Below are 72,089 nucleotides of genomic sequence, written 5' to 3' on the forward strand. Positions count from 1 at the left end.
GTCAAACTTCTATCAATGAGCTCAGAGAATCAGGAACAATGACATGAGGAAAATGAAAGACAAACTCTTGCATGTTCTGGTTTGGTCTCAGAGTCACTATGAAGACTGAAGGGTAGAAGTCTAGAAGAAAGGCAGGTGGCCCATTGTACTCCATAGTTTCTAAGCTCCTGATCCAGTAAGCCCCCTGGGACACAGGCCTAATGCATCCTTCTACTGAGATGTCAAGTCTGCATTTATTAGCGTAATTATCTATTGCACAAATATATGGACTGAATATTGATTCTGAGATCACACACTGTAATCTATCTCACATATCTACTGGGCCAAATAACACCATCAATTTTTCACACTGTTTTGAAGCCAAATTTGCTGTTTGGATTCTTAAAGGCATCTTGTATCCTGGTAAATATTTTTTTTTAATTTTTTTTTTAAAGATTTTATTTATTTATTTGAGAGAGAGAATGAGATAGAGAGAGAGCATGAGAGGGGGGAGGGTCAGAGGGAGAAGCAGACTCCCTGCCGAGCAGGGAGCCCGATGCGGGACTCGATCCTGGGACTCCAGGATTATGACCTGAGCCGAAGGCAGTTGCCCAACCAACTGAGCCACCCAGGCGCCCCTCCTGGTAAATATTTGACACCTGTTCTGTGCTGATTGATCTCAGCCTATCAATAACCACGGCTGTGGCTGGAGAGGCCCTTGTGGTTCTTACGATTGTAAGACGCCCCCCGCAAGAACCATAAGGAAACTCTGTGGGGGAAACAAAAACAAAAACAAAACTTTACTACTTACAGATACTGGAAATTATGTATGTGGCATAGCTGGGGCCAATGGCTAGCTCGCGGGGGTGGCGGGCAGGGGGGAAGAGAGGGGGGAGAGAGAGGAGAGCAAACACCTGCGGTTCTGCTTTTATTGGAGGCGAGAGCCTCATGGCCTCACTCTTTATTGGTGAATTTAAAACGTAAGAATGGGAATTTAAAGTGCAGGGAGAAAAAAAAAACTAGCTACCTGAAAGGTCAGGTATGGAAATCCACCAAGATAGGGGTGGAGGGCGGTGGCTGTCTCGAGGCCCGCAGTTACTTGACATAACCATCTTTGCAGGGGGTGCCTTTCTTAAAGTGAATGCCTCAGCAATCACAACTTAATTCAGGGGGCGCCTGGGTGGCTCAGTCGTTAAGCGTCTGCCTTCGGCTCAGGTCATGATCCCAGGGTCCTGGAATCGAGCCCTGCATCGGGCTCCTTGATCAGCGGTAAGCCTGCTTCTCCCTCTCCCATTCCCCCTGCTTGTGTTCCCTCTCTTGCTGTGTCTCTCTCTGTCAAATAAATAAATAAAATCTTTAAAAAAAAAAAGCTTAATTCAGGCAATTGCATAACAAAAAGAAAAGCCCGTTATCACTCAGCTTATGCTTCAACCCTAAGTCAGATCAGTTAAATCATAATTTCTGGTAGAAAAAAATGTGCAACTCTATGGTAATCAAAGACATACAAATTAAACCACAATGCTTTGCTTATCTTCTTTTCAAAGATGAGAAGGAATGATAATATCCATTAGGCAAGAAATTCTCATAAAGGGCTGGTAGGAGTGTACTGCATTTGCAGGGGCCTAGTTTGTAATATGCATAAAAGGTTTAATGTGCATATTTTTTTGCTTCTTAGTAATTCCACTTTTTGGAACCTATCCTGCAGGAATATTGGATTAATGTGCCAAACATGGTAGAAGAGTGTTCATTGTAGCACTGTTTACAGTGGTAAAAATATGCAAAACCTTTAATATCAATTAACAGGGACTGGTTAAATAAATTGTAGTTTAACCATGTCAGGAAATATATGCAAGTAATTTAAACGATGTATATGTATGTGGGAAAAAGCAAGTTACAGAAATAAGACTAGTACACATATATACAGAAAAATGCATCTTCTCATTCCTGGTGCTCCCCTCATGCAAAGGGGACTCAGAGTCACACTCTTAGCTTTTCTGTGCCCCGTGTTCACTCTGCCTCATGGGATTGGAATGACTTATTTTGATTGGCAATGTGGGAAAGAATAAACTATTAATACTTGACTCTGCCCCTTTGCCTCTTGGAAGTAGGCTGCCTGCTGGGATTACTGGTTCCCTTCTGCTCCTCCATGCTGTCTTTCCTGCCTGATACTGGGATGGAAACCCTGACTAACGTGGGGTTCAGTTAGTCCCTAAATTTGACATTCACACTGATCTCTGTCCTATAACTAACTCATCTTTATCATTAATGAAAGTAGCACTTTTGCCTTCTTATGCCATTCATTTGTTTTGTTTATCAATGTATTCATTACTCTGGACAAGGAAGAAGGCTGCTATTTATTGGGTCCTTTCAGCACCCAGTTATATATGCATTGAAAAGTTCATGGAAGTATAGCTTCCAAACTCTCAGTGGTACCTCTTTGTAGATACTGAACTTGATGCTTTCCAAATTCTAGGCTTCTGTATATTTTATTTTTAAGATATATATGTCTATATATAGAGAGAAAGATACATATATATAATTTTGTATTATTTTTACTTTCTCTTTAAAATTAATCAATATTGATATTTCCATTTTGAATAAAAAGAGAAATAACAATGATGTACTACTCTCTATATAAAATAAATATAGGGGCACCTGGGTGGCTCAGTCGGTTAAGCATCTGCCTTCGACTTAGGTCATGATCTCAGGATCGTGGGACTGAGCCCCATGTCAGGCTCCCTGCTCAGTGGGGAGCCTGCTTCTCCCTCTCTGTCTGCCCCTCCCCCCTGCTCGTGTGCACACACACTCTCTCAAATAAATAAATGAAATCTTAAAAAATAAAATAAAATAAATATGGCCACCTTAAATTATACTACTTATGGCTGTGAAGGGTATCATGAAATGGGTATTGTCATTCACTGCTGGTGGCCTCTGGTCTTGCAGTCCCTGGTAATAGAAGAATGACTCTGCTTTGTCACTTACTAGCTGTGACCTTGAATGAGACATTTCCCTTCCTCGGTTTTCTTGTTAAATAAGTTTCCTATAGGCCCTAACTTTCTAAGATTCTATACACTGATGTTTAGTTTACACTTGAGGAATATCAGTGGTCAGCAAGCTTTTAGAGTTGTCTCTAAATGTCTGATCTCCCCTTTTCTGGGAATTCTCTTTTTCATCTCCATCCCACTGGCCCATAGCTGATGGGACCACAGTTGACCACCAGACTCCAGGCAATCCAATCAGTTTTTCTCTCCATGAAGAATTTTAGAATGGGTATTTAGAAAAAGAAGGTAGGTTTTTGTGGACCACCAGAACTAAGGATAAATACATTTAGAAGCTGTGGAAAAGAAGAGAGAAACAATGGTCTGTAGAGATAGGGAAGAATGAAGCAGATTAAGAAAGATAATTAGAAAAGATGAAATTAAAAAAAAAAAAACAAAACAGTTCTGGCTTTATGGCCTCTGGGTCTCTTCTGGAGGCCCGGCTGCCTTCCCATTCTTGGTTTCAGTGAGACAACCTCTCTGTCTTTATAGTCAATTGTCCTTTTTAGCTTAATCTAGATGGATTTGGTTTAACTTGCGACCACAAATCTGTTCTACGGTGTACATCTCTGCCAACAGAATAGACCTGTCCCACAGCCCCTCTGTCCTCTCATTCCACATCTCTGCAAAGACAGTAACTGGATACTCCTATATTTCTGATGGAAGCTCTGCCTGTAGAAACCCACCTGCCTGCCCTCCAAGCACCCCCAGGCTAGATCTAGCACTGCTATTCCAGGTACTGCTCCCAAACCTGTGCTCCACACACCTATGTTCCCGAACTGGTTTACCAGACACCTGACTGGGCTCTGAGGTAGCTTTGCCCTTGTGAAAGGTATGAAAGGCAGTCGGAGGCTTCTAGACTCCCTTGCTCTTGGAGAGTGATCTGGAAAGTTACTGCAGTTGAGAGGAAGTGTGTATTTCATCTGGATAATGAATGCCATAGAAGCTGGAATAAACCTAAGGACTTGGGAGTGTTAATTCTTTCTTGAAAGGCTGATTTGTGTCAATAATTTAATTTTTTTTTTTTTATGATTTTATTTATTTGCGAGAGAGAGAATGAGAGACAGAGAGCATGAGAGGGAGGAGGGTCAGAGGGAGAAGCAGACTCCCTGCTGAGCAGGGAGCGCGATGCGGGACTCGATCCCGGGACTCCGGGATCATGAACCTGAGCCGAAGGCAGCCGCTTAACCGACTGAGCCACCCAGGCGCCCCTTATTCATTCATTTTTAAAAGCCACTTTTATTTTATTTATTTTTTTAAGATTTTATTTATTTATTTGAGAGAGAGAATGAGAGAGAGAGAGAGCACATGAGAGGGGGGAGGGTCAGAGGGAGAAGCAGACTCCCCGCCGAGCAGGGAGCCCGATGCGGGACTCCATCCCGGGACTCCGGGATCATGACCTGAGCCGAAGGCAGTCGCTTAACCAACTGAGCCACCCAGGCACCCTGATTTGTGTCAATAATTTAGTGAGGCAAGTCTTTCAAAGCTATGAGCCAGATGATTTTGTAACAGATTAACACATGAATGGCTACCTTGATCCTTGGCTGTCTCAGAGTCATTACTGATAAACAATTTATTTTTCTTAAAATGAAATCCGGTCCACAGGTACTAGGTTTGTATGTCTACTTCTCAGCTAAGATGTAACAACCTTGAAGACAATTGAACTGTTTTCTATGCAGTATTCAACCAGATGGTATTAATATATCGTAGACCCAAGCAAGTATTTGAATTGTCTTCTTTCATGTGTGCATCTCAGCCTATGATTGGATGAAGAAAAGTCTTTGGATGAAATGGAGCTCTCAAGAAATTATTTTGGGTAAGTAAATGAAAAATTTTTCTCACTTCTGTCTCTCTCTTGTGAATGTCTCTTCTGCTTTCGTCATTCATCTATATAAATAAAGCCATAATTTATTGCTGAGTACCAATACTGAGTATGGGTTCAGATGGAGGACTGTGGTTACTATGGAGGGAATCACATTAAGTTCCTAAAGGCCTTATAAAATTCCTCTTTGGGATACACCTAGACCAGGTTTTATAAAGCTCAGGTACTGAATTTATCATTGCACACAGGCGCCATTTTTTGTTTCTAGTAGCAAAAATCTGGATTAGCCTAAATATCCATTAATAAAGGAACAGGCAAATGCCTTATGACCTTGTGATCTGTCCATTATATGAAATTTGTATAGGAATTAAAAGGAGTGACTTAGAGTTAAACTGGAGAAGTCTCCATGTTACTGTAAGTGAAAAAAAAAAAGCTTTAGGGTAATGAGTGTGGTATTGTCTTTTTTTTAATTTGAAAAAGAAAACAATTACACTTATGCGTATGTGATACACATGTATCACATAAGTTTAATATTCTACCTTCTACCTAACTGGTTATGACAGTAAGGTTGTTATAGACCCCTCTTAGGCATAACTTCAAAGGGAGAAGAGCACCATGATCGTTGGCGGGTCTCCTTCCTAACTGTGAGTGTGTGTGCACATAGAGGAAAATGTGGAAAAACACACCTGAAAATATAGACATTGAATACCTGTGTGAGAGAGAACTGTAAGATTCTTTAATTTATAAAGAAGAACGTGTACTTTTATAATAAAAATTTAGTGTCACATAAAATTAAATCAAGTTAGGCTAGTGAAAGCCAAGCTTAAAAATGGGAGCTGTTTAATTAAGTCTCCTGTATGTTTATGCCTCAGTTGTCAATTTCTTTAGCTCTGCTTGAAGACCAGCTGCTGGCTGAGTGGTTGAATTGTTCATGTTCTTTGTGGATTGGTGATTCTCCAGTCACAGGATAATTGCATAACCTAACAAATTGCTGGGCTTTATGTTTTTCACTGCCTAATCGCCCTTATTTCTTTGTGCAGACTAGACTCCATGTTATGGAAGTAAATCTAGCAGTCAGTCTATGTCTTAACTTAAGCTCAGAGATAAACTCATAGACTTTTTTTGAAGCGAAACACTTTTTTTTTAAAGATTCTATTTATTTATTTGACAAAGAGAGACAGCGAGAGAGGGAACACAAGCAGAGGGAATGGGAGAGGGAGAAGCAGGCCTCCAGTGGAGCAGGGAGCCCAATGCGGGGCTCGATCCCAGGACCGTTGGATCATGACCTGAGCCGAAGGCAGACGCTTAATGACTGAGCCACCGAGGCGTCCGCGAAAGACTTTTAAGATTTCATGTTGCAGCAGGCATTTCCCCATGGATCAACCCCATGAGAAAATGGGAACCAAACAAACATTTTACCCAACTGGTTCTGACAATGGGGTTGTGATATACCTCTTTTAGGCACAACTTCAAAGGGAGAAGAGCACACTGCTCTATTTCCTAAAGCCCCCTGCTTCATTATAACAGAAGGGTCTGTGTGTGTACGTATGTCTGCATAAAATCAGAAGGGGCATCCCAGGTTGCAATTATATGTCCTGCTAGACAACAGCCAAGCTAATTCTGGGAGAAATTATGTGATCTGCTGCTTCTGCAAGGAGAGGAAACACATACAAAAAGTGATGAAACAGGGTCAAAGAGTGGCTAGCTTGCCATTTCTTAAGGAAGCTCTCGGGGCTTTCAAATCCTAAGGAAGCTTATCTGTAGTTTTTTGTGTGTTTGTTTTAGCATGCCTCTTGTTTTGGAGGTCTTAAAATCTAGATTTAACATTAGAATTGCTTTAGTGTTTGGTCAACTACGTTTGTGCTTTAGGATTGGGTTTTGAATTTATAAAACATAAAATACACTAATAGGACATTTTGGTGACTTAGAATCATACTTTAGCCTAAAAGCCAACAGTAAAGGCTCTGATACTCATTGAGGAACCTCATCCTTTCAAGTCAGGTGAATTGTAATTCTTCAAAAGAGTGAATCCTGCACTCTCTTTAAGACCCACATCAAGCAGCCTGGTGCTTAAGAGAGATAAACTTGGTTTGTTCCTGATTAGCTGTAGGACACTAGGCAAGTTTGTGGATCTTTGGTGTTTTGCCCATCTGCCAAAAGAAGTTGTTGGAGTTGACTCCAGTTTCTCTCACAAGCTGTTGCACTTAGGCTCATGTGGAATTTATATGCCAAGTGATTTCTAAGCCCTTTGGTCTCTGGCTTTCAGATCACTGATCATTGATATGGAACAGCTGTAAACAGACTGGTCCCTTGACCACTTAGAGACCTGATTATTATTCATGATAGAAGTAGGTAAAATGTTATGAAACTGACTTGACTACTTTTCCTTCAGAAGTGAGCAAAAATGTGAAGGAGTAAAAATATTTTTATTGCAAAGTTTAAGTTGACTTGTAATCCATCACTCACATTTTAATCAGTAGGAAAAGTGTCTTGAGTGTAATAGCTAAATTTCTGAAAAAAGATGAGATGGGGCACCTGGGTGGCTCAGTCGGTTGAGCGTCTGACTCTTGATTTAGGCTCAGGTCATGATCTCAGGGTTGTGAGATCAAGTCTCACGTTGGGCTCACTCTGGGCGTAGAGCCTGCTTAAGATTCTCTCTCATTCTCTCTGCCCCTCCCCCCCACCCTACTTCACCCCACACCCCACCTCTCACATGCACACATGCTCTCTCTCTCTAAAATAAATAAATGAATCTTAAAAAAAAGAAGGGTGAACAGGTGGAAGAAATCGATTATTAAGAATAGCAACTCTTTATTGAGCACTGTGGTGTGCCAGACATTGTGCTAATACTTTTTGAGATTCTTTTGCTCTATCTGCCCCACAAATCTGTAAGGTCCATACTATAATTATTCCCATTTGATAGATGATTAAACTGAGGCTGAACTACTGAGAGACACAATGGTTTGCCCAAGGGTCCCCAGCTAGTGAATGACAGAGCAATATTGGTTTCTTTCTTTCTTTCTTTCTTTTCTTTTTCTTTCTTTCTCTCTCTCTTTCCTTCCTTTTCCAGGTTTTTTTTTTTTTCAAGTTTTTATTTAAATTCCAGTTAGTTAATATATAGTGTAATATTAGTTTTTCTTTCTATGAGCAGAGTCACCATACATCCCTGTTTGCCCAGGATAGTCCCAGCTTACATCTTGTATCCTGATTATTATTTCCATCTCAAAAATGGATTCAACAACAAATTATATGGTCACTCTATCTCAGGGTTTTCCCATCCTGGCACTATTGACATTTGGGGCTGGAAAACTCTTTGTTGTGGCTGGCTGTCTTGTGTATTATAGGGTGCTTAGCAGCACCCTTGGCCTCTACCCATTAGATGCCAGCAGCACGCCCATCCAAGTACCAAAACCCCAAAAATGTCCCCAGAGGTTGCCAAATGTCCCCTGCGGAGCAAAACTGCTCCCAGGCGAGAACAACTGCTCATAAAATGTAACTACAGAAGGAAAATATAATCTATTTGTTGCGGAACACAGGCTGTGAACTGAACCTACCTCATACAGTGGCTAGCACACGGCCTGTACTCAATAGAAGTTTAATTCCTGCGGGCATTATTTGACTGCCCAATTGTGGAGAGGACAGAAGGCTAAGCAAGTAATGAATTAAGATGAGCGGAGGGCTCTAGTGATAAAAATTGGTTTGTTGCAATTCTTAATAGAGAAGGCTGAAACCGGGTGTTGGGAAGTGACCCAGAAGCTTCCTGGTTGCCCATTCTGGTCACATGGTGGAGTCTGAGTCTTGATTCCACTGGGTGTTTGGCCTTTAGTGCTGAACACAAAAGCCCGGGAGGTAGCCAGAAAGTGATACCGTGGAAGTCTCATACTGCAGACTTCCTTCAGTGACAACAGCTAATGATAATCAGCGTTCTATTTTTCTCCTACTCTTATACTTAGAAATGACCACCATCTCTTTCATACCACCATTTTCCATTTATTAGCAATAACAGAATAAATACCAATAGCACCAATTAAAAATGAATCCACATGACGTGTTTTATCCTTACAGCTGTAATAACTAGTAACTAACATGGACTGGAAAGCACTTTGCAAATGTAAAAAGTGCTGTACAGATACATTATAATTATCATCATTAATAAATTAGCCCGATTCTCCTAGTATTCAAAAGGCACGTAAGGTCAGATACATGGGTTCAATGGGGCAAAATGATCACAACCTACAATGTAGCAATGGTTCACATGTGCTGGCAACAAGTTTTACCCCATGCAATCCTGCAGAGCTGAAGTTACACACCCTTCAAAATATGGGAGAATGAAGCTAAAAGTAGACAAAACAGGCTTTTTTGGGAGATTTAATGTTTTTGTTTTAATAATAGACTCCTACCTCTTTTCTGATAACTTGGAAAAGATAAACTTCTAAATTGTACATTTTAACAAAATTAAAATTTCTTATCTAAGGTGACAGTAAATTTTATTCTTCTATATGAGCTGATATTCCAGATGTCATTAGAATTTCAAAGCATTCTGCGACTTCAGCGAGGTCAGATTGGTAAATTTTGTGCTTGCGTACCCTTAGGGAATAACTACGGTATTCATTCCAGAATTGTTACTAGAAAAAAACAGCTTTATCCATTCCCTTGCCAGCAGGAGTCTTGGCAAGGGACAGCTCTTGGCTGACCATAAATAAAATTCCTTGAATCACCAGTGTCTTGATTTAAGAAAGAAATTTTACTATGTCTTTCATACACAAAAGCTGATTAAACAATGGTTAAAAAAAACACTACTCCACTTTTTCACAGGTGTACAAAAGGAAATATAATGGAATTACATTCAACAATAAAGCTTAAAGTTCACTCTAGGTAATAGTTGCATTAACATTCACATACACAAGCACAGAGTAAGTATATTTCAGGAGTCTTATAATAGCATACAGCATACATATGGGAGATTGATTTCAGGTAACATCATAGGTGTTAGCAAGATTAGCAATTCAGAGTGTTCTAAAAAAGGCAAACTAAGCCAAAGAAAAGGTGTGGGCTAGCACACCAAGACAAACCACAGAATTCAAGGGTTAAAAAGTCGGCTCACTGTGTGTATGAGAAAACAATGATTTTTCTTCAATTTTGGGGTATTGATATAGTTGGCTAGAGAAGGTTGTGTATTCAAAGTGCACAGAATTGTTTCTTAGAAAAGAGAGAGAGAGAGATCCTTTTATTTAGTAATTAATACATGCAAGAGGCAGCCCCAGAGTGACCTGAAAGAGTAAAGCTGTGATTGGCAGGTGTCCAGTATAATACAGATGTTTCAGGCAATTCTCTTAAAGCACTTCTGTAGCAGCAACGTCATTTAAATGGCTGTAGACTGAATTCTCTTTTGAGGAGAGTTGAGGGGAACTGCAGTCATCATATTTCTCTTTAAAGATTTATAGTTATAGATTTTTCTCTTTTTTAAATAAATCTATCAAACAACAAACAGCATAAAGTGAGGTGTTGGGGTTTTCTTTCACGTTTGCTTTTGCATATGTGTTGGAAAAGGATCTGGCCTTTTCATAAACATTGTGTGCAAAAGAATTTGTAGTAAAGTGAGCACAAGGACATCCACAGCAAACACCTCAGATCTGCTTCGGTCACCCTGGTCGGCCCCATTCATTATTGAACTGTTGGCTTGGTGTAATGCGGGTTTTAGGGATCATGACACCACAGCCGACAGATTCGAGGCCTCCTAGAGCCTCGTCAGTGGGGGAGGGTGGCCACTGCCTCTTGAGTTGTAAGATTTAGACAGCCTGGTCCCTTTTCGTTTCACGATTCCCCCTGGATTGGCAACCCCCGCTGTTCCTTTGCCTTTCTTCCCAGCAGCCCTCCTCGTGCCAACTAAGTCTCATCTGGCCCCTCCCAGCCGATGTCCGGCGCTCACGCACCACCCGTGACCACACAAAGCCAGTGGCCACCGACACCCAAGCTGCTCAATCTCAAAGCCTGTGAGCCTGCCCTGCAAGTGTCATCAAGACAGCATCCCCGGAACACAGGGCAGAGAGTCCAACCTCTCACTGGCGGGACTGGGAAGCCTCTCCTTTTCGGCGGAGGAGAAAGGAAACTTGGGTCTGCTTTTTAGGTTCTGAAAACAAGCCAGAATGGAGAGAAAGAGTTAACACCAGACTTAGTAAAGCTTTTAAGACAAAACCTGTTCAATGTGATCTACACAGACGCAGGGCACTTTCTGCAGATTTCTGAGGTCTATAGGAGAGGGCTCATGGAGATAGGAGAAGGGCGTGGGCAGTTGCTACATGGGAGAGATTTGCCATTATTACAAAAACTGGCTAAGTGGCTTGTTTCCATGAGGTGACTTCACTGGTCACTGTTGTCAGTCGTGCTGTTCCCTTTCTCTTTTTTTTCCTGGGTCTTGTTACCCTTCTTCTTTTTCTTCTTTTTCTTGGTCTCCTCCTTTTTGCCGAAGGTTATGAAGTCACTTTTGTCAATTTGGCTGTTAGTAGGCTCCTGCCGGATGGAGATGATTGCAGGAGATCCTGGGATAATGAATTTGTCTGGCAACTCACCGGGACCAGATTGTTTGGGGTTGCCTGGTCCGTATTTAAAGGTCCAACTGTTGCTGTTGACACCAGCGCCGACTGGAGGGGACACCTCTCCGGCCTCCGGTTCTGAAAGACAGAACATCACAAGTCAGCAAGAGTCAACACACGCCTTCCAGGCCCTGTGAGTGGGCGGGAGACAGGGGAAGCTGCGCAGGCGAGCCTGGCGCCCTGAGAAAGCAGGGGTTCTTTCTTCAAGCCTGAGGGCAAGGTCAGAGTTTGGAAACGATCAGGACGGCAGATTTCCTCACCAGAGGGTCTGGAAATCTAATTTTCTAGTGACATACTTTTGGTTCCTTGGGAAGAATTTCCTAAAGAATGCGGTTGTGATTATTTTGCCTGAGAATAAGATGGGAAATGTACTAGATCAAAGCAGAATAGGCAATGAAAGAAGTAGGAATCAATTTAACCAAGGAGGTGAAAGACCTGTACTATGAACTCGAAAATATTTATGGAAGAAATCGAAGAAATGACACAAATAAATGGGAAGATATTCTGTGCTCATGGACTGGAAGAATTGATATGGTTATAGAGTCAATGTAATCCTTATCAAAATTCCAATGGCATTTTTCACAGAAATAGAACAAACATCTCAAAATTTGTATAGAACCACAAAGGACCCGAACTAGCCAAAGCAATCATGAGAAAAAAGAACAAGCCTGGAGGCATGCTTCCTGATTTCAAGCTATATTACAAAGCTATAGTCATCAAACAGTATAGTATTGGCATAAAAAAAGACACTTAGATCAATGGAACAGAATAGAGAACCCAGAAGTAAACCAACACATATATGGTCAATCAATTTACAACAAAGGAGGCAAGAATATACACTGGGGAGAGGGCAGTTTCTTCAGTAAGTGGTGTTGGGAAAACCGGACAGCTACATGCAAAAGAATGAAACTGGACCCCTGTCTTATACCACACGCGCAAATAAACTCAAAATGGATTAAAGACTCGAACATAAGACCTGAAAGCATAAAATTCCTAAAAGAAAACATAGGCAATAAGCTCCATGACATGAGTCTTTTTTAATCTGACACTAAAAGCAAAAGCGAAAAAAGCAAAGAGAAGCTATACTACATCTAAAAAGCTGCTGTCCAACAAATTAAACCATCAACAAAATGAAAAGGCAACCTACTGTAGGGGAGAAAATATTTATAAATTGTGTATCTGTTAAGTAGTTAATATCCAAAATATATGAAGAACTCTTACAACTCAACAGCAAAAATGCCTACAATCTGATTAAAAAATAGGCAGAAGATTTGAATAGACTTTTTTCCAAAGAAGACATACACTTGGCCAACAGGTACATGGAATGGTCGTTTTCCACTTGTCAGTATGGCAGTCATCAAAAAGACAAGTGTTGGTGAGGACATGGAGAAAGGGAACCCTTATGCACTGCTGGTGGGAACACAAACTGGTGTAGCCACTATGGAAAACAGTATGGGGGCTCCTCAAAAATTTAAAAATAGAAATACCATAAATCTAGTAACTGTACTTCTGGGTATTGATCCAAAGAAAACACTAGCTTGGGGCACCTGGGTGTTTACAGCCGGTTCAGCCTCCGACTCTTAGATCATGATCTCAGGGTGGTTGAGACTGAGCCCCATGTTGGGCTCTGCAATCGGCACGGACTGTGCTTAAGACTCTCTCTCCCTCTGCTCCTCCCCCAGCTCTCTCTCTCTCTCAAATAAATAAATCACAAAAAAATAAAATTAAAACACTAGCTTGAAAAGATAGGTGCACCCTGGGCGCCTTGGTGGCTCAGTTGTTAAGCGTCTGCCTTCGGCTCAGGTCATGATCCCAGGGTCCTGGGATCGAGCCCCGCATCGGGCTCCCTGCTCCGCGGGAAGCCTGCTTCTCCCTCTCCCACTCCCCCGCTTGTGTTCCTGCTCTCGCTAACTCTCTCTCTGTCAAATAAATAAATAAAATCTTTTTTTTAAAAAAGAAAAGATAGGTGCATCCCTATGTTCACTGCAGTGTTATTTACATAGCCAAGATATGGAAACAACCAAGGTGTCCATAGATGGATGAATGGATAAAGAAAATGTAAATATTGTAAAAATGAGTAAAGAAAATCTGATTTAAAATGGTGTCAGGAAGGGCATCTGGCTGGCTCAGTCCCTGGAGCATGAGACTCTCCATCTCCGGGTGGTGAGTTCAAGCCCCAGGTTGCAGGTAGAGCTTACGTTAAAAAAAGGAGTCAGGAAGCCCTAAGCGGGGAACACTCTCGCATATACCACTCCTAGCAGCCTGCACTACCAGCCGGAAGAAGGAAGGTAATTCTTAACTTGACAAAGAGAGATACTTTTCACATAGGAATTTTATCTCCTGCTTTTTTTTTTTTTAAAAAAAGGACAATCTCTCCCTGTCCTAGCAACAACGCACTAACCACAACCTGAAGCCAAAGAGAAACCACCACAATCTCAGACTCTTGTTCTTTTCCAAAGAACTTTTTTTAGAGGGGGAGAGGCAGAGGGAAAGGAAGTGAGAGAATCTCAAGCAGACTCCCCAGAGAGCGTGGAACTGGATGCCGGGCTCAATCCCACAACCCTGAGATCATGACCTGAGCGGAAATCAAGAGTCATACACTTAACCGACTGAGCCACCCATGCGCCCCCCCAAAGAACTTTTGTTCGAAACAGCCCTCCCCAATTTCCTCCTAAAACCTAATAAGAGGTGACCTTTCCTTTGTCTCTTTGGACTTGCCTGTGGTTTGTCATAACTTGCTTGTCCCAAATTGCAATTCCTCTGCTATTCCCTAATAAACTCATTTTGCTGGTAAAATAACTGGCTCTTTTATTTTTAGGTTTGACAATCTATATAATGGAATATTATTTGGCCATAAAAAGAATGCAATCTTGCCATTTGCAACAACATGGATGAACTCTCAGGGCATTATTCTAAGCAAAATAAGTCAGAAAAAGACAAATACTGTATGATCTCACTTATATGTGGAATCTAAAAAACAACCACAGTAACAAAACCAAAACCAAAAAGCCAAGCTCACTGATACAGAGGACAGACTGGTGGAGGCCTGAGGCAGGAAGGCGACAGGTGTGGGCAAAATGGGTAAAGGAGGGGCGCCTGGGTGGCTCAGTTGGTTAAGCAACTGCCTTCGGCTCAGGTCATGATCCTGGAGTCCTGGGATCGAGTCCCGCATCGGGCTCCCTGCTCAGCAGGGAGTCTGCTTCTCCCTCTGACCCTCCCCCCTCTCATGCTCACTCTATCTCATTCTCTCTCTCAAATAAATAAATAAAATCTTAAAAAAAAAAAAATAAAAAAAAAATGGGTAAAGGAGGTCAAAAAGTACAGACTTCCAGTTATAAATTAGTAAGTCATGGTGATGATAGTTAATAATACTGTATTGCATATTTGAAAGCGACTAAGAGAGTAGATCTTCAAGTTCTCATCACACACAAAAAATTCTTTTGTAACTGTATAGTGACATGTCAACTCGACTTAATGTGATCATTTTACAACGTATACAAATATCAAATCATTATACTGTATACCTGAAACTAATATAATGTTATATGTCTATACTTCAGTAAAAAAAAAAAAAATTATTAAAGAGAATCTCTTTCAAAAAAAGAAACAAAAAACCACAAGACCTGAGGTTCTACGAGCTGTTGTAAAGAGGGCATTCCCTGGAGCAATTAGTGTTGTTAACTTTTTTTAGCCTTTCTACACTGAAAGACGCCCTGGGCATTTGTTCTTGTAAACACCACTGAAATACCTGAATCTCATTTGAAGTCAGGGACCATACTACTGTTTCTCCAGCCACTTCTCAGGGCCTCTGGGGTCTCAAGTTTGCTGTCATAATTTTCAAAATGGAGGTTTCGATAATGCTGGTAAACAGAAGAGGCAGCTGAATAAGTAGACGATGCCCCCCAAACTAAGAACTGCCAAGGGATTGCAGAACATTTGTCTGCAATTATACTCAAAGTGCTTTAATTGTCTTCAGGTGATGGGGAAAAACCTACACAAGAGGTACATGATGCAGTTTCAGATGTGAAAAGAAGGAGAAGAATATGCTAATTCTTAGCATGTGAATTAGAGAACATTTTGGCTACACATGTATTTTGACACCTACTCTGTCCAAAACAAAGGATAAATTAGTTGAATCCTAAAAATAAATAAATTATTTGATCCTAACTGTATCACCGTAACCCTGAAGGCCCAGCACAGGAGAAGATCCTGTTGTAAATATGCGTCTATTTGGGCAAAGCACTGGGAGTCAACCTTACTTTCCAAACCCAGTCTCCCCCCTCAGTGTGCTCAGCGTCTAGTTGGGACAGACATTCAAGTGATTATAAGGCAACTGGATAAATGCAATGACCAACGTGCATGTGAAATGTTTTTGGGATTCCAGAGAAAATTATTAATTATACTTGAGAAAGTCAAAGGAGATTCCAGAGGAGAGAGGAAATTTGGAGTGAGACTGGGGGAAATTATTATGCATCCACAGGGGTTTTTGATGCAAGACTTTCCCAAGAGTCCAGCCGGAAGACACACTGACTTCTAGAAGAGTAGAGGTCAGAGCTAGAGAGGAAGAGTAATGATCTGTCTGGGCAAAGTAATCCCAGTGGCCATGACATTGAAACCCTTTGACATCATAGTAGCGTTCTCGTATCTGACACTGCTCCTTCGGTGGAATCATGAAAAGTTCTGCCAGAGAAACTGTTAGTGTTTGATTGCAGTTTGGGATTCTCTACATCTGCTCTTTCCATCTCCTGACCTAGCACTTCCCTGCCTCTTCTAATCTGGCATCCGTAAGCACTACTTTTATAACAGTGCTCATGTCAAGCCCACTAATCACGTTATTGTCAAAGCCAGTGGTCACAATTTAGTCTGTGCTGTCGTGAACCCCTCAGCGGCATTTGTCAGTCCCTTCTGGAGACACTGGGTTTTACGAGTTCCCTGTCCTGACCTTTCTCTGTTGGCCCTAGACCTTCTTCTCTTCTTTCTCTTCACTCCTGTCGGGATCTCAGCCATGTCCATGGGCATCCACACTGTCCAAATATGCTGATGAGACACAGATTTCTATCTAGAGCCCCTCTTATCCCTCTGTGCTCCAGTCTCATGTCTCCAAATGCCTATCCCATATCTCCTTTGGAAAGCCTCATGGAGCATCTCAAGCAGAAGGAACTCCTGATTCCTCTCATCTAGTCCTTTCTACATCTCTCCAGTCTCAATAACTGGTACTCCAGCCAGCAACTTAATGCTCCAGCCAGCAACTTCAGAGCCATTCTCCATATATCATCCATTGATACCTGTCGTTCCTGCCTCCTAAATACACCTTGACTTTGTCCTCTTCTCCCCGTTTGAACTGTCACTATCTTTTTCCTGAGAACACCATTATCCCGAATGTGAATTACAGCAAGAGCCCCTCGTTCAGTCTTCCCTCCAGTCCTCCACCCGGGAGCCGGAGTTCTCTTCACTCCTTAAGTCTTTCCTCCTTTTTAAAAAACTGAAGTATAACATACATACAGTAAAATCCTTCAAAAATAGAAACCAGATTACATCACTCCCTTGCTTAAAATTATTCAGAAGCGTTCTACTGCCTTAACAACAACAAAAAAAGGCAAACTCCTTAACATGGTGTATAAAGGCCTGCAATAATCTGATCTTTTTTATTCTCCAATCTCATCTACAAGTCTCCCTCTTACCACACGGGCCTTCTTTCAGTTCCTCAAACACCCCTTGGGATTGTTTTTGCCTCAAGTTCTGTACAGTTTCCTTTTGTCTAGAATGATCTCCCCTCCATTCTTAGCGTGACTCCTCATTCTTCAAGTCCGTGCTTAACTGTAACTCCGCGGCAGAGGCCTTTTCTGACCCTCCTAGCCAAGCAGCGACCCCTTCGCCTCCATCTGACACTGTAACATTCACAGAGGCAGAAAACATATCTGTTTTATTCACCACGACACAGCCAACATCTAGCACAATTCCTGGCCCCTAACAGGTGTTTAATAAATACTTGCTAGGTGGATGAATGAAAAGACTGGTATGAGAAGTGGTAGCCACCCTGGCAGATCAGCAGCTCTCTGCTTATTGCACTTCTGCTGCCCTTAAAGACAGCGAAGTCACGTGTGGAAAGTGCTAAGCCTGATCGCCCGCTCGATGTGACAGCCCAAGAAGCTGAATCACATATGGGCAACTATGTATGGCGCAGCTCTTGGGACCAGGAAGGCAGGTTAAGAATATTGCAAATTTAGTCCAAGCACCAGCAAGCAGGAGGGAAACAAAGCAAGAACCTTTTTTCTCTCCCCCAAATCCCCTTCCCTACACCATGCTTCCCCTGGTGGAGCTTCATCTATAGCTCTTCGGACACAGGGCCATAGATGCTTTTCCTCCGGGACTAAGACTAATTTCTTTGAGCCATCTAAGATAAATCAGCACTTGAGTTCAGCCAGAACCTACCTGTTTACCTTTAAAATGCAGGCCCTGTCCCTGAGAGAACGGAAACAAAAGCAAGACTGGTATGCAAAAGCCTGGCATTTGGCATCTAGGAGAACTGGGTTTCAGTACCACTCCACAGTCCTTGAGTTGCTCTCACATAGCCCAGGATGGAAATTCTTTCCAACCACAGCCAGGACTCTGCGTGAGGCCTCAGGACTGTCATCTGGAGATGCTGAGCTCAGAGATATCTTTATCTTGCAGAATTAAAGGACATTAATGGCCCTGCCTGTTGGCCGACTGAGTCCCTCACAGCAGGACTGCTAAGAGTTAATGAGCTGCTTTTACATGTCATTGAGCTTCTCGGCCTTTGCTGGGAGTCTTGGTTGGTCTGACTCAGCCTTAAACTCCAAGAAGCAATCAGAGAGATCCATTCCGGTGCATCTCCCTCTTATCCAGTTTCTGCAGAGCAGAACGAAATCTGATTTGTCGAGTCTCTCACAGACCATTGTGACTCACCTGTTCTGGTTGATGTGTAAGCAAACATCTCTGGGGGCTCATTCAGGTGAAATAATAGCTTCAGGATCTGACAAACAACATTTACTGACCTCCTAATCTCCAGTACTAGAGACCCTTGGCCGGCTTTGCCTATAAAATGCTGGGACTTTGGGGGCTGAAGCAAGGAGAGACTCCCCTTTCAAGAAGATGAGAAAGGAAAAGACACCAGGACTAGTACCAGCAAATAGTTCATTAAGGGAATGTTTCCTCATTTGGTGCTGCTTCCCTTCCCCCTCCTGTGACTTCCCACAAATCCCTCTTCTCTGGTCCCAGGGGATTTAGCTCACTGGCAAGGACAAGACTGACAGGTAGTCAAGACTCTGTTAGAGCCCAGGAAGAGGACTTCGGGTACACATCAAGAAGGCGGGGGGCTGGATTCTTAGGCAGAGCCCTTTCCTGACATTCAGATTACAACCCAGTGGGATTTAAAAGCGTTAATAGCATATAATCATAATTACAGTAAATGGCTTTGCTTTTTTTTTTTTTATTGGCTGATTTCTCCACCATAGGTAGGAATACATTTAAAAATCAGAACAACATACATATTTTTAAAAATGTGTATAGATCTGCAACTTAAAAAACTGCCCTCTGGAGGTAACTGGCCACTACACTTAATCCTATAAGTCACTTCAGACACCTCCCCCCTTAGGCACTGCCCAGGGTCTTTCTGGCAACACTCCCCCACTTTCCTCTTTTCTGCTAAAGGAACTCTGGCCAGAGTTTGCTCAGGGACTGGGAATGAGTGGGCTGGAGTCTGAGCCAATGTAGATGCTGGGGAAGGTCCTGAAAATGGTGAAGCAAATGCCAGACTTGTAAACTCACCCCCAATCCCTATTCTGAACTGCTCTGGACAATCAACTAAGACCAGCACAGCGTTTTTCTGATTTACACTGATCCTCCCTGAAAGAACAACACCAAGTTATTTTGACCAAGGATAGTGTTTTCAGAAAAGCTCTTGGAGGGGGCACAGGCTGGAGGATGTGGAAGAGTAACTGAATTCTCTTTTCCTCCGTTCATCTTGCTTTGTTCTTCTGAACTTAAGAGCTTGCCCTGACTCTCTCACTTAATAGTACTAAGTCCTGGGCAGTTTACATGAATATTTCTGAACTACGGTTTCCTCATCCATAAAATGGAGATGATCACCTTCCTGTCACACCACAAGATTATGGTTGTATTTTACATTTACTGGGATCTTCCTATGTGCGTGGCACTGGGCTAAGCAGATCTGCATGCAATAAAATTTTTGCTCCTCACAAGAACCATAGGAAGTAAATATTGCCAATATCCGTGTCTGTTTTATAGATATATCTTTTTTTTATAAATGAAGAAACGAAGGACCAATGGTCTTGAGGTTACTAACTGGCAGAGCCTAGGACCGGATGGAATCTAGGCAGCCTCACTCCACCCCATCCTGAGCTGTATATGAAGACCCTTGGATAACCCTGAAGCATTATACAAATGTAGCAATTACTTTGATTCTATTTGTTTTGCCATCATTCGGGAGACAGAGATGCAGGCAGGAACCTCTAAGCTAGAATCAGCAGAAAGGAGTGGAGGCTGGGGGAGGGGCACGGATGCAGGAGTGACAAGCTCAGGAAAATCGCAGCCCATTCTGCAGGTTTCAGCCTTCCTCTTCCCTCCCCATTCATCCCTTTGTTGCCGTCTTTGGGATTTTGGTCCTAAAGTTAATAAAGAGCTTCCAGAAAACCCATCATTTTGATTAAAGCCCAGGCTATCTTGCCAGACAGCAATCTGGAGCCTGCCTCCCGCCCACTCTGCTAGGTCAGTGCAGCCAGCAAAGGCTATTAAATGATTCCAGCCATTTCCGGCCCAGCCAGACAGCTCCCCTGGATTGCTCCCAGCCAGACAGCTCCCCTGGATTGCTCGGGCTCTGGCTCGGGCTGCTGCTGCTGCCTCTGGCTGCCCAGGGGGGAAAGCCAGAGCACAGATGGTTCTGCGGATTCTGGGTTTGCAGGTGAACATCCAGGCTTTCTGTGTAGGGGACACCCTGCTTCTCCCCCTCCTTGACTCCTCTCCACACCCGAGCCAGCCACTGCAGCTCAAGCAGCTCCGAATTGGTTTGTACCCTCCTGGTTTTGAGCAACCATTTCATGTGTCTCTCTCTCTCTCAGTCGTGTGTGTGTGTGTGTGTGTGTGCGCGCGCGCGCACGCGCGTGTGCGTGTGTAGCAGAACTTGGCAGATTGTAGAATCATACACGCTCAGCCTGAGCAAAAGGCAAAACCCATCCACCACCAAACCTGTGGAAAGACCAGGCTGTACAGCATCCCTGGCTCCTTCCCCACCCCCATCCTACCATCTGTGGGGCTTGTGGGCAGCTTGAACAAGCTCCGCCTCCTCTTGCTCACTCAGCCTTTATGAATCAGGCAATGTTAATCTGAGTAATTACAGCCCACAAATCACAGGACAACTGCAGTCTGCAACCCAAATCCTGTCCAGGATCAGAGAGAGGGGGAGAAAGCTCAAGCCACCTGGGATAGCATTTCCACCATTTCCTCACGCTTCTTAGATCTTCAAATGACAGTGGAGAGATTTTTCCATGGAAACAAGACAATGTACAAAGATACTAAGACATTAGGCTCTATAATCAGAATAGTAGGTTTAAATATGGCTATACCATATAAATTATGTGATGTTTAGCAAATCATTTAATATCTCAGTTTTCATGTGAAAAGGAGATAATATATCTCTTTATATATTTATATATGTATATATATATGTATGTATATTTATATATGGAAACTCATATATATGTATATATCCCTTATATACACACATACATACACACACATATATGTATATAGAAAAGGGTTTCCATATTATAGGTAAGGAAACTGAAAGCATAATTTACAGCAAGGTGATTTGCCCTAAATCACACAGGGTTTGGTAATAAAGCTGAAAAATTCTTGCACGGATTCCCCAGCTCAGTAATCGATGTGTTATTATTATTTTAATTCTGTGAAGCCTTGACTATGAGGGAGGAGAGAGAGTTGAGCTCATTCACAGACCTAGCATTCTGACCCCTAGAGTAGCTGGGAGGGGGTGCTATGAGTGTAATGGGAGACAGGCTGATCTGAATCCACTCCCCAGGGGCTGCCACTCCCGGGTGTTCCACCTCCTTTGGGGGTGGGGGTGGGAGGGTCTGCGTGATCTGGAAGGAGATTTTGTGGCTATTTGTTGCCTCGGGCCACAGCTGGGCTAATTTTCAGTAATCTTGGAGCGGAAGAGATAAATACAGTGGCATATTTTTAAAGCCACAGCTCTTGCTTTGTGCCCAAAATAACTCTACCATTTCTAGGTTAAGAGTATAAAGACATCATGTGCTGTGAACCCAGATTCAAAAACTGGAATGGCTGGTTTCAAATCTTCCAAGCTCTCCATAGTCAGCTACAAAAAAAAAAAAAAAATTCTTTCCATGACCCCCTAACCCAGCAGGGCTCAAACTACAAGGTTTTCTGTACCTTATTCCTGGTTGCTAGAGTCCGCCACAGTCCAAAGGGCAATTTCCCCTTATAGCCTTCTTCTTAAATTGCCCCCAGCCTCAGCAGGCTGTTAAAACCTAGAGGTAGCAGAAGGCTTAAAATGAAGGTTTGGGGGACACACACACAGATTGGAGTTGGAATCTCAGCTTTATCACTTATTTGTTGTGCAACCTTAAGCGAGTCACTTGGCCTCTCAGCCCGCATTCTTTCATATGTAAAATAGAGATAACAATATCCATCTAATGGGACCGTGCGCATTAAGAAGACACAACGGTCGTAAATCACACAGAACAATGCCTGGCATGCAGAACACGAAATAGAGGATAGGTATTACTACAATGTAGCATTCCTCTGAGGAACCGGACTCCCCACAGACCTCTGCACCAACAATTTATTCTTAGATGCAGTACTTCCAGGAACTCTCTTTTCCAGAGGCCCTCTTCCCATCTGGCTCTGCCCCTCCCAGGGATCATTAAAGAAGTCTAGCTGTGAAGTTTTCCAACTTAGAACTGGTTGCTGGGTAGGGAGCCATTCTCCAGAGCCCTCGGAGGCTGGCGGGAAGGAGGCAGCTTGGACGCAGTGGACCACCCAACGGATGAGGCATCAAAAGCCTTGGGTTCAAATTGCAGCTCTACCATTCTGCTTTCCACTCTTTTCTACTACCCCAACTTGTGGTTTCTTTACCCGTAACACGGACACAGTAGCCACCTCCGAGAGGCACGGTTATGCAACTAAACATCTTTATTATGGACAATAAATAAGACATTGTGCTAGGAACTAGGGACAGGGATATGAATAATATTAGGACATTGAGCCCTGCTCTCAAAGAGTTAAAGCGCAGAAAAAGGCAAATGAATAAATACAATATTGTTTTAAGTGAAAGGGGACTTCCACTGCCTCTACCGTGACCTCAGTCGGTACTTTCTGATTAAGTTCTTCCTTCCAGCTTATCTTTCCCAGTGGTCAAAGCGGCCGTGATGGAACTGTAACTGCCCCCTCAAGCATTAACTAAGGCCCTGACTCCAGTTAGACCCTGCGTGATTGACCCCAACACAGTGAGCCACCTGACCTTTATTGCCCAGCACATGTACCCACCGACCTTTGTCCCACTGGAGACAGCAGCATTTTGGAGACAGTCTTTGAGACACTAGTCTGTTGTCCTCCCGGCGTTGGCCTCCCGGAAATAAATTCCTTTCTGGTTTCCCCATCCCTCGTCTCTCTGCCTTTGGATTTTGTCAGCAGCGAGTGACGAACCTGGTCTGTTTGGGACACCCAGGGCCGGGTGCTCCTGTACCCTTGGGCCCCAGGTGATAAACGAATTTTTTTTTTAAGATTTTATTTTTAAGTAATCTCTACACCCAACATGGGGCTTGAACTCATAACTCCGAGATAAGAGTTGCATGCTCTTTCAACTGGGCCAGCCAGGCACCCCTGAATGTTTTTTGCTTATTAAAAAAAAGTAGGTTTTCAAAAAGCAAAATAAGGAATAAACAAGGTAGAGAAACTTTGGCAAAGAGATGGCATTAAACTTTCTAGAGACAGTTAAGAGCACTAGCTCAGAAGTTAAAGAACCCTGTTTCAGATCTTGTCCCCACCATTAACTAGACAGATACATCGGGACCTTACTGAACCCTAGGTACCTCAATTTCCTAGCCATTAAAATGGGTATAATAATAGACTTATCTCTGGGGGTGGTTATACAGAGTAAAGGGGATATTACATGTAAAGTACTTAGAACAGTGCCTGGCTTAAGTAAACAAAACAGCTTAAGTGCTCAATATGGGTAAGCTATTACCATTTTTATTCACAAGCAAATTGTCTCCTATTTCTGCTCCAGTATTCTCAAGCCTGAGGGCTAAATCCCTTGCTGGTGGGATCATTAACTTAAGTGATATAGTGACATACAGTACTAGCTAGGGGTGAAGGTCAGAGGGAAGTGTAAAACAAATGCAGTCCAATCCTAGATAGGAGCATGCCAAGTAACCCAGTAACCACACTTTCTGTAGTGCATAAGATATATGTATAAGAATGTACATTGCTTTGTTTAAAAAACATGGATAAATAAATAATATAGGCATACAACACACTATGTCCTTATTAAAAAAAAATGAGGTGGGTCTATACGGACTGACTCGAAAAGGTGCTTGTTAAAAAACAGCTATATATTGGTATGTGTAACATCTCATTTTGCTTTTTGAAAACCTACTTTTTTTTAATAAGCAAAAAACATTCAGGGGCGCCTGGCTGGCTCAGTTGAATTATGTGATTAAAAATTATTTTGAGGGCGGGGCGCCTGGGTGGCTCAGTCGTTAAGCGTCTGCCTTCGGCTCAGGTCATGGTCCCAGGGTCCTGGGATGGAGCCCCGCGTCGGGCTACCTGCTCAGCGAGAAGCCTGCTTCTCCCTCTCCCACTCCCCCTGCTTGTGTTCCCTCTCTCGCTGTCTCTCTCTCTGTCAAATAAATAAATAAAATCTTAAAAAAAAAATTATTTTGAGGGTGCCTGGGTGGCTCAGTTGGTTAGGCAACTGCCTTCGGCTCAGGTCATGATCAAGTCCCGCATCAGGCTCCCTGCTGGGCAGGGCATCTGCTTCTCCCTCTGATCCTCCCCCCCTCATGCTCGCACTCTCTCCCTCTCTCTCATTCTCTCTCTCAAATAAATAAATAAATAAAATGTTTAGAAAAATTATTTTGAAAAATATTTGGAAGAGCGAATCCTAGTGTAAACGATGGACTCTGGGTGATAGTGCATGTCCTCGTAGGTTCATCAAATGTAACAAATGCACACTGTGGTGCTGGGTAGCAATAGTGGGGAATGCTGTGCGGGTGTGGGGATGGGGCCGGATGGGGACTCTCTGTACTTCCCACTCAATTTTTCTGTTGAACCTAAAACTGCTCTAAAAAATTGAGTCTGTTAACTTAAAAAAATATTTTGAGGACACACACAAAACTGTTACCAGTGGCTGCCTCACTAAAGGGAAGTGGGGTTGAGGGAAATGAATCTTTTCATGCAAATGATGCTGTATTGTTTAATATTCATATCAACAATATAATTACATGTTGTTTTATTATACAGTACTTTGAATTTTATATTTATTAAAAACCTGGGGGAGGGGCGCCTGGGTGGCTCAGTCATTGAGCATCTGCCTTCGGCTCAGGTCGTGGTCCCCGAGTCCTGGGATTGAGCCCCACATCCGGCTCCCTGCTCAGCAGGGAGCCTGCTTCTCCCTCTGCTCCTCACCCCACTCTCATCCTCTCTCTCACTCTCTCTCTCTCAAATAAATAGATAAAATCTTTAAAAAAAAAAAAAAAAGCTGGGAGATACACACTAAACTATCGGTAGTGGTTATTTCCTGGGAGCATGACTAGAGATGGGAGGTAAGGTACTAGTCATTTTACTGTAGTTTTGTACAGATTTAATTTGTCACAATTTTTGGCCTTTTATAATTAAATGAGAGAGAGATTAAAAAGATGACTAGCCCAGCCCCTACTTAATCAGCTGCAAATTCAAAAACTGGCTCAAAAATTAGCTGAAACAAAACATCGATGCCCTAGACAGTCTGGACCCAGGACCCACTACATAACTTGCAGGGCCCATAAAAAATTCCTAAGTACTCAAAGATGGCAACAACATACTATTAAACCGAAGAGGTCTTTCTAGGCCCAAGGCCCCATGAAGCAGCCCGGCTGGACCCAAGAGCCCCCTCTGGGTCCCTCCTACGACAGGGACTCTTCCTACAGCTTTCACGCTGCCTGCCCCACCTGAAACTGGGAGGCACAGTCCTTTCACCCAACAGTAAAACTGCTTCTAGGTGGGTCTGGTTGGGTTTTCAAACTTTTCATCTCTACCCTTCCCCCTCACTTGGTTGCAATCTGCGCTTCTTAAAATCTGGCAGCAATCCCAGGCCGTGTTGCTGTGTCACTTTTCAGCCTTGAGCAACCATTTCTAGCCAAGCAGTGATCTCCCTGCACGGAGGGTATAAAATGGAGGTGCCCTCAGAATGCTACAGGAGAAGGAGGGCAAGAGAAGGAGTACCATCTGGGAAAAACCCTCTCCACCATCACTACCCCCCGACCTTGCACTTCCTATCCCATTTCATTTAATTTAGCAAAACCATTTTGAATCCTGTTTACTGTGTGCCAGGCATTGTGCTAAGTGCCAGGAATATTAATTGAGTAAACATTTTTTGAATGTTTACCATGAGCTAAGGATGGCACTAAGCATTCTGCATGCACTGTTTCATTTAATCCTTACAGCAGCAAAAGGTCTTTCCTCTTTTACACACTAATAAATCTGAGGCACAATGACTGAGCAGTACAACAGGGACCTGAGGCACTCTGCAATGTTGTGCTGCCTCCCTTAAGAAGCAAACCAAGGCAAAATTTAAACAAACCTAGCCTCCCTCTCCACATTTTCTCAGACAAGATCAGATCAAGTCCACCCGCATTAGCTCAGAACATTTCCAAGGCCAGTCCTTTTTACAAAAATGCTGTCATCACCTCCCTTTTGGTTCCACATTTCTAGACAGTTTCCAATCCTACTAGAAATGAAAAAGAAATTTAGGATACAAAATCAATATACAGAAATCTGTTGCATTTCTGTACACTAATAATGAAGTAGCAGAAAGAGAAATTAAGAAAACAGTCCCATCCCTTTTACAATTGCACCAAAACAAAACAAAAAAACCTGCAAACCGCTAGGAATAAACTTAACCAAGGAGTCAAAAGACCTGTACTCTGAAAACTTTAAGACACTGATGAATGAAATTGAAGATGACACAAACAAATGGAAAGATATTCCATGCTCATGGATTGGGAGAAAAAATATTTTTAAAATATCCATACTACCCAAAACCATCTACAGATTTAATGCAATCTCTATCAAAATACCAGCAGTATTCTGTTTTTTTTTTTTTTTAAGGTTTTCTGTATTTATTTGATAGAGAGAGAGCACAAGCAGGGGGAGTGGCAGGCAGAGGAGAAGGAGAAGCAGGTTCCCTGCTGAGCAGGACCCTGAGATCATGACCTGAGCCAAAGGGAGATGCTTAACTGACAGAGTCACCCAGGTGCCCCTACCAAAAAGCATTCTTCACAGAACTAGAATAATCCTAAAATTTGGAACCACAAAGGACCCTGAATAGCCAAAGCAATCTTGAAAAAAAGAACAAAACTGGAGGCGCCATAATCACAGATTTCAAGATACACTACACAAAGATGTAGTAATCAAAACAGTATGGTATTGACACATAGACCAATGGAACACAGAGATCAATGGAACAAAATAGAGAGCCCAGAAATAAACCCATGATTATATGGTCAATTAATCTTTGACAGAAGAGGTGAGACTGTGCAATGGAAAAAAGACCATCTCTTCAACAAATGGTATTGGGAAAACTGGACAGCTACATGCAAAAGAATTAAAATGGATCACTTGCTTACACCATACACAAAAATAAATTCAAAATGGATTAGGGACCTAAAGGTGAGAACTGAAACCATAAAAATCCTAGAAGAGAACACGGGCAGTAATTTCTCTGACATCAGCCATAGCAACATTTTTCTACATATGTCTCCTGAGGCAAGGAAAACAAAAGCAAAAATAAACTATTGGGACTACATCAAAATAAAAAGCTTCTGCATAGCAAAGGAAACAACCAGCAAAACTAAAAGGCAACCTACTGTATGGGAGAAGATATCTGCAAATGATAGCCGATAAAGGGTTAGTATCCAAAATATATAAAGAATTTATACAACTCAACACCCAAAACCCAAATAATCCAATTAAAAAATGGGCAGAAGACATGGACAGACATTTCTCCAAAGAAGACATTCAGATGGCTAACAGACACATGAAAAGATGCTCAACATCACTCATCATCAGGGAAATGCAAGTCAAAACGACAATGAGATATCACCTCACACCTGTCAGAATGGCTAATATCAAGAACACAAGAAATAACAAGTGTTGGCAAGGATGTGGAGAAAAAGGAAGCCTCATGCACTGTTGGTGGGAACAAAAACTGGTGTGGCCACTGTGGAAAACAGTATGGAGATTCCTCAAAAAATTAAAAATAGAATTACCATTTGATCCAGTAATTCTACTCCTAGGTATTTACCCAAATACAAAAACACTAATTCAAAAAGATATAGGTACCCCTATGTTTATTGCAGCATTATTTACAGTAGCCAAATTATGGAAGCAACCGAGTGTCCATCACCAGATGAATGGATAAAGAAGACATAAAAATTTTTTTAAAAAAGATGTGGTATATGGGGTGCCTGGCTGGCTCAGTTGGTTGAGGGTCTGCCTTTGGTTCAGGTCATGATCCCAGGGTCCTGGGATGGAGCCCCAAGTTGGGCTCCCTACTCAGCAGGGAGTCTGCTTCTCCCTCTGCCTCTCCACCCCCTGGCTTGTGCTCTCTCTCTCTCTTGCTCAAATAAAAAAAAATAAAATCTTAAAAAAAAAAAAAAGAAATGGTATATATGTACAATGGAATATTACTCCACTATAAAAAAGAATGTCATCTTGCCATTTGCAACATGGATGGATCTAGAGGGTAATAATGCTAAGTGAAATAAGTCAGAGAAAGACAAATACCATATGCTTTCACTCATATGTGGAATTTAAGAAACAGAAAAAAGAAAAAAAGAAAAAGAGACAAAATAACAGACTCATTTATAGAGAACAAACTGATGGTTACCAGAGGGAAGGTAGGTTGGGGGATGGGAGAACTAGGTGATGCGGTATTAAGAGTATAATTATCATGATGCTAAATAATGTGTAGAATTGCTGAATCACTATATTATACACCTGAAACTAATATAACACTGTATGTTAACTATACTGAAATTTAAAGTTTCCAGTCTTTGGTTTAGGTGGGGAAAAACACTAAGTTGATAGTTCATGAGCTTGTCCTGACATATTATAGGATGATTTCTGAAGATTCAGCAGAGGTAAAGGGGCTCAGTAGAGCTTCTTTTCTTAAAAAACCAACCAACCAACCAACCAACCTTCTGGTGGCTCTCCACTGTCAACAGGTGAAACTTCAAGATGTTTAGCAGGATTTTGAAGGCCCTACAAAATCTAATTCTTGTCTACCTTTCTGATCTCATTTCCCAACAGTCCTTTATCCCTTCCACCCACCAAGTGTACTCATTCTATTCACCTAGATTATGCATTTCTGATTTTTGTTGTTTTGTTATTGTTGTGTTGTTTTGGGGGGTTTTTTTGATTGGTTGGTTGGTTGGTTTTCTAGAGAGAGAAAGAGCGCATGCATGCAGACCCTGACATAGGGCTTGATCTCATGACCCTGAGATCATGACCTGAGCTGAAATCAAGAGTCAGATGCTAAACCGACTGAGCCACCCTGATTTTTGGTGGTTTTTTTTTTTACAGGTATTGTTCACTTTGTCCAGAACTCTCTCTCTTCCATTCCATATCCTACATACCATCCTTCACTACCCAGTATTAAATGTCATAGTCTCTGAGATGGTCCCCTAAATCCCCAATTCCATCTTCTGGGTTTCCACAACACCCAGCATTCATGGTTGCTGAAAGAGGGTTTAGGACCCATGAAAACAATTCTGGGGGCCCTCTCAGGAAAGGTGGACCAGCTTATCACATTTACATGTAGTTTGTACTGATTACAATATAGGTAGACTCTGGGTCCCATTCTGGACTGATAGGCCCTGGTGGTTTGTCCCAGCTTCCTTCCTCATTGGCCCTGCCTGTGCATGGCACTATCATGGTCCTTATCACATGATACTGTAATATTTCTACCTTATTTCCTTACATTTCTATCTTCCCCCACTAAAGTATGAGGACAGGACTGTGTTACTAGATAGGCTAACTTTAAATAGGTGCTTAATGTTTGTTTAATGACTATACAGAGTGTTCTAACCAAATTCTGTATTAAAGCCAAGCCAAGGAAAGTACTGTTGGATAGGATACTCTAATACTTCACACGTGTGTGTGTGTGTGTGTGTGAGAGAGAGAGACAGACAGACAGACAGAATGAATGAATGAACAGGGAATTTAAAAGAGAATGCTGGTGGTGGTGAATGGTGGAGTTCTAGGAACCTGCCTGTGAGGTGGGTTTTGTGAGGAGGATCTTTCTAGTGCTCCTCAAATTACAACCATTTAAAGGGTTAGTATCCTAAATGCAGGGTTGCAACCTTGAGTGAGAGAAGACAAAGAAGTAATTTAGATCTCTAAATCCTTAGATTTACAGAGAGCTCATTCTTACTAAAGAAATTTTCCCAAAGCAAATATTAGAATCAATTTATACTTGGTCCAACAGTGGGAAACTGACATGGTCCTGATGACTGAAACACAACCCCACTCACTGCAGGCTGCACGGACAACAGCTGGATTAACATCTTGGTGATGCAATCCCCTGTAGAGGGGATGCTGGCCTCCAAGGAGGTTCTTTCATGGGTCTCATGCCTAATCACTGTCAGAGGCATGGGGAGTGATCTGGTCTCCAGTCAGGGCTGCTGAGGATGCTGAGAGGCTCTAGGCTTTGGAGGTATCTAGTTTGTTTGGATCTCAAGGAGGTAGCTAGTATGAGAATAGGTCTTTTATGCAAAACGCTCCTAAAAAACACACAAACAAATCCTGTGTCCTGTGTATCCACAGACCTAACCCCTGTCCCTGAGACAGGACGTCACACTCAGGAAAAGCATGTGAATACTGGCTGAAGTATCTCCTCCTCCGAACTGCCCACAACCCCCAACACACACATGCACACCAATCAGGCTCTGTACTTTCTTCTTCAGGGAAGTCCTGAATACATGTTTCAATCTGTTTTCACCCAGACACAGATGCTAGATGCATACACAGGGCAGGCAATATGCACTGTCCCTATCTCCTGGCCTCACCCCAGGGACAGTGACTTTTCCACTGGCTACCATGCCCTTTAACTGACTCCTTCCAGATCAGGCTGTGGGTGATCCGAAGAGTTCCTGTCCTCTCCTGTCTGGTCTCTAACTCTTGGGAAAATACTCTCAGGCCTGGGGCAGAACAATATCTCTAAGCCTTTAACATAACAATGTACCATCTTCCTCCTGTCTCCCCATTTTCACCTCTGCCCATAGAAAAGAGACACCCAGCAACCAATACTTTCATCCTTAGGCAATGGGCTAGGAAGGGGGCTCTCACCTTTAGCTCCATTTCCATACTTACTCTTCCCAGGAAGAAAAAGTTATCTGTCCAGCTGGGGAGATTACCATAAATCATATTTCAAATGGATCATGCTTTTTTGATTGGGGAAAGTTAGCAATAACAGTCACTGTTTTTTCATAATATACCTCTCCTCTGACTCTTTTCCACTCTCTGCTCTAGCTCTGTTTGGTAATCAAACCAGGATAGTTTCCCCTCCTCACCAAGGGAGTGGTCTGCCATTCTTGATTTTCCTCCCTTGTATTTGGGAGGTAGAGGCCCTGCCATATTCTCCAGACCATCTTTACCAATAATAAATCTGATTCTGAACTTTGATTCCTTAGTTGGCTCCTTGTATCTATTCTTAATTAGTTAAGACTTAGAGGGAAAGAAAGGTGATTAATTCGTCTCCAGCAAAGTTCTGACAATTAATAATAGCCTTCAAAGCTGTGTAAAGTCTGGTCCACACTGGACTCTCTTTACACCTCTTCATGGTCCTAATATGCACTTTATTTTACTTTCACCTCTACTGAAGTTTACAACACACAGATGCACACAGCCACGTCTGCCTGAACATGAAAGACCCTGTGGTAGGCAGATAATGGTCCCCCAAAGACGCCAATATCCTAATTTCTGAAACCTGCGAATGTTATGTTACATGACAAAAGGGACTTTGCAGATGTGACTTAACTGAGGATGTTGAGACAGATTATCCTGGATTATCCAAGTAGGCCCAATGTAATCACCAGGGTCCTTATAAGGGGAAGAGGGAGGCAGGAAAATCACAGTCAGAGAGAGATTTGCAGATGCTATCCTGTTGGCTTGGAAGATGAAGAATCCAGGAGCCCAGAAATGCAGGCAGCCTCTAAAAGCTGGAAAAGACAAGGAAAGAGACCCTCCCCTAGAACCTCCAGAAGGAATGGAACCCTGCTGACATCTTGATTTTAGTGCAGGGAAACCCGTTTTGGACTTCTGATTTCCAGAACTATGAGATAATAAAGTTGTATTGGTTTAAGCCACCTAGTTTACGGTAATTTGGTACAGCAGCCCCGGGAAACTAATACAGATTTTGGTACCTGGAGGTGGGGTCCTGCTATTAGAAATAACTAAAAATGTTGATGTGGCTTTGGAATTGGGCAATGGTCAGAGATTGAAAGAATTCTAAGAAGCATGAGATCAATTGCCTAACTTACTTTGAACAGACTCTTAGTAGAAAAGTAGCTACTAAGACTCTGCTAGAGAGGACTCAGAAAGACATGAGAAATGTTAGAGAAAACATACCATCATCTTAAGGAATACCTAAATGATCACGAACAGACTGTTAGTAGAAATAGGACATTAAAGAGCCTGTCAGTGACAGCTCTAAGGCAAATGAGAAACAGGTTATTGGAAACTGAAGGAAAGTGGATACTTGTTATATAGTAACGGGAATCCACCTTGATTTTAGCCCAGTAAAACTTCTGACCTCCAGGGGCACCTGGGTGGCTCAGTCGGTTAAGCGGCTGACTTCTGCTCAGGTCATGATCCTGGGGTCCTGGGATCAAGCCCCACGTCCAGCTCCCTGCTCAGTGGAGAGCCTGCTTCTTCCTCTCCCTCTGCCTGCCACTCTGCCTACTTGTGCTCTCTCTCTATCTCTCTGTCAGATAAATAAATAAAATCTTTAAAAAGAAAGAAAAAACTTCTGACCTCCAGAACTGTACAATAGTAAATTTGCATTGCTTTAAGCCATGAATTTTGTGGTAATTTGTTATAATAGTAATGAGAAACTAATACAGACCCCACAATCAGCCTGGAACTCAGACAATGAATAGTCCTCTCCAAGGTACCAAAATATTCCCTTCATCTGGCACGTAGGACAAAGTATCAGTAGTGTGTTAGTTAAGAGCACAGGGTTCACCAGCAGGCAGACATGGGTCCAAATATTGCCTTTGCCATTGTATTCATTAATGAGTCATCAGATATTAAGCATCACTGTGTGCTAGACACCTTGCTCGACATTGGGAATAAAACAGTGAGCAAAAAACACTAAATGTGTAGACGTATGGAAGTCACTTAATTCCTATGAGTCTCAATTTCCTTATCTAAAACATGGGAATAACAATGTGTTTCTCTCCTGTTTAAGTATGCAATGCATATAAAGTGTTATCATAGTTTTAATACATAGTAATTCATTAAGTCTTCCTTTCTCTTGTTCTAAAAGACTGTTTTACAACAACAGGGGGCAACAGCACAGGATTTAAAGACTCTGAAACTTCAACAACAAAGACCCTCTCATCAACATACATACTTCCTTGCTAATAGGTATGTGTATCCCATGGCTCATCATCAAACACAAAGCCAATATCATAGGCTCAAAGGTGTCCACCTCAGGGCTGTCTACGTACCTGGTGATACTCTTTTGCCCCCAAAACTCTCTGACATGCAATTTGGTGTGCATGATGTAATGTAAATCATCCATTCACACAGGCTGAGGCTTTTAGCCTTGCTACAAACTTTTGGGTAATCCTAGATGATTATGGGGACAGAGATGTGACACATGTGTTTTGGGTAAGACAGCACCTATAGGGCAGAATCAAAAACATAAAAGAGAAGACTTGGGAAGTGTCACCTCACTACTCAGCCTGGCACATGATGCTGACACGGGATTGGTCCAATGTTGGAAGTGAGCACAAACTGGCAGACTTTCTTGGACTGTCAACAACAAACTTGTTTGTTCAGACTTTCTTCATTTTTTAAGTTTGTTTGGGTTGTTTTACATTCACTGGCAGCTGTAATCTAGAGGCCCAGGTACACTGTTTGGGATTCAGCAGTCAAGAGCCACAACTCTAGTAACAATAAGCTTCTCATCATCCCTGTTTTCTTGCAGATACAAATTTAGTTCCTAAAAATTGCCTTTTTATACCCTAACCTTCTAGAGTTACACTTGTGAGTCTGACTTCTACAAAGCTCTCAATTTCCTGTTTCCATACTGATACAAACATCCTTTTAAAAAATTTATTAAGTTTAAATTTTAATTCCAGTATAGTTAACACACGGTGTTATACTAGTTTCAGGTGTACCCCTTTCCCCCTTTATTTCTTTTGGTATTGCCATCCTCAGGACTGTCTTCTCCCATCCTTCACCTAGCCCACTCCCCTGGAGATAGACCATTCCAGGCAGGGCTACTGCTGAGGAAACTCCTAGTCTCATTGAGATAAGAGTGGAATGGCATTGATCTCTGCTTCCTCTCCTTTCTTTTTTTTTTAAAAGATTTTATTTATTTATTTGAGAGAGAGTGAGCAAGAGAGACAGCATGAGCAGGGGCAGAGGGGGAGGGAGAAGCAGACACACTGCTGAGCAGGGAGCCCAGTGTGGGGCTCAATCCCCAGGACCTTGGGATCATGGCCTGAGCCGAAGGCAGACGCTTAACGGAATGAGCCACCCAGTCACCCTCCCTCTCCTTTTTTGACTGTGGGTAACAAGCTCTAAGTGTAGAGACAGAAGACGCTCCTCTCCAGTCCACATGCTCAAGTCCAGGTCTCCCGGCAATGAACTCTCTTATGGCCCTTTCCTAGGGGCCCTTAGGCTCTAGCCAGTGCTTGACCTAAATATGTTTCTCCAAATTAGGCAATGACCTTTTCAACTCAAAGTTGACTGCCTCTGTGAAAATGAACATTTCAAGTTCTTTTGGAATCTGGGCTGAGTTTCTCTGAAAATATTTGTAATTAAAGACCCTTGTTGGGGCGCCTGGGTGGCTCAGTTGGTTAAGCGACTGCCTTCGGCTCAGGTCATGATCCTGGAGTCCCGGGGTCAAGTCCCGCATCGGGCTCCCTGCTCAGCAGGGAGTCTGCTTCTCCCTCTGACCCTCCCCCCTCTCATGTGCTCTCTCTCTCTCATTCTCTCTCTCAAATAAATAAATAAAATCTTTAAAAAAAAAAAAAGACCCTTGCTATTGCTGGGGACAGGCTTTCATTTCTATTTTACTAGAATTAGTGAGGCTTCAGGAAATGCTTGCTAGAGCTGCAAGCTTAAAGTAATTACAAGCCATTACCTCTCTTCTGCCCTCAACCCAGGTTATAAGTAGGTACTTTTTGTCTAAGCACCTCTCAGGAAGGAGCTCTGAGCCCACCAATTCCAAACAATCCAAGCCATCTTTCCTCCAGAATCAAGTACAGACTCTCACTTCTACTTTGCCACAGGGCTCTCAGGCTACACAGGTAACCTGTCATCTTTGAGCCAAGTCACGTGGCAGACTTGGTAACCGCTGCCCTTCCTTGATCCTTTGAGACACTAGAATCTTCCCGGTAGAAACCTGAATTTCCCTTTTGATAAGGGGTTTAAAAATTTAGCTACAAACTATGGTGTACAGATAAAACTAGGAGAGAAGGTAATTTGGAAAATCTATTGTCCCATGCAATACTCCTAAACAAAAGAAGGATAAAAGTGTATTATTTTCCTAAGACATTATTCAAAAGTTGTTTCTCATGATGAAGTTTTCAGGGGCCAGACTGTATACTCCAGTGACACATTAAATGGATCAATGATAACCTAAGGAACTATAATGAGTATCCATTTCCTGACCCTGCATTAGCTGCTTCTCTGCATCTGTGGGATTTGAAGGAAACTGGAGGCTAAGGGAACAGTTCTTGCTACTCTTCTCTCCTCACTATACCCTCTAAAATGTATGCCCAGGAGCATACACTAGAGTGCAGATGGGACTTGATTTTCAGGAAGCATATGAACTCTGTTTTGGGCCACTTTTAAAGAAAAAAATTTATTTATTTTGTATCATGTTTCCAACCCTGACTATATTCTGCCCAGAGCTAACCAATCCTGGAGAAAATGGTGTAGAAAAAAAATGAGAGCGGTGGAGGAAACACAGGGTGGAGGGAAAGAATTATCTCAGAATCAATTTATTAAACAAAAATGTTTAGGGATGCCTGGGTGGCGCATTTGGTTAAGTGTCTGCCTTGGGCTCGGGTCATGATCTCAGGGTCCTGGGATGGAGCCCTGCATCGGGCTCTCTGCTCAGCAGGGAGTCTGCTTCTCCCTCTCCCTCTGTGCTTGTGCTCTCTCTCTCGTTCTCTCTCTCTCAAATAAATAAAATAAAATAAAATAATAAATGGAAATGTTAATTTGGCGAAAACCAGAAAGTTTTCATTCTAATTTTTTATTTACATGACCATTAAAAATAGACAGTGCAGGGTGTTCTTCTAAAGGAGGAGGCAAATGTGAATGAATAAAGCCAGCAAAGACTTAAGTTTCATTGCTTCTCCTAGGTAGAGGATTCTAATTCCCTTTTCCCACCCTGTCTTGCTCCCTCCCTCCCTCCAGGCCAGGTCAGAACACAAAACACAAGCTACACAGAGAACTCCAGCAGACATGATGAGACCCAAAGCCCCAAAAAGTAAAAGTGCACCTTACGAGGACTCACATTCCTCAGCTAGAGACCTCTCAACCAGGCTGGCACTCTGGCCCCGAGATGCAGGTGGGAGCGGAGGACGCCAATGCCAATGCGCGAGCTGCCTCACACACACAGATCACTGATCTCATTTTTTTTCCTAATAAGGATCTGTACACACCTCCCAGGTCTGTGATTGCCATGACAACAGCCGAAGTTGAGGGTGAGCAGGTTAGTGGAACAGCAGGCTTTCTAAATTCTCAAACAAGGCCTGAGGCTGCACTCACTCAAGAAGTGGAAAAATTCGTGTTGGCAGTGCTCCTATATGGATTCCAAAAAAACTCAAGGGTCATGGCTTCTTTCTGAGAAGAATCAGAGATGGAGACTACATGAAGCCCCTTCTTGGAAAGTTGATTTTGTCAGAGGTAGGAATCCCTAAAACAAATAAAAGCATGAATTCCCCGCCCCCATAAAACTAGGGCACATAAACTGTGTCCATCATCCACAGAATAAAGACATATGGCAAACCAGGGCAAAAACAATCCCTCAGGGACATAAAAAAACAGGTGCGTTAAGAAAAATCTCTAGAACAGAGCCCTCCCACAGAGACTACTCAGAACAAATCAGACCTAAATTCTCAATGTGAAAGACAGACTCATACCTTGAAAAATCCCCAGAAATAGCTACCATCTACCAATCGTTATTCTCTAGGTTCTGTAACATGCGTGTATTATCTCATTTAATTCTTGTTACAACCTTACTAAGTGGACACTACTACTATCTTACAGAGAAACTAGGAATCAGAAAAGTTACATAAGGGACTTTGAACTGCACAGTGACAGAGATAGAATTCAAAGGAGGGTTACTCTGACCTGGAGCCTGAACTCTTAGTGATTCTTTCTCTGATACAGGAAAGGGTTCCTGCTTCCTGCAAGAATCATGAGTCGATGCCTTCCTCGCACGACTTCTGAGCCTCCAAAGATATCGCACAACCTCAGGAATATTTACTCTTCATTCTACACCAGTTCTTAAATTTGGGGTACACTGGGATAACACGGAGGGCCTGTTAAAACACAGATTTCTGGGCCCCACTCTGAGAATTTCTGATTCAGTAGGAATTAGGGCAGCTGCTCCAAGTACTATACTTTGCGAACCACTGTCTGGTCACTCTAAACTAAGGTCCCCTCCGCCTCCCTGCCTGAGTCATCTGGCCTGCCTAATTAATCTTCCATTTCCTAGGCCCCCAACCCCTGGGGTCTTCCCTGACAAGCTACGGCGTTATCTTCGGCAGCGCGATGTGTTTTGGAATTCCCTGAGCTCTTTTGAAAATAGTATCTCCCACTCCAAAAATAATCTGTTGCCTTAGGTAATGAAAAGTAGAAAAGGGGACCCCTGGAAGAACCAGTAGGGAATAGCAAAGCAGCCTGGTGCACTGAAGCCTGACTGGCTCTCTCAAAGGCAGGGGCAGTCTTCTTATAACCTCTCAGGCTTCCCTCTAGGAACTGATCACAAGAGGGCACTCATTAAAACCTCTTCAGAACATTCACATTGAGAAAGTGAGAGTTGCAAATGTGAATGACTGGCCCTTTAAAGCACCGCCCCCAACACATCCCTCCCTCTGAAGAAGAAGCTGTAACTGGATGCCGCGCTCTCCCTCCTCAGCCCATTTTCTTTCTCTGCTCAGTCTCAAGGGAAGCTGCTCAAGAAGAAGCCCTTCGTCCGGGTCTGCTCACACAGAGGCGAGGCTGGAGAAGGGGGCCAGTAATCAGGATTAACCGATTTGATGCCTGACTTGTTTATCCTGCCAGGAACATCACCTGGTGATGTCCCCATTGATCCTTTCAGAGGGTGACATCTTATCCTAGGTTTTTGTGGACTGTGAAGAGAAATGAACAGTTTAGTGACAAAGCAAAAGAATGCATCAGTGGAGGAAAAACAACCGCAAGGAAGACATGTGAATGAGGACTGGTGCATAGCTGGGCCCTCTCTCTTCATGCCCGCCGGCTACAGCTCTTTTAGGAGTGAGAAGGTAGTGATTCATGGGTGGGGGGGTCTCAGACACAAGTGTAAGGAGACCCAGGCAACAGGAGGAAGCCTTCTGGAAGCAACTGCACCTTCATCGTGAGGGAGCAACAGAATCAATGAAAGGCAGGCTCTTCTTGGGACTGGAAACAACAAGGTTTCTTGAAGCATTTTCCTTTTCTTTGGGCAGAACTAATGAAGCCTCCTCATTCCATCCCCAGAAGGACAGCTGGGGTTGGGGGGTAGGGAGAGTGCCTGGACTGTGCAGATGTCACGATGATCCAGACAACCTTAGAGGGTGTGTCTCTGGGTCCAGAAATGAGAATTACTGAATTCTGGCCACCAGGTCATCAGCCAAGGCCACATCATAGATTGCACAAAACTATTCCAGAAAAAAAAAGAGTGAGAAAATTAGGCATTTATTAATATTATATGTCAAACACTATATTCAACTTCCTTTCTTCTTTAGTAATCATGGCAACTCATTAAGATGGGTGTTATCATTATACCCAGTTTATAGTTGGGGTAATTAGGAAAACATGAATTTAAGCAATGTGCTTATTCAGCTGACTCCAAATCATAACCTTAATCCTTATGCCATATTCCCTAATGACAGCGCAGAACATATTTTGAGTCCTAAAACCTGAAAGTGTCAAAAGGACAGAGCAGAAGGCAGAGGGGCATCCTTTGAACTCTATGTCACCGGTGAGGAGGTGTGCTGAAAAGTATGGTTAGATCACCCATGGGCTACTTGCAGGATGGAAGCTCTGTCCAGCCCAGTCCATGAGGACTGTGACTCATGCAGCAGGAACAAGGCACAGTCCTGGACAGAAGGGATTAGACAAGAGGGGTTGGGACAATAGAGGAGGGGAGCAGTGGAGACTCCTTCCTTATCTTCTGTCAAGAAGATGGGTTCCTAACATTCTTTCAAATCTGAAGCAAAGAGACCTGGGCCAGATGCAGATGAAATAATCAGCGGACAGTTGCTATTGCCCATTTGCCTAGGAATGTACACCCACCAGCATCATCAAGGAAAGGGAGAATGTATTCAGACTTAGTTCCTGGCTCTGTGAGAATAGGAAAGCCCTGAAACGAAGGCAGGTGAGCAGGACATGGGTGTAAGCTGCTTAGCTCTTACCATTCCAGATGCCTCCCAGCCTGCAATACTTGGCAGCCCAACGCCCCTTCCTCCTCCATCATTTCTTCACTCCATCACTGGCACTGGGGCTGCAGATTTGTCAATGAACTATTTTATGTCCCTCTCCTTGCCATCTGGCAATATTACCGTCTAATGAATTGCTTTAACTTGTGCATTTGTTCGGTTTTTTTTTTTTGACAAATGTGACTTTTAGTTGAATCATGCAACATTCATAAATAGCAAATGCTGGCTGATTAGAATCAACAAAAGCCCTTAGTGTTGCCAGCAAAAATGGGCCCTTAGCTGCACATGTTATTCGGATAGCCCAATCATTTGAAAGGCACCTGATTATTTTTGGAAAGAATGTTTCACACGCACACTTATGTCATCTGTAATATATGTATTTGAATTTGGATGGGTTCTTGCAAGCTAGCCATGCTAGGAATATAAGTGCTACATACACTTGGATTTGGAGCTAGACACACTTGGGTTTGAATCCTACCTCTGCCACTTACAGACTACATGAACGTGGGTATGTTTCTTACCCTCTCTGTGTCTCCACTTTCTCATATGTGTAATAGACATAATAAATCCCTTGCAAGGTTGTCATGGGGGATAAATAAGATCACATATTTAATGTGCTCGGCACAAAGTCCGGGTAGATTATGGCTCAATAATCAGGAACTATTATTATCATCATGATGTTCTATTAATAGAGGATTATGATAGACACCATTTACAGTCTCTGAAATCTTCCTTTATGAAAACTGCCACAGGGATGGGCCTACATAGCCATATTTTTATTATATGACATTGCTTTAGTGATTAGGCAAGAGTAAGGAAACTAAGGAAATATGAGTTTAAGGAATTTTTCTATGCTCTCCCAGCCACTGGGTTCTTGATCCAATTCGGCAGATTCTATTTCCTGAAAGTATGGATTAGGAATCAGTCCCCATTGGTCCTCTAAACTAAGAAACTGTGAGATGGTCACATGTGTAAATATACATGTCAAGGCAGTAAAAGTCAGTCTGCAGATTGATGTAGATATGCAGAAAAAAGCAGGTCTGACTTTGACCTGAAGTCAAAGAGAGTGGTGCCTCTCATAAAGTTTTCATAACTTTCCACTTCCACGAGAAACTCCATTGCATCTATGTATCTATCTCTAGATCTATGTATCTCCCTTTTGCTTACCACTTTGAATGGGTTTCCATGGTCTTCAACCAAAAGATCTTTGCTAACAGTGTCATCTCTGTGCGTGAGGCCACCAGATCTTCTCTGTGTGGCTCAGATAGCCTAAGCATGTGAAAGATGCCTGGTTACTTTACAAAAGAACTTTACACAAACACACACACACACACACACTCTCTCTCTCTCTCTCCTGTTTTCAATTCTTGAAGGACATTAAGTTGAAAATCAAAATAATCATGTATGTATGTAAGGAAAAGAAGAAAGACTAAAAAGAGAACCATTAACATTCCTGGTCTTAAAAAAAAGCAGGTCATCTGATTGCCTTCTAGAACCCAGCAAGAAGAGAGAGACGTTGGGTCTTTACCTGGTGTTGCGCTGGATACTGTTGGCCACTGCTGATCAGGCCCTCCTGGACCAGCCCGTAGGATGCCAGCCTCCTCTAGGTGCACAGAGCTGAGTAAACACACAGACCCAAATAACGGTTAGACCACAGACGACTTTCCAGATCTCCTTCCACCTGAGAAAGTGCATGCATCTCTGAAGGCAGGGCTGCAGCTAACACACTCTACTCCTACTTGAACCGAAGCAATTACTGCTGAGCAGTCACCTCACACAAACTGCAAAAGCACTGCTGACTTACTGCTTGCCATACTATTCAGGCAATAAACATGTTTTATCTTTATGGCAGTTTTGCTTGTCATTAATGCCACGTGGTGTTCAGTAAATCTAACAGGAAGCCCATCAGAGGGCTAACGCCATTGTAACATCTTAATGCTGAAGCAGGTGAGGTGAGCTTGTTCTCAGAAGCCCCAGGCCTCTCTTGCTGATTCTCTTGTTTCTGGGTCCTCTACAGCAAAGACGAAAACACATGAAAATTATTTGCTGACAACTGCAGCATCACTCCAATTTAGTTACCCAATTACTTCTTAACCTTATTTTCTGTTTTATTCTTTCTGTATCTTTTACTTACAGACAACCCACCCTCCATTTCCTGTAACCCGAGGAAGCCTATCGCCACCACTCACAGATCCCAATTCAGAAGAGATTAATTCGGCATGAACTATTGCAGGGAGTGAGACACGAACTGGGACACCCTTAGAGGCAAGCAGAGATAGAACATAAACCGTTCAGGGATGGAGCAAACGTCATATTCATTTATGTATGTCTAATGCTCGCATATAGGAGACCCTCCTCTATTTGTGGGATGGATGAAGGAAGGAAGGAACAAATGGGACTCTTAAGAGTAAACATCATCCAAGAAAATCCTCATCAGGATTAGAGGATTCTTTTCAAAAAGACATTGGTTCATCTTGCAAATTAAGTTATAAAACTTAATTTTATACTACTATCTGAAGGGTTATATGAGGCAGCAGAGCAGACAATCTTGAACTATTGTGGGGGAAGCCCATCTATCAATTGAATACGCTTTCACTCTTGACTCTGAATAACATATCTAATCAAAATTCACTCATTAAGCTCTGCCCTACTGCGATTCTTCCCTTCATCTACATCCTAGAATCTTCTTTTTTTTCAAATATTAATATCCTTCACGTGTTCCTGGATTCTACCAGCAAATTCTATGGGTTCAATCAGATTCATTCTGGAGATGTAACTACCCTGGAACCAGCTCAACTCAAAGCAGAATTTTCAAAGAAATAGTTGCATGATGTCTGAGGCTGGAACGGCCAAGAAGCCAAGCACATGTATAAAAAGAGAAGAGTATTCTGTACGTTTACAACTAATATATGTTCAGTGTACTCTACTGTGAGGAATAAGTTACATTTAGCTTCAATTTTTATTTCATTCCTTATCCTACTTGTATCTCATGCTATCTTAGTTGAAATCTGAATAGGAGCACACTTGGCTTTTTTTTTTTTTTCCTTTGGAAATGGAATAAGGAAGTGATAGGTTTTAGCATTTTGCTTCAAATGTAGTTTTAAAGGCACATCTCATGGCTTTGATACTTCTCAAGTAAAACACTAGTTCGACTAGGACAGAAAAGGCTGGTATTATAAACCATGCTTTTTCCTGATGTATGGTTTGCAACAATAGCTCAGATGTAGGCAAAAGCATAAGCTGGTCACTAACAAAGAGAAAGAACCCTCCTGACACCTAATATTCCAGCAACTGCACAAGTGTTTCTGGGCTAAAATTATGACCCAGGTTCCAATGTGACATCTCACTATGCCAACTACGGATCTTCAGGCCTTCACTGATTGCTTCTTGTTCAGAAATAGCACCCATTATAATGATTTCTGCTCGACTTGTAATGTAATGCTTGAGAATATGTTAATTTTATTTTACTTTAATGCATTTCTAAGTGGACTCAAAACTAATTTTTCATTAACTTAACACATTTTGTAACATTTTGTAAGCTCTCTTTACAAACTGATGTAGGTTTGGTAAAGATCTACTGAAGTGTTGCCCAGACACTTCGAGGGGCTTAAGTTTAGAGTTTATTTCTTCCTTAAAACTAAATCCTTTTGCTGGTAGTGATCATTAGTTTCTTGGTTTCCAAAGATACTCAAAAATAAAGAATCTTTTATTTGGCCCTATGGCACTAAATCAGCTCTGGGAATAATGGTAGTTAATTAATTACTGTCAAAGAGACAAAGTAGAGACAGCAAAATTATATTTAATCTGAGTCTTAGAGTAATGCTATTACTCTAGGTTCATTTAAAATAAGATAGATTTGGTCTCCAGATATTCAACAAAGGCCTTTCACGTGGCTCATCCTCTATTGACAGCAACGAGAGAGTAACAAGATGGAAAAGATAAGGAGATTCTAATATGGATGAACATGAACAACATGTTGCCAATTATTGTGGTTAATGGATAAAAGAGTCGATGTGTGACAGAAAACCAAGGTAGACAACACGTACCTATATTCAGATCTAAAAGCATCGGTATTAATTATAATTTCTAAGGGAGGGACAGAAAGTATAGCTGGGGAAGGGATAAGGGGAGTTGTAATTATTTCCTTATAGAACTTTCGATGAGAGAAAGTACACAGCAGCCTGTCTCTGTAATTTTACAGGGAACTCTCATTTGCCAGCCCCTGATAAGCATTTGGCACTATTTCCAATGTTCCAAGGAATAGACATGGAGTCAAAAGGAACTACATTCCCCTGGCAAAGTATCTGAAGCCTCTCAGTTTGACAGCAGTTTCTGGCCTCTAGACACAGCATGTGTCTGAGCCATACAAAGTTAAAGTTCTTCTGATTGAAAAGAGGAAGGAACTACATACCTGTGCATTCCTGCTCGGAGGGAGGCAGAGTAACGCCAGTCAGGGTTGGGCTGTCGCGGCTGCAAAATCACAAAGGGAGGTTTTGTTAATAAGGCAAAGCGGTGATCTCCCCATGACTGATTAGCTGTTTCTAGAATATTTCCGTGTATCTGAAAAAAGTTTTGAAGGAGCCATTTTATGTGCAACTCTAAGATGATATCCATATATATAGCCCTTCAGGAGAAAATTAGCTCATCGGGGTCCTTCCACAGACTCAATATCACGGAAAAACCAGATTTAATGATGCTGTAAGGACCAGCTGTGGCTTCGCCGTGCTCAAAACAGGTCTATGTTCCTAAAGCAGCACTAGGGGGAGGGCAGTCTATTTTGAGACCGGGAAAGCGTTCATTGTTTTTGCCTTCAAATGCTTCACACTAAAGGAACGTCGGCGTACAAACTACACAAGTTCTGCTGGTCTGGCCGGACTGCAGAGGACTGCAATCTGCTGCTGGCTTTGCAGAGTGCAGCATCTTCGACCCAGGATGGATGTGCCCCGTCCGCACACCAGCGACTGAGAATTGCCTCTTCTGCCGCTTGAAGGGGAATCCCCAGGAAGGAAAACAAACCGCGACAGGAGTTTGACCTTGTTTTGCTACATAATCCTTTTCATAAAATCCTACTCGCTCCCTGCTTTTCTGAGTGTTTTGCCTCTTCCCTCAATTACTGTTCGCTCGGCTCTGATTGCTTAACAGGGAGTTGCTGAAACCCAAGAAGAACCTGGCTCAGTCTGCACCACCTCTGTCCACAGACTGGCAATTCCAAGTGGAGGGGACAGAAAAGGAAAATATAGGCCCCTAAAGACTGCTGGAGGAGTTATGGGCTGCTTAGAAGCTACTCAGGAATTCCTGGGGACAAAATGAACCACCATCATAAATACATTTGTATTTATTAGCAAAAATTTTGTTATAAAAGAATCCTATGAGGGGCGCCTGGGTGGCTCAGTCAGTTAAGCGTCTGCCTTTGGCTCAGGTCATGATCCCGGGGTCCTGGGATCGAGTCCTGTATCAGGCTCCCTGCTCCGTGGGGAGTCTGCTTCTCCCTCTGCCCCTCCCCGTTTGTGCATGTGTGCTCTCTTTCTCTCTCAAAAATAAATATATAAAATCTTTACCAAAAAACCCACCTGTGATAGATGTTCTTCTCAACGTGTTTTCATGGGCAGAGATTAAAGTGGTCCTGCCACTAAATACTGAAGTCTATTTGAGTGGAAAGATGAAGAGATGGAGGTTGTATTCTATAAATTGCTCTGGATTATAATGATCATATTTGGTAGACACAAAGCCATAGTAATACCAATAAACTACTTCACAATGTCAGTAATTCTTGCTCTTATCCTTTTTATTGTTTATTCAAAGGATGCAGAGTATTTCCTAACCACGCTTTTTCACAACACCTAGGAAAGAAGTGATCAGCGTCTCAACTTGCAGACAGACTTCGGGGTGGTTGGATGGTATTCAGAGAGTTAGCCGAAGTCAAGGCCCAGAAAAAGCTACAACTCTTGGATACTTGACCTCAAATGTCCCCATACGCTAATTGCCCTTTCTGGTCCCTTCCACTCTGCTGGCAAGATATGAACATGCAAGCTGCTTCATCCTCGGTGGTTAAGTTCCTAGCATGGTATGGATGCTCCATATAAAGTAGCATAAAACTCTACACATGAGATGAAAGGGTTCGCATTTTCCACCAGTGGTGTTGCAGGGAACAAAAGAGAAACTATTTGCAAATCATTCTGTAAAGCTGGAAACATGGCTGAACTATTTCCTATTAATCCAATCATCACCATCTCTCCCCTTACCATCAGCCGCACTCGTGTCAACCGTAGGAACCTTCCTTTAATAAAGACTTGGACATCGGTTAGGCAAATGTGGCCAATTTCTCTGTGATTGGCTAACATTCGTGATGAAGACTGCTGCGACTTCATCTTTGGAATGAAAGCACCCACCTCATTTTGCGGAAAGGCACAGTTCTAGCAGGACTGACCAAGGAACTCAGTTCCCTACACAACCTCACTTCCTCAATGACAATTTGTCATGCTGCTATTTTCTGTAACAGTCCATCAACAACAAGGCGCTTCTCAGATTCATTTATCAGAACTGTAGTTAGGACATGTCTTAGGGTAGTAAGATTGGGCAGGGAAAAGAAAGGAAGAATATACAGTGTTTTAAGTCTCCACACAGTATTGGGCAATAGGATAAGCACTTTAAACATATTGGTGCATTTATCCTAACACTTCTTTTATTTTATTTTTATTTATTTTTTAAAGATTTTATTTATTTATTTGACAGAGGGAGACACAGTGAGAGAGGGAACAGAAGCAGGGGGAGCAGGAGAGGGAGAAGCAGGCTTCCCGTTGAGCAGGGAGCCCAATGTGGGGCTCGATCCCAGGACCCTGGGATCATGACCTGAGCCGAAGGCAGACGCTTAACGACTGAGCCACCCAGGCGCCCCATATCCTAACACTTCTTTTTGACCATAAATTCTATAAAAGGCATATCTGTTTTGTCCACAAAACATATGAATATCCTCAGATATTCATAATACATAGCTATGTCCTCAGAGCTTCGCAGGGTTCAGGTATTTGGTACCTTCTAAAAATGTTTCTTTTTTTTTTTTTTAAGATTTTATTTATTTATTTGACAGAGAGACAGCCAGACAGGGAACACAAGGAGGGGGAGTGGGAGAGGGAGAAGCAGGCTTCCCGCCGAGCAGGGAGCCCGATGCGGGGCCCGATCCCAGGACGCTGGGATCATGACCCGAGCCGAAGGCAGACGCTCAACAACTGAGCCACCCAGGCGCCCCAAAAATGTTTCTGAACAAATGAACTATCATGCAAGGGTAATATTAATGTACTTAAATTTATAGAAATAAGAAATCTGAGCTTTGGAAAGATTAAATCATTTGCCTGATTGGTGGGTTTGGCTGATAGTTACATTTAGGTCTCCCTAACACAAAAGTTTGTGCATTTTTTTAAAAAAGATTTATTTATTTATTTGAGACAGAGAACGTGAGCCAGGCTGGGGCGTGGGGAGGGGGGATGGGCGGCGCGTGACAGGGGCAAAGGGAGAAGGAGAAATTTTCGCAGACTCTGCACTGAGCACAGAGCCCGATGTAGGGTTTGATCCCAGGACCCTGAGATCATGACCTGAGCCGAAACCAACAGTCAGCCGCTTAACCTGAATGAGCCACCCAGGTGCCCCACAAAAGTTTGTGTTTTAAACTAATTTACATGGAATGACATATATTATTGACCCTTGAACAACATAGGTTTGAACAGCATTGGTCCACTTATATGTGGATTTTTTTCAATAAATACCATATATAGTACTGTAAATGTATTTTCTCTTCCTTATGATTTTCTTAATAACATTTTCTTTCCTCTAGCTTACTTAATTGTAAGAATACAGTATATAATACATACAATATATGAAATATGTGTTAACCAACTGTTTATGTTCTCGGTAAGCCTTCTGGGCAACAATAGGCTATTAGTAGTTAAGTTTTTGAGGAATCAAAATTTATACTTGGATCTTCAACTGTGCATGGGTCTGGCACCCCTAACCCTTATATTGCTCAAGGGCCAACTGTACTTTTCTTTTTTCTCTTTGTTACATCTGAGTTTCCCAGATACAAATTTATTTTTAAATGATAGAAAATATAAGGTAATAAATACATGTGGGTTTCACCCAAACTTGATTAAAATCAGAAAAACTCAAGTTTAAAGGTTGACTACTGATATGCCAGATACATTGAAGACATATACTAGGGATTTGAATTAGTTTTCTAACACTTGGATGATACATTCCAGAACTATGCTTAATTCCTATTGGTGGAAAGCCCCATTATGTTCTGTTTTTTCAAAGCTTAGTCCTTCAGGAGACTAATAGCCACAAAGCTCCAGATGTGGAAAAACTGAATTAGGTAGTCCATATGGGTGATGTAGCATTAATGAAGAACAAGAAGCTGTTTAAGTTTCTATCAAAATTATAACAAAGATTTAACTTATCCTGTAACAATATTATTTATTATTTACACCATAGAATATCTGAGCTACAGAAGGGTGAATTACTCTTTCAAGACAAATTAAAAAAAAATAGGTTTAAAATTCCTTATCTCCTTCAAAAAAAAATCATAGGACCACTCAGGAAATGACACTCCTTGTCATGGAAATCCATGTTGATGCTATCAGTAAATGGCCCTCTGAGACATGTAACTATATGCTGCATCTCCTTTTGCTTCCTATTAGGACTCTATTAAGGATGTATCCACTGCAGATTTTTCACACTGATATTTTGAGATCATTGATATAAACTATGAGGGGCCGAATCCTAAAATGCCCCCCAAGATCCTCACACCTGGGTGTATGTGCCTTGCATAATCTCCAAGAATAAATACGATGGCTCTTACTTTGATTAGGTTATGTTATATGACACACTTGGCTTTAAGACAGGGAAATCATTTGGGCGGGACTGACCTAATCACATGAGCCCTTTAAATCTGGGTCTAGAGATCAGAGACGGAAATTGGAGAGATTTGAAGCATGGGAGGGATTCCACATGAGAGAAGATTCTCCACTGTTAGCTCGAAAGATGGGGAGGATCATGAGGCAAGGACCTGAGCACAACCCCTAGCGGCTGAGAGTGACCTCCAGCCAGCAGTATGTAAGTAGGTAGTCCACAAAGAAGTAAAATCTGCCAACAGCCTGAATGAACTTGAAAGCATGTTCTTCCCCAAAGCCTCCAGAAGAGAACTCAGCCAGGGTGCCATATTGATTTCAGCCCTGTGAAACCCTAAGCGGAGAACCCGCTCACATCCTGCAGGACTCTGAGAGAATAAATGAGAGTTGTTTTTAACCACTAATTTGTGGTAATTTCTTACAAAGCAATAGAAAATGAATATATAAACTGTTGGTCAATAAGGCAAGAAGGAGTATAACATTTAAAATAATCACTGTTATATTACCTATTAGTCTTCTAGTAAAGCAACTGAAAAGATGAGAAATATGAGAATTCAAAATGAAATACTTTCCTCTGAAGTCCCTTGCTAATCCATGAAGCAGGGAAGTAAAATAAATATAATATTGAAACATACTAATGGGTTCCAGCACAACAGAAAATGCTAGGTTTGCTTAATTCTGGACGCAGAGCCTGCTAGCACAGCAGTTACTCCCTCACTCACAGTTTCACTTCCCTGGAGCCCAGAGTTCTGACCCTGCAAGGCCAGAAAGGAACTGATGTTGCTTATGTGCCAAGGAACTAACATTTTTCTTCACCTTTGCAATGTCAGCTATTTCTTTACATTTGTCAAGTTCATATTCCTGAAAGAAAAAAATTGTAATTTTTAGGTGAGCAGATTTGAAATACTGCCTAGGAATCCTCTTGCCCTTTGATTTTTGAAATCGTGATTATAGATTATAATGCTCAAAATATGATCGTATGGATAAACTAAATTTATAGTCATACTTATTATGCACAGGAAATTTGAGCCAGGTGAATTCCTAACAGAAGTCACATTCAAAGACACCTGGAAATCTCCATTAAATTCATCTAAACGTCTGGGCTCTGTGATGGCAAGTTTTCCTCCAATATTTGTGAACTGACATCTTCCTAACCTCATTGAGAGCAAAAATTGGTGGCAAACCAAGGCAAGTATCCAGAACTGACTCTGCTCTTCTGTCAAGCAGACAGCATGCCAATAGGCAATTTATAATATGCCAGGCTGTGTCCCTGCAGTGTTTGGAGGTAGACCAGCTGCCCATGTGACAGCTCACTCCTGGGTCAGAGGAAAGGGGAAGCCAATGACATTCAAGCTACAATAAATAGATTTCTTCATCAGTCAGAATATGTGCAAGATAAAGAGACTGAGAAGAGCTCAGCCATAATTCCATCTGGCTCAGCAGATCTGCAGAAAAAGCAAGGAAGGAGGTAATTTGAAGAAATTATTATATTACCAGACCAAAGAAAATAAACCTTTTGTCAGAAGAACAGTCCTATAACCAATATAGAAATGGCAAAACAAAGGAGCCCACCCCTCAAAAGTGACCATGAGAGGGTGAAACACTGGAATGGAAGTTCACAGATAGAATTTCTTTGCCTATTCTGACCATCACACACTTTTTATGAATTCACCACCATGTCCCTTTGCACTAAGTATAAATTCTGATACAGGACAGAGTCACCAGATAGAAAAGTTAGTCCTAGGGGAAAAAATTAGGCTCCACTAAAAGAAGGGTTAGCTCTTTCAGCTCATCGCGTCTGCAACTGGGGTGAATGTATATACACAGTGGCAGAAATACTGAAGATCTGATGGCTACAAATTGCTTGAAAAGAAATGACAGCAAACTTATTTCTGCTAGTCTTTTGTGATTTCCACATCTTATGCCACCTGGTCCCACGGAAGCACAGTTGGACAAATCTGCCCAGAGCACTCAGAGTGACTCATGAGGAGTCACAGGACCACACACAGAATCTACCTTAAGATTTGGTTTCCTTTTCTTGGAGGCTCTGAAAGGGGTGCCAACCACATTCAATATCAGGTTTTCAGAAATCTCAGAAGAGAAATTCTGCCCCATTGCCAAAAAGTTACTTCAGAAACCTCATTGCACAAATGGCTCATGAAATAGGCTCACTGGGGGTGAAATCTATCAAAAGATTAGAGTCTGATGTTAAATGCTGTTTAATAAGCAACAAAAGAGAAATCAGAAAAAGAACCGAGATGAAAGATCATCACAGGCTGTGCCAAAGTGAAACAGATAAACAAATAAAAAGATATCAGCTTGATAGTAACAATTTTACTCATCGATCCTCCCGCCTGTGACCTACTTTTATGCAAGGAATTACTCTTCCTCCAAAAGCAGTCAATTTACACTAGAACCCGTAGTAGGCAAATGCCAGATTATCACATAACAAAAGGAGTATAAACATTGGGATTTCTGTCTACTCATACTATTTCAAACAGCTTAATCTTTGGAATCAGACAGACAGGACTTAAAATAGACTAACAGAATGACTGTGTGTGTTACTTAACCTCTCTGAGCTTATTTCCTCATATGTTAGATGTTGGTAAATGTTTCTTTCATGTATGATTTACAGGGAATGAAATCACACATATATTGCAAAGCAGAACATTTTTATATAACATAGTGGTCACTGAGTGCAGATTCCCTTACTCATTCTTTATAATCTTCATCTCATTAACATAGGCACATGGCATGAAGTGCACCCTAGGACTCTTCTGCCATCTGCAGTAACTAGGTAGGGAAAAGAGAAAGCCTAACGTGGAAGTTTAACAGGTTGATCTAGCAGTCATGACTTTCAGAGCTGAGTGATTTTTGTTTCCATATTGCCACGCTGACCTGACTCACTCTCTCCTCTTAACTGTAATAATTTCAGGAGCTAGAGACCTTAGGGCTCTTCACTGGATTTTTGAACGTGGCTGGCAGAAATCTGCCTTTATTAAAATCATGCATTCATCCTCCTGGTAAAATCCCACAAGAGCAAGGACTTATCTGACATAATTTTCTCCACACAGGTCAGTGTAAGACAGAAATAGTTCATGTATCAAACTGCCCCACGCTTTGAGCCAGGAGAAGGAGGGGAAGAGTGTCTTGCAGCTGAGTTTCCTGCTCACGGCTGGTGGCAAAGCTTGCCCGGCCTGCTCTCCCAGCATCTTCACCACCTGCAGCCCACCCTAGGCCCAGAGGGGCTTCACAAGAATTTGTTAAGCAAATGTCTACAGCATCCTTATTAAGCCTTTTTACAGGCTTCCAAAAGCTATGATCTAAAGAATTCTGGAAACTCCTTGATTTTGTCTCCCTGTTTTTCTTAATCTGCCTCCGGTGGTTGCTCAATATTGACTAAAAGCAGGCTTCTCTAATACACCTACGTACAATGTACATGGGAAATACTCTATCCATCTGGGCTTTTTTCTGTATTTTATGCATTACTTTCCTCAAGATTAGCATGAATTTAGAATGTGAAACTATGGACATTAAAAAAAAAAAGACAGCAGTATGTCAATGAAAATACATCACAAAAATATAGAAGGGACAAATATTATTAATTCCTTTTGTAGTACCTCTGAAAGTCCTAGCTACAAAGTAGTTGTTTGGGAAGATAACAATTCATCACTATTGATGGGACAAAATTTTGGCTTCTGAAATACAACTTTAAAGTATCACAAAGCAGACCTCTATTTTCTTTTTTTCTTTCTTTATTTTTTTTTATTCTGCAGACCTCTATTTTCAAGCATGCATATGGAGACACACTACACAAAAACATCCACACATTCATGCACTGTCCAATAATTTATGTACATTCTTCATAATAATGAGCGAATTGGCCTCTGCCTACTTAAAACTTAAGGGGCGCCTGGGTGGCTCAGTCAGTTAAGTGTCCAACTCTTGGTTTTGGCTGAGGTCATGAGCTCAGGGTTGTGAGATCGAGCCCCAAGTCAGGCTCAGCACTCAGCATGGAGTCTACTTGGGACTCTCTCTCCCTCTGCTCCTCCCCTACCCCCCACCTCCACGCTCTCTCTTTCTCTCTCTCTCTCTCAAATAAATAAATCTTAAAAACAAAACAAAACAAAGCTTAAAACCCATGTATTTACTAACACTTGTCTTTCATGTACAGCAAGCCATCCACTTTCCAAGGCTTTTCTAGCTATTGCAAACTAAATCCTAGATACCGAAAATAAACATGTACTTTGGAGTATGTTGGAGTGTTATTTGAAGTATTGTCATTTAACTTAAAGATATAATGGGCTTGAGAGGCTACTTCACATCTCATTAAAACCTTCGAAATTGTCAACAGGAAATCAAGAAATTACAGATTGCATTTAACCTACTGCAGGGAAATCATCTTACAATGAACTTCCCCTATGCCAAGAAAGGTGACTAATGGGAGAGTTCTTTTCTCCTCTTTCTCCCCAATCCCAGCTTGTCCTGTTATTCACCACATCCCCACATCGTTGATCCACTTGTTCTAATATCTCCTTAGTCCAACCAGACAAATTCATTCTTGGTCTCTTTGTCTTACCATCCTTCATCTCCTCAGAAAACCCCTACAGTAGAATTACCACAAAGCAAACTTTGGCTTCAAAGTGAGATCCACAGTCTATGGCTTTATCACCTCTGACATGAATTGCCAGAAGATCCTATCACATCAGTTCAGTGCAATTACTGGAAATAGTAACTGGATATATAAACAAGGAAAGCATGCAGAGTTGACCACCACAACCCCTAGAGGTCTCAGAGCTTTTTAAAAAACAACCCTCCTATAGCATTTCCAAAGAGAACTTTCCCTATAGATGATACAGCAGGACATTTCTCCTTGAACCTCAAAACATTACCCAGTATGGCATCATCTTATTCTCAAGCCTGTTCCAGCCCTCTGCAGAGCTATGTTTTAACATCAAATATTTAAGACCAATCCTTACTTCTTAACAGCGTTATGGTCAAGGCTTCATATATCTGAAAAGAAAACAAAGTAAAACAATTCTCTGATGTTACTTTCCCAGAGTGGAAACAAAGTAGGTTATAATCAAGTCACAGGTACTATATACATTCAGTTTACCAGATAACCCCTGTCACTGTTGGTAACTCAATAAAGCCAATGACACTGGCGCGGGGGAGGGGACGTGTGCAAATGCACGACCCCTTGACTGCTCTCTCACCTCGTTCTGAGAAACAGCATCATTTTTTAGAATGATCAGGTTCCCGGCACTCTGCCCACTTTGGCCTGTGAGGTGCCTGCTCTCACTCGCAGCTGCTTGGGCTCCCCCGGGCCCCAGTCCTGTCTGTGCCCCTGTGTTATAAAACATGAAAGTGTCACTCCCTGAGCCTGCTGTCAGACAGGCCTTGTAGCAGTAGGTCTTGGTGAGGGAGCCATTCCCGCGCACTTCAATGAAGTGCGGCTGCACCTTGAGGCCATGTGGTATCCTGGCCTCAATATTGTTGTTGGCCTGTTTGTTTAGTTCAGCGGGGCACCGCTCCCTCACTCCACAGAAGCCCCCGCAGCACGCGGTCCCATACGCAGTGGAGCGGTAGCACTTGATGATGCTCAAAACAATGATTGTCAAAAGGAATATAAAAGACACTGTGCTTAATGCTATGATTAGATAGAGTGTAATTTCAGAGTATGTCCGCGGACTCTTAACATGTCTCTGAGTATCAGGGAGGATTCTGGAGACTCTCTCCACCACAGCCACTGTAATGGCCACGGAGGACGACAGCGACGGCTCGCCATTGTCGCGGACCACCACCGTCAGGTTGAAAGTCGTCCCACTCTCATCTCCCATCTTCCTGGTAGTCCTAATTTCTCCTGTGTGTAGCTCTACTTTAAAGAGGTCCAGCTCAGAAGTCTGGGCCAGATGGTAAAAGAGCCAAGCATTCTGGCCAGAGTCTGAGTCCATGGCTATGACTTTGGTGACCAGATAACCAGCAGGGGCAGTTCGAGGCACCATCTCGATGGCTGCTGACGCATTAGTTGAGGTAGGGTACAGGATGTGAGGGGCGTGGTCATTCATGTCCACCACGTACACATTGGCGGTCACAGTGCTGCTCAGTGGTGGACTCCCCTTGTCCTGGGCCTCCACAGTCACAAAGAACTCCCGAAACTTCTCATAGTCAAAGGAGTTGACAGCATAAAGGCTGCCACTGGCACTGTTAACGGAGACATAGGAGGTGACCGGTAGCCCTTGAACCTCCCTCTCCAGGAGGGAGTAGGTCACCTCCGCATTCTCCTTTTCATCCGGGTCTGTGGCTTGCACAGTGCAGAGCAATACCCCTGGCAAATTGTTCTCCTCGATGTAGATGGAGTAGGAGTCCTGTCGGAAGCTGGGTGGGTTGTCATTGATGTCAGAGATCTCAACCTGCAGCGTCCGCTGGGATGTGAGCTGTGGTACTCCCCCATCCGCGGCCGTCACCGTGATGTTGTAGGCAGCCACCCGCTCCCTGTCCAGAGGACCGCTCACCACCAGCGTGTAGGAGCTTCCAAAGCCATTCAGTCGGAAAGGCAGTGAGGCCTGCAGGCCCAGGCTCACCTTCCTGTTGAGGCCCGAGTCCTGGTCGTTGACACTGAGGAGGGCCACAACGGTGTTGGATGCAGCGTCCTCAGGCACTGGGCTGTACAGGTCCGTGAGCACCACCTCTGGTGCGTTATCATTCACATCCACGATGTCCACCAACACCTTGCAGTGACCCACCATGGGCACGGGCCCCTGGTCGGTCGCCTGCACATAGATCTGGTAGGAAGAGGCCTCCTCATAATCCAGTGCTCCACTTACCCGCACTTCCCCAGTGCTGGCATCGATGCTGAAGAGCTGCCTCTCCCGGTCCGACGTGTAGCTGCTCAAGGAGTACCTGAGCTCGCCGTTGGAGCCCTCATCCGGGTCCGAGGCATTCAGCTTCACCACCAGCGTGCCTGGGGGGGCGTCCTCCCGGAGCTGGACGCGGTAAGTGGACTGGTCGAAGGTGGGAGAATTGTCGTTAGTGTCCAGGACACGCACAGAGATCTGTGCCGTGCCCGAGCGGGCTGGACTGCCCCCGTCCACAGCTGTGAGAACCAGGTGGTGCAGCGCTGCCTGCTCGCGGTCTAGGCCCTTCCGCAGCACCAGCTCCAGCACCTTACTGTTCTCCTGCAGGGGTTTAAGGTCCAGCTCGAAGTGCTCGCTGGGGCTGAGCTCGTAGGTCTGCACCGAGTTGGCGCCCACGTCGGGGTCCTGCGCGCTCTCTATGTGAAAGCGCGCTCCAGGGGCCACCGATTCGCTTACCTGCAGCTGGTAGTCGGGCCGCGGGAAGCGCGGCGAGTTGTCGTTGATGTCCAGGACCTCCACCTCCACGGCGCTCACCGCCACGGGGCTGTGCGCCAGCACTTCCAAGCTGAGCAGACAGCGAGGCCGCTGCTCGCACAGCGCCTCCCGGTCAATGCGCTCGTTGACGAAGAGCGCGCCACTCGTCAGGTCCAGCTCCAGGTAGCGCGGACTGGGCGCACCCAGATGGTTGATGCGCAGGCAGCCGGGCCCCAGGCGCCGCAGCTCCAGCCCCAGCGCGCTAGCCACGTTGCCCACAGGCGCGCCGGGTGCCTGCTCCTCCGGCACCGAGTATCGCAGCTGGGAGGCCGCTGGGCCCAGCAGCAGCAGCAGGAGGGGCAGAGGCGGCAGCAGCCAGGACATGGGCGGCCGGAGTCGCGGATGCTCTGTCGCCCCAGGTCTGGGGCCCGCCAGCTCCATAGCCACCGGCCGCGGCGGAGGCAGGAGCCGGGCAGGGCCGGAGGCAGCAGTTTTCCCAGCCGTGCTCCACGCCCGGGCCCCGCCTCCGCCTCCGCTAGTGCCACCGTGCGCCCGCTCCCCCACGGCTCACGCGCTAGCAAACGCCGGGGGCCGCTCCGCTCGTCGGCCCCCCGGAGGGCTCCTGGCCCCGCCGCCCCCGCTGACTCCCCATATCCCAGCTCCTCCGCTCGCCGCACAGTCGCTCCGCCTGGCTCCGCTGCCTGCCCGTCGCCGCCGCCGCCGCTCCAGGGGGAGGGAAAAGGAAGCAGAAGGGGAGGGGGAGGAGTGCTCAGCAAGTCCGGCTCCGGTTCCGCACCGAGGTGGCAGACGGCGACCCGGAGTGATCGGTCGCTCCAGCCACTCCAGCTCCGGCTCCTTCACCCTGGACCCGCGGGATCCCGGCGGACCGCGGCAACGCGGCCACTCCCTTTCTCCCTGCCCCCATCTCCCTGTTCAGCCAGTCTCCACCGTCCCTCGGCCGTTGAACGGGTTTCGTAAGGAGATTATTCTAGCACAAGCAGTTATGTCTCTAGGACTTGGGCTATCACCTTCCCAGGAAAAGATTTCCAAGCGCAATTCAGGAAAATAAACTCGGGGCCTTAGCTAAGTATGGGCACCTGGGCGGCGGCTACACATTCAAAAGAAACAAACGCAAGGAAGGCGCTCTGGGGTTGCTGATGACGGGAATTGTTCACCTGACCCCAACCTTTTCCCTACAATACTCCTAAATAGTGCAGAAAGTGTTCAACTCCTGGGGCAAAGGGAGGGGGATGGCAAGTGCGGTTCTCTTCTGCGGAGCAAGCCTAAAACTAACATCCTGGGATCCCAGTACTCAGTTCTGCTGGTAGCCAGGGGCTTGCTTTCAGTGTGTACCTTGGCAAATAACCAATATTTCAAGTTTTAAATTTTTCTTTCAAAAATGGCTCCATGAAACTGCAGGCTAAGGTCTTATGTGACCCCTTTATATCAGAGTGGGGAAATCTGGTAAAATTTTAAAGAAATTCTTTCCTCAAGCTTTTCCTTCTTTTACTCCAAATCTTTTAAATTTATCATCCAAGACATTTTCTTTGTTCTTTCAAGAGTGTTTTTAAAATTTTTCTTTAACAGATGACAATGTCATCAAGAGCCTGCAAAACCATTACATCAAGAGGGTTACTCTTGATCTCCCAAGCCAGGCTGGAATTTGGACTCCACTGAATGCTTTGCAGTGAAAAATCTGCTGTTATTTATTTATTTATTTTTTAAATCTGCTGTTATTAAGCAAACTGTGGGAGGCTGGGATTTCTCTTACAACAGCCAGCAAGTTTCAATGGCTACGGCTCCCCTTCCATAAATATGAGGCTCCTTTACACCTCTGGCCCTCCTTTCTTCTAAGACTCAACCTTGTATTGCTACAGAGACAACAAAAAGACAACCAGTTTTCTCTTCAGTGAACAAGAAAGCAAAAGGATCCGAGGAAGTGTCTCTGTGCTGTGTCACGGCCGCTGCTCTGCTCCAGACACCCACTCTTCCCAGGCCTTCTTCTCTCTTCCACAGGAATTTAAAATCCATTGCCCCACATGCAAAAAGCACTCACCGAAAAGTCCTTTCCCTTTCTCATCTCCCAGCATCCTCTCACTGCTAAGATCTCCCTCTGTGGGTCATTTTCTAGCTCTGGGCTGGAATAAAGCCAGAATGAGAGCTGACATTTGGCATTCTTCCCTCCTTGAGGGGACAGGTGAAGGGGCCAAAGCAATGATCCTGACACCCAGATTTCAAAGGCCTCAACTAGCACATCCCTTCCTTCCCACCCACTAAGTTCACTTGCTGACAACACTCCACAACCTAACCAGTTTTATTCCAGAGATGCTCCCAGATTCCTCCTATCACTGCTGCTTCTTATTTGTCCTCTTTGTTCCTTCAAGGGTGCAGAGTGGGAAGCAATTTCCATCACATTCTATTCCTGTCTCCTTTCTTAGGTCTCTGGCTTCTCCCCCTCTGTCTGCTTCCTCCCCAAAAGTCCCTACAATAACTCTGTCTCTGTTTGCTATGGTAATTTGATCTCAGAAAGCCTTAAACTCTCAAGTGCATGAATCGTAGGCCTGGCCTGTGTCTTCACCCATTACTTATTTCTGAAAATAAATGGCTTATAAGTGGAATAAGTTATAAGTTGTCAGGAAGAGTGACCTTTTCTTCTCTCATCTCCTCCCAGGCCCTGACAGTCACTGCCACCTCTGCCCACAGCTCAGAAACCTGGCCACTGGGTATTGACCATGCATGGATCTGTGCCCCTGAAAAGATCATAGGCACTTAAGAAAGAGATTAACGTGACAGGGGCTTGGTGAAGTTTTTAATGGAAGTCCCCAAGTGTCACATCTCTAGAGAAAAAACAAGGCTTGTCTTTTAGCAATTTTGTCATCTTTCAGCAAGGACACCTCCCAGGTTGTCCATTTTGATGAGTCAGGATCGTAAGTTTCAACTAGTATTTACTCCCTCAGTGACTGAGAAGGCAAACAGGAAGCGGACACAAATCAGCCATCTTTTCGAAGACATCCTACTAAAGAGACTGTCCTATATTTGGCACTACAATGATTTTGTTCCTCACACTATTGTACTTAGCCTCTTGCCAACCTTGCTAGTTGGTGGAATGAGGTTGCTTAGATTGCTGGCAAGTGCCCTGTCGACAATATGAATGTTAATGCCTTGACCACTTCTTCCCTCGTTATGTACTCCTTCCCTTGGACCTTCAAGAACCCCTATTAAAAAGCAGAATAGCACAGTGTTTAGGAACACAGACTTTGGAGTCAGTCATACACTCGCCAGTGACTAACCGTGTGGCCTTGGACATGCACTGAAACCTAAGCTTCAGTTTACTCATTTTAATCAGGGAAGACAGACAATATTAAGTAAAACTCATAGGGTAGTTATGATTATACGAGATGATGTATTTAAAGCAATCTGCATAGTGATTGACAAGTATGTTTTAACTATTATTATTATTAAAATGCAACCATTTATCACCAAATAATACCTTAGTTGATAGTCTCTATATAGCATGGAGGAAGTCGATGATGATAGGAAGCGGAGTGTGCACCAAAGTTAAGCTTTCCCAATTGCTTCAAGAGCTTATCCTATATTTTGAAAACAAAAACCAGTCCCTTTCTAGATCACTAAGGAAAAGGGACTTCTGTCATGAGGATTCCTTCAAGGGATTTGCTTCCTCACAAGAGATTCACCTTTTTTTAAAAAAAGATTGTATTTATTAATTTGAGAGGGAGAGCGTGTGCACAAGTGGGGATGAGAGGCAGAGGGAGGGGGAACAAGGAGACTTCCCCCTGAATGCAGAGCCCCATGCGGGGCTTGATAAAGGGCTTGATGCAGCGCCTCAATCCCAGGACCTGAGATCATGACCGGAGCCGAAGTCAGATGCTTAACCAACTGAGCCACCCAGGTGCCCCCAGAGATTCACCTTTTTAGGATATATGAAAATACTTTAGCAACAGAGCACAGCAGAGTTCCCAAACATGCTGTAATCTCCAGCACATAATACAGTGCTTGGCACTGGATCCCACTAATAAAGTTGTTGGACTTTAAAAAAGGCTCTGCCCAAAAGTATTATGTGATCATTCTTTCTACTTTATATTGTAATTATAAAGTACAAGTATTTGCTGCTTATAACTAACAAGAAAAGTGACAGGTTAAGAGAAGTGCCATGATAGGCAAGGTTTTGTGCCATGGTAGACACAGTTTTGCTTATCCCCATGGTAGACAATAATTTTGAAATAGTATTCCTCAATTGTATCCCTTAATTGTATTTGTAAAATGCATCTATCATGAGGTCATTGGGCACAAGAGCAAAACCAATCACAACCACAACCGAATTAAGCCTATAAGAAAAATACTGGCACTCAGTGAACTCTCCTAATTCACATAAATTTGTCCTTTATTATTGCATCATTACAAATAATTTTACTTTGAAATGATCAGAACCAGGGGCGCCTGGGTGGCTCAGTCGTTAAGCGTCTGCCTTCGGCTCAGGTCATGGTCCCAGGGTCCTGGGATCGAGCCCCGCATCGGGCTCCCTGCTCAAAGGGAAGCCTGCTTCTCCCTCTCCCACTCCCCCTGCTTGTGTTCCCTCTCTCGCTGTGTCTCTGTCAAATAAATAAATAAAATCTTAAAAAAAAAAAAAAAAGAAATGATCAGAACCAAACTATCTGGAGTCTTCTGGCCGTAGGGCAAGGCGACATACTCCATTAGTTCGATCAGGCTTTGGGCTGACCATGACGAGAATATCTGCCAAATCAGGAAGGATCTAATTTTCATTTGTAAGATGTATATTTATGTTGTTCCACAAACTGAGTGCGTGATATATAATTTAAAAACAGACACATGAATATCCCAATGTTTAGTGCGGTCCAAAGTTATTAAAAATTTTCACTTTGTTATAAAGGAACAGGACTTCTAATCTTGATGCATCTCCAGAAGTAAAATACTTTCCTATATGGTTACAGCATTCTCTCCAGGTATAGCATCCAGTGGATGGGGAGATAAAAAAGATTTTTCATATAACATGACAGCTAAATTTTTTTTACTTTCCCTTCCCTCCAGAAGGCATCAGCTTTCAGGGAGAGATCTCTACATCTTTAGTTCTGAGAATCTAATATACTGTTGATTCTTGACTGAGGCATCTAAAAATTGCTTAGAATAAACAAAGGGACTCAAAATATCTTTGGGTGAGTAACAATAAAAGGGGAGAATAGGTTAAAGGATTAGGGCAGACAGTGTAACATTAACAGATAAAATAAAACTATTCAATTATTTTGTGGCCATGCTTATCTATCAGTATTCTCAATGGAGATAGCCTAACAAAAATCATAGAATGTTAAAAGTTGAGAGATATTCAGAGAGTATATCACCCAAATTCTTTATTTTTCATTGAAGGAAATGTTTAAACAGAATTTGAACCTCAAGATCAGTGCCAGAAGTTAGTCAAGTGTCTTTAACAAGATAAATGATCTTCCGGGGTAATGGAAGAACTTACAATGTGACCAGGGAACCAAATTTCCTATTTTTTCTTTTTTTAAAGTGCCATTGAGCTTGATATAAATTCCTTTAAAACTCTAATATTAAAAAAGTATTGTTTATGAGCACTTAGAAATAGGGGCGCCTGGGTGGCTCAGTCGGTTAAGCGACTGCCTTCGGCTCAGGTCATGATCCTGGAGTCCCGGGATCGAGTCCCGCATCGGGCTCCCTGCTCGGCAGGGAGTCTGCTTCTCCCTTTGACCCTCCCCCCTCTCATGTGCTTGCTCTCTCTCATTCTCTCTCTCAAATAAATAAATAAAATCTTTAAAAAAAAAAAAAAAAAAGAAATGAAGGCATTCATGCTAGGGACTACTTTGGCTTAACAAACCTTGAAACATCAAACCAACTGCATAGACTTAAAATATTTCACATTGGCATTTTAGATTTTCAGTTGCTAGAATCTTTCATAAGGGAAATGCTACAGGCATAACCTCTCTGAAGTTCATGGAGACGGTTAAACAAAATCTCCCAATATAACCTTGCAGACAAAATGAAGAAAGAAAGGCTGCAAGAGTATAATTAGGTGATTTCTTAACTGTTTGAATAACACTGCCAAAGAGTGTTTATCAATGGAATGCTTCAGAAGGTTAAATCTAAGTGGGTGGATACAGCGATCCACTGACTGGTCTTACTCCATTCAACATTTTATCAATGATTCAAGACAAGGAAGCATCAAGTGTCCAGGCCAATCCAGCAATAAGTTGAGCTCTCTGGAATGAGAACAACTGTCTAGGTTAACCATGTTTCTAATTCACTGAAATTAGTACCAGTATTCTATCTGAGATTCAATACATGCCAGAAATTCCTAAGTTTGTATTTAAGCTAACTTCTGGCTTCTAGTATTGCCATTAAAACTTGTTCCCAGTTTCCATTCATCACTTGAGGCCTCTTATTTTAATAGAAATCCTGGTCTGGCCTTGTTTCTCCTTGTAATTCTTGGGATTTTAGCCATAGAATGAAATAAGATGGGAATCTGGCACTAAAGAACATCTTTGTTCCCAAGTGGGTTTTAGCCAAAGCATTCATTGATTTGGATACTTTTTTTTCTTTCTCAAAAAAAATATATTGTTGAGGTTCCTTGAATTTGAACTGTTTTCCAAGATATGACCTGAGCTCAGTCTAAATGAAGGCCGTAATCTGCTTGCTGCTTGGAAAAAACAAACAAACTATACCTCTCAGATACATCTCAAAAGTATCTGTTCATATATTCAAAGTATGAGGTAATTGTTGGCTTTTGGGGTCCCTCTTTCATCCTGATGCCTTAGCACTTAACAGTTATTATTTCTATACATATTATCTCATTTAATTCTCACAAGAGCACAGTGAGGTTGGTATTGATGAAGATACTGGATCAGAATCTCCAGGGAACTTTTTTCCATGCCTCTGTTTCTCGAGATTCTACTATAATATCTGACCACTACACATGCACTCCTGATTAAGAATTGTATTATTTGGGGCACCTGGGTAGCTCAGTCGGTTAAGCGTCTGACTTCAGCTCAGGTCATGATCCCAGGGTCCTGGGATCGAGTCCCGCATCAGGGTCCCTGCTCAGCGGGGAGCCTGCTTCTCCTTCTGCCTGCTGTTCCCCCTGCTTGTGCTGTCTGTCTGTCTGTCTCTGTCAAATAAATAAATAAAATTGTTTAAAAAAAAAAAAGAACTGTATTATTTGGTCTCAAGAGCTATTAATTTCCAAGTATTTCAAATGGGATCCTATTCAATTCTTTCCATAACTACAAATTTCTTTTTCTTTTAGAAACTTCGATTGGATCTTCTGAATTTTTTTAATGACTAGACTTGATAAAATTGTGATATAAATTTGTATTTCATACCCCAACCTCTCCTTTTAGTATCATCGTACCACCTACGATATTCTGCCTAAATTTACAAATGGGGTTTTACAAATGATTTGGACTTTTCTGATACAAATCCCACTCATGTCTTCCTTGAGATAGATTTTGTTAACATAATTCCTTCAGCTGTTATGTACACAATACATTATAAGGTGGGTAAAATATAAATCCTCTAAATTAGCTAAGTTAAGATGTAGTGTGTTTTCTGTGAATATTAAAAGATCCTTTAAGGAATTTTGATAAGATAATTAAGGTTATCTAAAAAACTTTCTTCATCAAAGGTCCTTTTGGGGCACCTGGGTGTCTCAGGCAGTTAAGCATCTGTCTTTGGCTCAGGTCATGATCCCAGGGTCCTGGAATCTAGCACCAAGCTGGGCTCCCTGTTCAGCGGGGAGCCTGCTTCTCCCTCTCCTCCCCCCCTCGTGCTCTCTTTCGCTATCTCTGTCTCTCTCTCAAATAAATAAATAAGCTCTTTTTTAAAAAAAAGCTCCTTTTATTAAAGTTGTTCAGGAAAGACACTTAGATTCTTCAATTTTGTGGTAACCTCAGAATTTTTTACAAAGCTTTTAGGTAGTAAGATCTAGGATTAAATTCCACGAGCAATTATAGATCCCCAGCTCCTTCAAGGTTTTTAATCACATTGTATGCTAAAATCATGCACCTAGGTAACACCCTCTTCTAGTCTCCTGCTTAAAGTAAAACCAGATTCTATGATTCAAGATCTAGCTCTACTGTTTACTGATTATGTGTCCTTAGAAAAGTTGTTTAATTTCCCTAAAACTCAGCTTAGTAAAATAAGAAACACATAGTACTTACTACAAACATTTATTGAGATAAAGCATGTAAAAATTTCAGTATATAAATTCTCAGTGATGATTAGCCAGAAAAAAGAAGGGGTAGCATAGAGATAGAAGTCTCATGAAATTATCCAAATAACCTGAGGAGAAGGGAGGGATGAGTCAAAAAAATTGGGAAATCCAATCTTCTGCATTCTCTTTTTTTATATTACAAGCAAAAAAAGCATATTCTACCTGACAGAATAAGGTAGAGTGAAAGAAAATCTAGTACTGGTTCTATTTATACAGCATCTCTGAACTAATGGTCTCAAAATATCTTAAAATCATTTAACTTGATGCATCTAACTTTCAGCACTGAATAGGAAAAAAAATATACATAAAACTCCCCAATCAATCAACACTTTAACCTGTGACTTTTCTTTATCTAAATCTATTGGAGAATTCTCTAATAAATCCAGTGAACCAAAGACAATGGAGTGGTAACTTTAACAAAGATATAAAATTGAGGCATAGAATAGTGCAATAATCTACTAGAAATATGGAGTTGATTTCAAGCAGACATGGGTAAAAATCTCACTTTCTCTCTTTCCAATTCAATGTTACACCTATTATAACAGAGTTGTCACCCTAGGATTTTCAATATCCTTTACAATTAAAATTTTATCACAGCCTCCCATGATTAGTTGTCTACAGTACTCTTAAGCTAGACTAGTATTCCTTTGATCCAATTATTATAAGCTCATTTAAAAACTCAACTGTATATGAAACATTTATTGGTTTATAAATCAATATATACATAGGATATATTGGACAGCTCTGCCTCCTAGGATATGTGGATTTAAGCTACCAAGAGTTGAGAAATAAAGAGGATTTTCAAATTACAAAAAGTCATTCTTTCCAAGGGCCAATAATGATGTGTTAAGAAAGTAGCAATCATCTCGATAAAGTCAGGCTGTGATTTCCTGGGTACAAGGATGAATAGTACATCTCTGGATGAAAACGCTGATTATAATTCTGAGAACTTGGCAATTGTAGGATGCAGACGGACACAGAAAATTATCATTAATTATTCCCAAATCTTAATTCCCCCAGGACCAATATATTTTGCAAAAAATTATTAAAGGATTCAATGGTGTTAAACAGGAAGTGCCAACTTGGAAATACAGGAAGTAGGAAATCACATTTATCTCTATATAATTATTTCAGAAACTCTTGTACGTTGGTCTAATTAAGGAAGATTTAAATTCAAATTCATCAAGCACTCATAATCTAGTATGTGCTTTTCTCATTAAAGAAATATTTTAATATGCATCAAGATTATTGAGTCAACATTAAAAGCGTATGGAGTAAACTCTGTAGGCAAGCAGACACTGTAATTCTCCAACAAACCCTCATTCATCATTTATCTTAAAGGCAGAAAAGTTTGAAGGTCTAGATAAAGACATTTCTTTTTTTCCTTGATTTAGGTAAGTTTAGTGGCTCTCAAGTTTTGGCATCCATGAGAATTTCTCTGTAAGGTGGTACCAATACAACTAGGAACACTGTACTTGAAAAATTTATGTGATTTTCAAGCTTAATATTATTTAGATATAATATTCACCATACACACTTATTTTGGAAACTTAACCCTTTAGAAATATGCGCATTGTATTTCCATTTAATTTTACCTTATGTTTATTCTTTTTAAAATTTTTAAATCTCAGAATTTGTAAAGAAAAAATTGCCTTAAGGTGTAAGAATCTTAATGGCAGAGATAAGTCAGAACAAAACAATCTCACTGTATTTTTATTAAAAGAAAACATATCCCAGCTGTCTCTCTAATGCAGATCTTCCATCCAAGAACTTACTTGGGGTGTCCAACTGGCTCAGTCCATAGAGCATGCAACTCTTGATCCCGGGGTTGTGAGTCTGAGCCCCACATTGAGGGCAGAGATTACTTAAAGAAAAGAACTTACTTGATATCTGATATAATAATGAATTGAAATGAACTGTTAAAGTAGAATAGGAATGCTTTTATTCTATGAGCACACATAGGTGATATTCTTGATTTTCTTACATAGAACCAACATCATTCTAAACAATAGTTTATTCTCCTGATGTTTGGGATATATGCATTAAATACTTGTTTAGACACACACACACACACACACACACACACACACAACACAACACAAAAGAAAACATGTCCACGTTCAGATGCTGGGGAACTTTTCATTCATTCAACATTTATTGAACGCTAACTTTGTGGCAAGAACTGAACTAAATACTTAACCTCTGTAGCACTTTCCTGGTACCTCTTATGTATAGTTTTAATTTATATATTAAACTGGGGTTAGGTGTGTACATATCTTCCCTGTTCAACATGCTTAAGGGACAGAGTTTACTCATTCATGCTACAGATACCAATGGATAACTATTATTGTCAGACAATCTGCTGGCTACTGGAGGAAATGGCAAAAGAAATAGACATGATATTGATCATGGAGTAGTGCAATAAAGGAGGTGGATGATAAACAAGTGAACAAATAAGTAGGCAAAAAGTGAAAATGTCATAAAAGAAACAGTCAAGAAATTACGATAAAGGATACCTGAAGGAAATACACTCAGAAATGGATATCAGCAAAGGCCTTCCTTAGGAGGTAACATTTAAAAACTGTGACTTGAAGGATAAGAAGAGGCCAGTCATGCAAAGACTAGTGAGGAGAGCATTACCTGCTGGGAGAACAGCCAAGTGTGAAGGTACTAAAGTAGAAAAAGTCAGGGCACACTTGAAGATTAGAAAGACGGTCAGTGTGGCTTAAGCATAGGAAGCAATGGGAGAGTGGCCTAAGATGGATGAGAAACAACCAGGGGCGGGATCTTATAGTCTTGCTCATTACCATAAAGAGTTTGGATTTTATTCCATTTATACCAAGGTAGTAAGCCATTGTAGGTTTTAAACAGTGCATGAGATGATTAATTGTATATATTTTAAAATACTACCATAATTGCTATATGGAGAATGATCTGTGGAGAGCAGGATTGGGGGTAAGGGTGCAATTACAAGGATACTACGTCTGTCCAGGGGAGGTAAGATGGTGATGTGGACCAAAGTAATGGCTGTTGGTCGAAGATGGACACCTGTAAACTAAGTTTCAGAGGTGGAATTTATAGGACTGATTAATTAAAGAGCAATGACAAGCTACCCTTTAGAGAGGGAGCTGTCAAGAATGACTCCCCAGCTTCCACCATGAAGAACCAGGTGGGCAGTGGAATCAGTTTCTAAAAAGACTGTGGGAAGAGATGGCCTGAGCAGGTCTGGAAATCAAGGGTTCAATTTTAGACACGTGTGAACTGCCTGTGAGAAAGCCAAGCAGAGATGTTAGGTGATCAGATAGGAGAGTTTGGAACTCAGCAGAAGGGTCTGGGCTGAAGAATTTAAAATTACAGTGGCACCTGGGTGGCTCAGATGGTTACGCCTCTGCCTTTGGCTCAAAGCCCCGCACTGGGCTCCTTGCTCAGTGGGGAGCCTGCTTCTACCTCTGCCCCAACCCCTGCCTGTGCTTTCTCTCTCTCTCTCTGCCAAATAAATAAATAAAATCTTTAAAAATTAAATGAAAATGGGGCGCCTGGGTGGCTCAGTTGGTTAAGCGACTGCCTTCGGCTCAGGTCATGATCCCGGAGTCCTGGGATCGAGTCCCACATCAGGCTCCCGGCTCGGCGGAGAGCCTGCTTCTCCCTCTGACCCTATCCCCTCTCATGCTGTTTCTCTCTCTCTCTCTCTCAAATAAATAAATAAATAAAATCTTTAATAAATAAATAAATAAATAAATAAAATAAAAATTAAATGAAATTACAACTGAATAAATATTTTCTGAATGAATGTGGACACTGGGTAAAGGGGCAGAGTTATCCTTTATCCTTTAATAGTAGCTTCCTGTACTGGCCTTACTCTCCTTTTCTGCTATAGCAATACTCCTTATTTCTTATATATACGTCCCTTCATGAAATACTTACAAAATTGTACAGAAGACCTACCCAAAGCAAAGTGTACTTGGTGTTCTGGATATTCTTAGAAGCGACTAATAAAGGAAAAGACACCTGGGGACCACTAGCCAGTAGAAGTACAGCTTATACTGCTGTAAAAAAAGAGCCTCTATTACACACATATGTGATTTTTGAATAAGTGAATACAACATATCCATATATTTTAGGTTTTTAAAAGACATAAATTTTGGTTATACTTCCTATGTGATTTATTTTTATTTTTTATTGGTCTTCTATTTATTTAATTTAGGTTCAATAATATGTGTCCTTGTACAAAATTCAATTCACCCAGAATTGTAAAAAAAACAAAAAACAAAAAAAAAGTGAAAATCTTTCAAATCCCGTTCTCTTATAGACTACACCTTTAATAGACAATTGTATGTCCTGGCAGACTTTTACTTATACATATATAAATGTATAAATGTCAAAATGTAACCATATGTTGAATAATGTCACATGCTTTTCCTTCATCTATTGACATGATCGTGTGATTTTTATCCTTCATTTTGTTAATGTATGTCATGTTTAATGATTTGTAGATGTTGAACCATATTTGCATCCCCAGAATAAAAACCACTTAAATCATGAAAAAAAAAATGTAACCATACTCTATACAGTATCATGAACCTTTGCTTTTTTTTTTTTTTAAAGATTTTATTTTTATTATTTATTTGAGAGAGAATGAGAGAGAGCACATGAGAGGGGGTAGGGTTAGAGGGAGAAGCAGACCCCCTGCCGAGCAGGGAGCCCGATGCGGGACTCGATCCCGGGACTCCAGGATCATGACCTGAGCCGAAGGCAGTCGCTTAACCAACTGAGCCACCCAGGCGCCCCATGAACCTTTGCTTTTTTATTTTTACGTAACATATATGATGGACGGGGTGCCTGGGAGGCTCAGTTGGTTAAGTGTCTGCCTTTGGGGTGCCTAAACTTATGTTTCATTCTTTTTTTTTTTTTTAAAGATTTTATTTATTCATTTATTTGAGAGAGTGAGAGAGAGAGCACATGAGAGGGGGGAAGGTCAGAGGGAGAAGCAGACTCCCTGCCGAGCAGGGAGCCCGATGTGGGACTCGATCCCGGGGCTCCAGGATCATGACCTGAGCCGAAGGCAGTCGCTTAACCAACTGAGCCACCCAGGCGCCCATGTTTCATTCTTAATAATAGCTAAGAATGGATATCCACCTATGTATGGATATTTCATAATTATTTTCACTCCATGATTGAATATTTAGGTGCATTTCTGAAAGTGTGTGCATGTATATGCCTGTGTGTTTATTCTGAGAGATACTTAGTTAAAAGTATGCATATTTAATTTTTAGTTAGACAGGCCAAAATGCTTCCCTAAATTTTTGTGCCAGTTTATACTCTCAATCAATAGTAAACAAGCCAATTCATTTACTTCGATTTGTCTCCAAAATTCTTAGTTCATGACGTAGTAAAGAAACACAGAATCACCTTCACAGCAGTATTTTGTTTTCCTTAATAAAAAGGTCTCACATTATAATATATTTCATATGACTTGCATAAATCCTAAATGCTCACTGAAAAAGTCTGCTTACTTCTTTGAATTTATTTTACTTAAATCGACTAGTTTCATCATAGTGCTTCATATCATCTTTACCCTATATCCAACAGGGTTAAAGTTTATTCCTTTAAGAACATATATTTCTTGATATCTCACTCTCCAGCCCCTTTAGCCAAAAATAAAGAAATTATTATATTTAGTTACTGGACAAATGTGATATTTAAGCAAAAATTTAAAACATAAGATCTGAAGCTGAATCCTGTATATCTAAGTAAGGTCACAACAGGCCTTTCAGAGAAAACAATGTAGCCTCTGGACAAATTCATAAAGTAACTCTTTGAGAGCTCTTGAGAATAAGCAAAAGCAGGCAGATTTGAGGGGAAGTGGGAAGGAGCCAAAATTTGGAGAAAGGGATTAGCATGGAATTTTCATTGCTTTGGCGTGCAGGTCATGATTCTGGCATAGCATGAGGAAGCTAAAGTTCTAACAGATAGCCCTCAGTTTCTCTTGCATGAGGAACAAGAGGAAGGAGCCAGTGGCAATAAGCAAGCAGGGTGGGGGAGGATACTTGTACTAGAGAGAACCAAAAAAGGGATCTTTAAAGTCTGTACTTGAATTCTTTCCACATATCTACAGATCCCTGAAACACACATATAGAAAACAAGGCTAAAGCTAAAAGAACTAAACTAATGAGCTATTGCCCATTACAAGCAAGAGAGAATTTATATTTTTAGTCTAACCAAGTTTTTCCTCTACTAAAACAAAAACATTAACACCTTTCAGAGGAATATAACAGAATGCAGTCTCCACAACAAAACGTGTATAATATCCAGGACACAATTCAAAATTTCTTAGCATATAAGGAACCAGGAAAATGTGATGCATTCTCAAGGGTAAAGACCATTTGGAAGCTCATCATCATCAAACCTGAGATAATGCAGACAGTGACTTAAAAGTAGCTACTATATTTAACTAGGTAAAGAAAAATATGCTGGTAATGAATGGAAAGAAAGTAAATCTTAGCAGAGAAATAGAAAATATAAAAAAGAGCCAAATGGAAATTTAGTACTAAAAAGCAGAATATCTGAAATAAAAATGCACTGGATGAGCTTAGTAGAAGAATGGAAATAACAAAGGCAAAATGCAGTGAACCTGAAAATAGAGCAATAGAAATGATCAAATATGAATTAAGAGAGAGCAAAAGAAATGAAATAAAGTCTCAGACACCTATGGGACAAGATAGGAATACAAATAATGAATATTATTAAAGACCAAACTTTAACCCTACTATGGTGAAATCAGACAATATCAAGATATCTCATATGTAGGTAATTGGAATCCTGAGAGGAGAGTGAGAAGAGAGCCAAAAAAATATCTGAGGAAATAAGAACCAAAAATTTTCCATATTTTGTGAAAACCATAAATTTGCAGATTCAATAAACTCAGCCAAGCCCAAACAGGATGAATATGAAGAAAAGCACAAATGAACACATCACAGTCAAACTTCTGATCCAATGATAAGTTAAAAAAAACCTTGAAATCAGCATCCCTCACCCCCCAAATGGATAAACAAAAACAACCATATTACAAAAAGGGAACAATGACTCAAATAGCTATAGAAAAATCAGAAATCATAGAGGCTGGAAGACACTGGAATAAAATCTTTGAAATGCTGTAAGAACAAAATCTATCAACCCAGAGTTCTATATCATCCAAAAATACATGAGAAATAAGTACATTTTCAGATACAGGAAAAGGAAGAGAATCGTTGCAGCGCATATGCATTACAAGAAGTGCTAAATGAAGTTTTTTTGGGTTGAAGTGAAAAGATACTATGGGGAAAATCAACTGTTTAGGAATAAATTAATCACAGTGAAAATGGTAAATATCCATATAAATAAAAACGACCTTTTTCTTCTTAATTTCTTTAAAATACATAATGACTGCTAAGGCAAAAATTATAATTTTGTCTTGTGGGGTTAATATCTTTTGATATTTAATACTAACAAAAATTATAACATAAGCAATAGCATAGGAAGAGCTAAATGGTCTTGCACAGTTGTAAAGTTTCTATGTTTTATGAAAATGGTATTCTAGTAACTGTGAGTAGACTGAGGAAAGTTAAGAGGCATGTTATAATCCTTAGAGCAACCACTAAAAAATGAAAGTACATGTATAGCTAAAAATAGGTATATCTAAAAATGAGAAGATATTAAAAAGAATATTCTAGTAATTCAAAAGACAACAGATAAGGGGAAACAGAAGAAAAAAATAAGAGGGGACAAATAGAAGACAAATAATACATATATTAGAGAACACAAATTCAAACATATCAAAAATTACTCTAATGTTATTGGACTAAACCCTTCAATTAAAAGACAGAGATTAGCAATATGGATAAAGGAACATGATCCAGAAATATTTTTTCTACAAGGGCACACTTTATGTGTGTATGTATGTATGTATTTAATTTTTAAAAAATGTTTCAAGTTTTTATTTA

General features: G+C 42.0%; 1 protein-coding gene across 2 annotated transcripts; it reads right to left on the reverse strand.

Annotated features, from left to right (window-relative positions):
• Window positions 1–9,564: 9,564 nt before the first annotated feature.
• PCDHAC2 (protocadherin alpha subfamily C, 2) lies at window positions 9,565–57,143 on the reverse strand. Of its 2 annotated transcripts, XM_081826955.1 has the most exons (5): window positions 53,736–57,143; window positions 44,031–44,089; window positions 41,148–41,236; window positions 11,409–11,510; window positions 9,565–10,969 (listed from the first exon to the last, which is right to left on the reverse strand). In XM_081826955.1, the coding sequence occupies exons 1-5, from the start codon at window positions 56,289–56,291 to the stop codon at window positions 10,899–10,901; spliced, it is 2,877 nt and encodes a 958-aa protein (XP_081683081.1). In that variant the 5' UTR covers window positions 56,292–57,143; the 3' UTR covers window positions 9,565–10,898. The 2 variants fall into 2 exon arrangements, with proteins under 2 accessions (XP_081683081.1, XP_006731539.1); XM_006731476.3 differs by having other exon boundaries at window positions 9,565–11,510; window positions 53,736–57,142.
• Between the last annotated feature and the right edge of the window lie 14,946 nt (window positions 57,144–72,089).

This window comes from Leptonychotes weddellii, chromosome 7, assembly GCF_054177405.1.
Source record: "Leptonychotes weddellii isolate Sample4059 chromosome 7, ASM5417740v2, whole genome shotgun sequence".
NCBI classification, from domain to species: domain Eukaryota; kingdom Metazoa; phylum Chordata; class Mammalia; order Carnivora; family Phocidae; genus Leptonychotes; species Leptonychotes weddellii.

Coding starts and splice junctions, on each gene's coding strand:
- PCDHAC2 (XM_006731476.3), bottom strand. CDS start 56,291: ATGGAGCTGGCGGGCCCCAGACCTGGGGCGACAGAGCATCCGCGACTC. Junction 44,090..53,735: donor ATGCTGTTTCTCAGAACGAG/GTGAGAGAGCAG, acceptor GTGATTTTGCAG/CCGCGACAGCCCAACCCTGA. Junction 41,237..44,030: donor CTCCGAGCAGGAATGCACAG/GTATGTAGTTCC, acceptor GTGTTTACTCAG/CTCTGTGCACCTAGAGGAGG.